The 70,919-nt window shown below is 49.8% G+C and overlaps 1 protein-coding gene across 2 annotated transcripts; it reads left to right on the forward strand.

Moving 5' to 3' along the window:
• The first annotated feature begins 9,914 nt into the window (after positions 1–9,914).
• WSCD1 (WSC domain containing 1) lies at positions 9,915–55,609 on the forward strand. Of its 2 annotated transcripts, none has more exons than XM_066363385.1 (9): positions 9,915–10,192; positions 19,303–20,005; positions 24,977–25,091; positions 26,679–26,863; positions 31,373–31,494; positions 45,380–45,539; positions 46,573–46,737; positions 49,822–50,022; positions 51,687–55,609. In XM_066363385.1, exons 2-9 carry the CDS (start codon positions 19,579–19,581, stop codon positions 52,037–52,039), a joined length of 1,728 nt encoding a protein of 575 aa, XP_066219482.1. In that variant the 5' UTR covers positions 9,915–10,192; positions 19,303–19,578; the 3' UTR covers positions 52,040–55,609. The 2 variants fall into 2 exon arrangements, with proteins under 2 accessions (XP_066219482.1, XP_066219484.1); XM_066363387.1 differs by lacking the exon at positions 9,915–10,192 and adding an exon at positions 10,463–10,684.
• Positions 55,610–70,919: the final 15,310 nt, after the last annotated feature.

Below are 70,919 nucleotides of genomic sequence, written 5' to 3' on the forward strand. Positions count from 1 at the left end.
CTGGGACACTAAATGTCTGAACAGTTCTACATCACCCCTCACACACTCACATACACACACACACACACACACACACACACACACACACACATACGAACACACATACACACAAACACCTTTTCCTCCTACCCTGGCCCTTGTGTTTCCCCCATCTTGACTTTTATCCCAAGCACGGGCTGTGGGAACACTGATAGGTGTGGCAATTAAATTCATATGTAGACTCAGGGAAGATTGGGGGAGGAGAAGGAGTTTTTCCTTGGTCCTGAAGATAAGAACCTTTGCTGACAGTGAGGAGAGGGCCATTCCAGGCAGAGGAAACAGAGTGGGCAAACTTTGGAAGTGAGAGGACACAGGCTGATTGAGAGACACAGCCAAGAGCACGAGAAAGCCAGGGGCAGGAGGATGGGCCAGGCAGTGAAGGGCCTTGAATGCCAGCTCCAAGTCTGAGCTCACTCTGCATGCCGTGAGAATATCTAAGGTGGAAAGATCATGTCCACACTGTCAGATGGGCTGGGGGCTGGGCGGGACAGGCAGGACTTCCAGGTGGGTCTGTACCAGACAAGAGACGATCAGGATGGAACAAAGGAGAGCCACTCAGACAAGATTTAGGATTGTGGAATAGGTGAAGGTTAGCAATGAAATGAGGTGGAGAGAGAAAGAGAGGAATCCTGAGCTGATGTGCAGGTTTCTAGTTCAAGTCCTTGGGTGGATGGTAGCACCATTAACCAGGAAATGGAGGCCAGGAACAGAAGAAATTCAGGAGATGGGAAAGGGAGATGGTACCAGTGGGGAATGAGTGGTGTGCAGTGCTGGGTGGGTCATCTCTGGGGAGATGGGGGTCAGAGTGCTGGGGTTGAGGGCAGACAGCACAGCAGAGCAAAAGCAGGATCTAGAGGAGGAGGACAAGAAGAGAAGTGGCCTGAGAACTTTCGGGGACATCTTTGCTCCAAATTTAGTGCCCCCAACTTGAGTGCAGGTAGATCTTGTGGTGTGCTTCTAACCAATGGTAAAGGTGATGGGATGTCATTCTCGTGATATATTATGTTACATAAGACTCTGTCTTCACCCACTGGAGATTCTCCTCTGGCCTTGAGAAGCAAATAGCCATGTTACAGACAGCTGTGGGAAACCTCTAGGAACTGAAGGTAGCCCCAGCCAACTGCCAGTAAGAAGCTGTGGCCCTTAGTCATTCAGCTGCAAGGAAATGAGCTCTGCCAACAACCCAGGTGAACTTAAAAACAGACTCTTCCCCAATCGAGTCTTTAGGTGAGAACACAGCCTAGCTGACACTTGATTGCAGCCTAATGAGACTTTGTGTTGGTCCCTGAAATTTTTTTTTTCTTTTCCATTTTTCTGAAGCTGGAAACAGGGAAAGACAGTCAGACAGACTCCCGCATGCGCCCGACCGGGATCCACCCGGCACGCCCACCAGGGGCGACGCTCTGCCCACCAGGGGGCGATGCTCTGCCCATCCTGGGCATTGCCATGTTGTGACCAGAGCCACTCTAGCACCTGAGGCAGAGGCCACAGAGCCATCCCCAGCGCCCGGGCCATCTTTGCTCCAATGGAGCCTTGGCCGCGGGAGGGGAAGAGAGAGACAGAGAGGAAAGCGCAGCAGAGGGGTGGAGAAGCAAATGGGTGCTTCTCCTGTGTGCCCTGGCCGGGAATCAAACCCGGGTCCTCCGCACGCTAGGCCAACGCTCTACCGCTGAGCCAACCGGCCAGGGCCGGTCCCTGAATTCTTAAGAAGAAAAATTGTGAGGTGATAAATGGTTGTTGTTTTAAGCTGCTAAAACTGTGGTCATTTTTTTTTATGCAGTAACAGAAAACTAATAAATACAATACCCATCAATTCACCCACAAATCTACTCATCCATGCCCCACATATTTGACTATTTACCCCCCCATCCACTCACTCACCCATACTTCTCCTTTCTTAACTATCCACCCAAGCAGTCATTAATTCAATCATCAAATATTAATGAAGACTCCATTGCATGCTAGAATTCTCTTCTGAGTGCTGGCTAACAGCAATAAATGTGAAGACAGGCAAGCACCCTGCTCTCATGGAGCTCACAGTCTACACATTCACCACCACCACCCATCTGTCCACAACCTCTTATGCCTGTCTGCACAGCCCCCGCCCTTTCACCCACCTCCCACTCATTGACTTGCTTGTACCCTCAACCTTCTAGAAGGCTAGAGACTCAAAATATAAAAGCATGACTTTTAAACTATTCCACTCATTTGGTTAGCAGACATTTCTTAGGACTTCTGGCTCTGTGCTGGATATTGGAGGCTCACAATGTAGAGACAGCAACTACCTAAAGGTAATTAAGTAAGCAGGATTTATTTTTCTCTACAAATAGATCTTATTTTTCTGACATGTATTCAGAGGGAAGGGGTCCTTCGCTGCTGCAGCAGCTCAGCAGTGCCACCGAGGAACCAGGCTGCTTCTGTCTCTGTCTCTGTCCCCCTTAGAGCACTGGCTGACCACCTCACAGTCGGATGGCCACTTCAGCTTGGGCACAAAGCACAGCACTGCTATGGTTAAGGTGCTGCAATAGAAACTCTGACAAAGGGGAGGGAGAGTCATGGGGTTAAAAAGAACTTCTCTTTCTTAAAAATATTTCCAAACAAAGAATTAATTGCCTTTGGCAAAGATGTTCATGGAGCATTTGATGTGCTGTTTCTTTTGTTTTGTTTTGTTTTTGTGTTGTTGTTTTTTTTTTTTTTTGAAAGAGTCAGAGAGAGGGAGAGATAGGGACAAACAGGCAGGAAGAGAGAGAGATGAGAAGCATCAATTCTTCGTTGCAGCACCTCAGTTGTTCATTGATCACCTTCTCATATGTGCCTGGACCGGGGAACTGTAACAGACTGAGTGACCCCTTGCTCGAGCCAGCGACCTTGGGCTCAAGCTGGTGAGCTTTTACTCAAACCCGATGAGCCTGCACTCAAGCTGGCAACCTGGGGGTTTTGAACCTGGGTCCTCCATGTCCCAGTCCAATGCTCTATCCACTAACCCACTGCCCTGTCAGGCTGGTGTGCTGTTTTTGCTCAGGGTGTGGGGAAGGGAGGTGGCTGACTGGCTATGGAAGTGGGTGATTCTGGGGCCCCACATGGAAGGGGGCAGGGCTGGAGCGGAGGCTGCAGAGGAGAGCTCTCCCTTTCCAGAGACCCTTTCTGGGCACCCAGCACACCTGGGAGGAGCAGGCCCTGCATACCAGGTGTGACTCTGGGAACTGGCCATAGAGCATTTGGAACTAGACATGGCATTTTCCCCAGAATTCCATTTCAGCTACTAGCCATCTGCCAGCCCCTGTGCTATTGGAATTTCTTCTATGGTGGCCTCTCCTCTCTTTTCCTCAGGACCCTGCCCAGATCTCTCTTAATGGAGCTTGGCCAAAAGACTGCATATACAGGGATGACATCCCTAGTCATATGATGCCTCTAGCTTCCAAAACTTCTCTAGTCTGAGACGTCTCGTTATGTGAAATGAGCCCACCGGACATTCTACAGGACACCTCGCCAGTACTTGTCGAAACTGTCTAGGTTACAAAAGGCGAGGAAAGAATGAGAAAGTGCCACAGAGCAAAAGAGTCTGGCAAGAAGGGACAGCTCAATGCAATATGGTAGCCTGGATTGGGTCCTGGAACAGAAAGAAGACATTTAATGAAAAAGCTGGTGAAATTCAAATAAAGTCCAGAGTTCGGTTAATTGCAATGTGCCAGTGTAAGTTTCTCAGCTGTGACAAAGATACCTTGTAATGTGAGATGTTCACAATGGGGAATACTGAGTGAGGGGTTCACAAAAACTATACTATCTTTGCAACTTTACTGTAAATCTGAAATTATTGCAAAATAAGTTTGTTAAAGTGAACCCACCTCCTCCTTTTATCAATGCTGTAAGCTTGAAGTGCTCCAGCAGCTTAATTCAGAAGACGACGTGCAAGTTCAAGGCCTTTGATGAGTGACTTACTGGGAAGTTCACACAGACGGAACAAAAGTGAGGTGTTTCCTCTGCTAAGCGCACACACTGGTGCACACCAGGTGGCAGGAGGAGCAGAGCAGGGCCACCTTCTTGCATCAAGGGCTACTTACCACCTGGGCACCCTTACAACTTCTAGATCACAACTGATCCCATAAGCTGTGGATCGATCCAGCCTAACTAACAGGCATCTGCACTCGGCTCCCCTGAGTCACTGCCCTTGCGCAGGTAGGATGGGTGGAGGGGGAAGCAGTTCTACCCAATGCAACAAACCTTATGCTAGCGCCTGCCACATCAGGCCCCCTGCCAGATCCAGTTAGCATTATCGTAGCTACCACCAGGGTGGAGAGGGATCATATTAAACATGTACCCTGTGCCAGGAACGGTGCACTGGAAACACTTTCCCCATTTTGCAGATTAAAAAAAACACTAAAAGAAATTATTTAATTTACCCAACTAGAGAAGCAGAACGGATCCCAAAGCACTTCGACTTTATTCTCCTGCCTCACTTAAAGGAAAGCCCTTCAGTATCAGCTAGACAACCTGCCCAATTTACAGAAAGGCAAACCAGGACCCAGAAAGGTAGGTTTTGCATGAGGCCACACAGCCTATTCAGGCATAGCCCAGAAAAGGAGCTCGGTCTTTCTCCTCATTTTAATGCCAGATTTAAAGCTGCCGCAGAATTCCTGAAACTTTCCGGGCACCTCTGGCCCAGGCTTAGAAAGGTCAGTGGCTCCCAGACCAGACCAGACCACTCCTCAGAGGGGCCCCTTTCTTCCCAGGCAGACTACCGCCGTCTCCTACCTTCCCAGTGTCACATGCACAGCTTAGCAGAAAGTACAATTACCATCTCTGTCACTGGCATCTTTTCAGCGGCATATTTAATTCGCTTCAGCACGCACAGGAGAGACAAGCAAACAGGCAGCGCAGCAAACTGTTGAACGCAGCCTCAGGTCTGCGTGCACTGAGAGGGCACCAGATAGTTCACAGCACTCCTGAAAAAGCAAAGGAAGAAAAACAAAATGCATTTCCCCGCCCCCACCCACCTTGAGATGTTGCCCAAGGTTCTCAGCCTCTCCTGCTTTCTTCAGTGATGCAGTCCTCCACAGGAGCAGAAGACAACCTTCAAAGGCTACTCCAGAACGGCCAAGCCCAGTCACCCTGCAGGCCAGCGTGCTGCTGGAGCAGCAGCTAAAAGTGACGTGGTCCAAGGGGGAGGCTGCTGAGATCCAGGTGCTCCCAGTGTTGGTGGGGCACCTGATTCTTCATCCCAACACGGGCCCCTGCCGGGGGGACGCAGTGAAGCGAGCGAGGCACACTCTCCCTTCCGTCTCCCTGATGGCCAGTAGAAGTAGAAGTCGATGGACAATTATTGTGAGCTGTATTGTGGACACAGACAGGGATCAGCCTGTGACTTGAGCAGGAAGGAGCAGTCTCTGAATTCTTGGGAAGAAACATGGCGACAATTGGAAACCTGCTTGGGTTCATTTAAATATATATATATATATATATCATGCTAGCATTTCCAATGCGCTATGCACATATATGGTACATGCATTGCATTTTTGGAGATCAATTAATTATTTATTTAATAAACATTTAGTGAGCATGACTCTGTGCCAAGAATTAAGTCTGACACTGAGGATACAGTTGTGAATGAGACAGATAGGTCCTTGGCTTTGTGGGGGCTGAAATTCTAGCTGTGAGGGACTGAGGGTCGGGGCGAAGAAAATCGACACAAAGTAATGACGGGTGATGTGGTTCTGACAGCCTGGGAGCCGAACAGGGAGGTCGGTGCTTTAGCTGAATGTCAGGGCAGGCTTCTCTTGGGAAGCGGCATTTGGAGGACAAGAAGGCACCACAGCCTGGCAGATCAAGACAGCATTGCACCTGTGGCATTTCTAAATTGTAGGAAAGCTTTGGGAGAGAGCTCTTCATAGACATTTTCTAATATATGTCACATGCTTATTCTGTGACAGTGTGATATGTACTCGAGAGGCATTTTATTTGATTCTTTCAGGAACCTAATAATGGGTGCGTTTTCTCTAAGTTGCTGATGAAGATGTTGAGGCTCAGAGAGATTTTGACTTGCTCAAGGTTCGAGAGGTAGGTATAGATCTGGAATTGGGTCCCCTGCCTGGGCTTGTCATCCCAATGCCCATGGCAACTCAAGCTGCCTTTGACAACACATTGCAGAAATGTAGGGTTGACAATGAGTAATTTGTTAAATGACTATTTTCAAAGATTGATGAGCAGTTAGTGGAGGAAGATCCCTGTGGTGGAGGCACGGGCTTGATGTGTAGCCCTGCCAGGTCCATTGCTTGCAATGATTCGAAGGAGGGCTCAGACAGACAATAATAGTCCAGCTTCCTTTCCAGCTACCCCTGACCTTGATCAGCTATGTCAAGCTACTGGCAATTCCCCTAATATACTATGTGTTTCATACTTTCCTACTTTCACACACGATGCTTGCCATCTCTGTTCCCTATGGCCCAGATGATGCCTACTTCTCCTTCAAGAGTCAGCTGAAATGTCACCTCTTCCATGAAGCTTTCTCTTAATTTTTCCAAACTGATGTTGCAGATCTTTTGATTTCTAATGCACCATGCACATATATGGCACACACAGCTAACTGCCTTCCGAACAATCATCATTCAGTCTTCTTTGAAAAACAGAGGAACAATTGATCGAGTGGCCATGTGCTTGAAGCTGCAAGCATCTGAACTGATATAGCAGAACTTCCCCTTTGTGGGACATTATCACTTTGAGTCTGTTTTTTCGCTCTATTCTCACACTGGAAACTCATTGAGGGGACTGGTTCTTTTTTTCAAAGGGTATCCAGGGTTGAACACAAAATCCATTGATGTCTTATTCAGAGAATCAATAAAAGGACAGTGGGTGGACGAATACATAGATGGATAAATGGATAGAAGGAGAAGCCAGCATATAACATGAAGCTAGGAGGCAACGTAAATATTTGGGATGTAGTCATCAGAAGCCACAAGAAAGGGGCAGAAGGAGTCAAAAGTCAAACACAGGAAGATGGAATCGAAGTGGGACCAGACTGTTCTGATCCCTAGTCCCAGACTTGCTGGGGAAGTAGGCAATACCCAATTCAGCAGTAACTGGGCATGTGTCAGCACCACCGTGGGGCCACCAGGGAAGCCCCTTTAATATTAAGGTACCTTCTCACAATTCCTTCTGAGATATAGACAGAGACAATATGCAAATGCATATCAAACAGTCCCACCTATGCAGACAGAGAGTGTGCTGGAGAGTGGGACTGGGGTTGGGAGTGATTCTGTTATCAGGCCTAGTCCAGGTGTCCTCCTCATAACCTCTTATCTGTCACCATTGCTACAGAAGAGGGCCTCATCCCAACTCTGCAATACTCCTGGCTATTTGGACACCGTAGGTGGCCCAAGCTGCATGTCCCAAGCCCTTCCCAACTATTTCCTGGATGCTTTTATGCACCTCCTTTCTCAACATCTCTCCCCAGAGTCAGCAGGTGCTCTTTCCTACTTGTCGTCCAGTCAGGGGCCATGTGCTGTGCCCTTGGAGGGTTTTGCATCTTAGGTGTAATATAACATTGGCCACTGAAATGGCACAGAAGCCCTGCAGCATTTTCTTTCTTTCCTTGAGCCAACTCTGTTCCCTGTGGCAGCCACGTCAAGCCCTCAGCTTCTGTCCTCCATCCCAAGTGGCAGCTGCAGGGCAATGCTGGGCCTCTCAGAGGAGCTGGGCTTCAGTTCCCCTGGGGTTTTCTTGCTGTGAGCCTGGGTATTCATTCACCTATGGGCCTCAGCAGCTTCACCTGTAAAGTGGGCTCATGAAGGCTCCCAACACCTATTTTGAGTCTAAAGTGAGGCAATGGGCATGAGAGAACAAGGCCAGTTTCACAGCCATGAGATCGGTGCAGGGTACAGGGCCCCCTGCTAAGAAGAGCTCCACACTTGGTTTACTGTTCTGCTCTTGCCTCTTGAAATTCTTAATACGTAATTCTTGAACAAGGGGCTCACATTTTCATTTTGTATTGGGCCCTGCAATTTATGTAGCAGGTCCTGAAGAGGGCTCTGAAAATCCAAATGCACTGTAAAAATGTGTAATGGCTATTATTCTTGGCAATCACAGCACTACACACACTCACATTCTGTAAGGAATGTGTAAGGGGGCTTCTCTGCACATCAGGGAGGCCGGGGCTGCATGGGATGTGTCTCTTACGCTCTGTGCCCTGGCTGGTTCTGGAGCTCCCACCGTTCACCTTGAGGAAGCTGACTATTCTAACTTGGGTGCTTTGGCCTGACCAGCTGTGTGACCTTAAGTAAGCCCCTTTTCTCTTTGAGTGTCACTTGACTGACCTACAGGAAAGTGGGGCTCTGACTGGTCCCCAGGTGAATCCTCTCCCTGCCATCCAGCACCTGTTGAAAGGCTCCTCAGAGCCTTGCCAAGCTGCTCTGCCCCTAGCAGGAGCCAGAGGCATGAAACTGTCACACCACCTGCTCCCACAGCCTCTGCCAGTCCTCAGCGTCCAGGAGCATCTTCACATCAGCATGGGTGAGGACAGGAGCTCACTGGTGCACCTGGCAGGGCAGGGGTGGCACTGTGCCTTGGAAATTTCTGAGGAGCAGTGGTGGGCCATGGAGGGGAAATCCTTAGGCTTGGATCCAACCCTAATTTTAAAAGGGGGATTCTTTTTTTTATAATTTTTTTTTATTTTTCTGAAGCTGGAAACGGGGAGGCAGTCAGGCAGACTCCCACATGCACCCGACTGGGATCCACCCCGCACACCCACCAGGGGGCGATGCTCTGCCCATCCGGGGTGTTGCTCTGTTGCAACCAGAGCCACTCTAGCGCCTGGGGCAGAGGCCAAGGTGCCATCCCCAGCGCCTGGGCCATCTTTTGCTCCGATGGAGCCTTGGCTGCGGGAGGGGAAGAGAGACAGAGTGGAAGGAGAGGGGGAGGGGTGGAGAAGCAGATGGGTGCCTCTCCTGTATGCCCTGGCCGGGAATCGAACCTGGGACTTCCACACACCAGGCCGACGCTCTACCACTGAGCCAAACAGCCAGGGCCAAAAAAAGGGGGATTCTATATAGCAGTGTGGTTGTATACATGTGTGTCTGTATCAGCACCTGTCCTTCTCAGAGTATGTGTGTGTGCACATGACTGTGGGTCATGCCCAGTATGACTCCATATAAAGAGTATCTGCTAGTAGACTCCTGTATGGCACTGTTTCTGTGGGTCTGTCACTGTGTGTTGGTGTGGAGCAGTGTAGTAGCTGATGGCAGAGCCCTGAGTGTGTTGGCTAGAGATACTGTCAACCTATTTGTCTGTAGAGTAGTGATTCTGTGTGACTATTTCAGATAGTAGGTGTGTATGAGGACGTGGGTATCAGTGTCTAGCTCTGCACAGGACAGTGATCCAAGTGTGACTGACTGTATGTTGGTATCAGAGTGCTACAAACGGTGTGGCAGGGTATATATGTGTGTCTGTCAGTGTCCCACGTTGTTTCTGAGCGAGTGGGACAGAATCCAGTGTGTGTGTGCACTTGATAGAGTCTGTAAAGCAGTGATTCAGTGTGTGTCTGTCCCTGTGTGTTTGTATCTGAAAGAGTGTGGCGACGCGTGTCTACGTATGTCTAAGTGTGAGCACCAATGCATTCTCCTGGTGTGTGTAGTACAGGGAGTGAGGCTGTGTGTGTGCATGTATGTGTGTGTAGAGACTGGGTATCAGCGTCCTTGCTTGGCGCACGGCGGTGCAGTGGGCTGGTCTGGGGGGCCAGAGCAGGTTGTGGGCCCCCATCCAGCAAGCCCGACCCCTTCCACGGGCAGGAGGGGAGGCGGTGGCGCGGTTGCCTCTAGGACCCGGCGGCGGCCGGCCGCTATCCCCAAGCCGCGCGAGTGAGCATGTGCAGAGCCGGGTGCCCGCTAGCCCGCCGCTCGCCGCCCGCCGCCCGCCGTCCGCCCGCCGCCCGCTCGGTGCCCGCTGGCTCTGCGGCCGCGGCTCTGCCCAGACGTCCGCAGCCCCGGGGAGCCCGGCAGCGGCGCCCAGTGCCAGGGCCGCATCAGGCTGCTCGCCGCGGACATCCCGGGGGCGTGCGGGCGCCAGGGGCACTCGGCTCCGGGCACTGCGGGGCTGCGGGCTCGCCGCCCCGAGGAGGCAGGCGCGTGGCCGCTACAGCGGGCACTCCAGCCGGCCGCGATCGCGGGTGAGTCCTGTCTCCCGGATGCCCCAGGCGGGACACCCGCCCGGACTGCGGGCACGGTTTCCCTTGGCTGGCCGCGGGCGAACAAGTTTGTGTAGATGTGGCCGCGAGCGCGGTGGGACTGCACCTGCTCTGGGTTCCGGGCCGGCTGGCGGGGGCGCCTTTCGTGGGGCAGAGAGTATGAGTGTGTGCGCGTGGCGGGGAGCGCTCCGGCCGGATCGGGCTGGGGCGGGTGCGCGAGGCAGTTGCCCAAGCTGATTCCCACTCCTAAAATACTGAGAGACCGTCCGTTTCCCCGGAGGGAGCCGCGGATCTGGTACCAGGGAGGGGACGAGGACACGATTTGGGGTGCGCACTGCCTATCCTAGAAGGAGACGTTTACCTAGCAGCAGTTCCCTCTCGTTCCGCTACCAAGCCAAAGCCAGGCTTCCGCTCAGCGGAGGGTTTTCTACAGCGCCTGGTGAACTTGAGCAGAGGCAGAGGCTAAAGCGAAACGTATGTATTTGGTCCGGAAATCTACCCCAAGTAGAGCTTTGTATTTTCCCAGGTGTAGACGGAAACTCACGACTGGTGGGTGCTGATTGCGTTTTTCTTTTTTTTCCAGAGGTGGCTCTGGAAGCACCCTGTCTCTGTGTAACCGCGGGATTGTCTTTTTCTGAGCATCTGTGGCCCTCGGATGATGCCTGCTCTGCTCGGTGCTGGTTTGCCCCTGAGGAAGCGATGGCAGAGAGGGGAACTCTGTCCTTCTGTTGAGCTCAGGCTCTTAGGAAGGCTGGATGTTAGGGTTCCAACTCCCACAGCCGTGTCCTGGGACCCAGCTGCTGCCCACACTCACGGGGTTCCCAGCTGCTCCCAAGATGGACAGACTCAGAACTTCACTGTACTTTTCTAACAGCAGTAGATGCCATCGTCCCTCTTGTCATTCCTCTTATCTCTGGAACAGCACGCTTCAGTTTATGGAGACACTTGAGTTACCCCGGGTTGGGATACTATGCCATGGTTGAGATCAGGAGATGGGGCTTTTTCTCCTCCGAATTGCTTAGGTTATTAGGCTCAGAAAGTGAGGGCTGGTAAGGAGTGGAACAGAGGAGGCAGAAAGCTGGCTTATCCTGCCCAGCCTGCAGCAGCCCCTACCTGAAGCTTGCAGGTGTTGGAGAGAGGGCAAGGGGAGATGTCTCTCACTACCTCAAATACACTTAGCTTGACCCTCAGAAGTCCTGTGGAGAAGGTGCCCTGATGGGCCACCTGAGCCCAGAGGTTCTACAAGGAGGAGCAGCTGTGCTAGTTTGTGGAGAGTGTGTTGGTCTCCCAAGCACACTAGCCAACAAGACGTTGGTGAGTCGGGCAGCTCCATCTTCCCCAGAAGGAGACCCCTGGTCCTCACCTGCTCCTGCATCCTCCTATCCCCGCAGGACCATTTCCACAGCTTCTCTAGCAGGAAGAATGTCTTATTTGGGGACATTTGGATGTGGATCTCAGAGCCCTGCCCTGTGGCCTGCCCTCGTATCTGGTTGGAAGTGGAGAGAAGCCTGGATTAGGCAAAAGGCCAGATCCCTCTCCCTTCCCTCCTGTCTGCCTAACCAGGCAGAAGTGGATATTCTGGGCCACTAGTTGGTTGGCTGATAAAGCCTGAGCCTCCAGCTGAGTCAGTTAAGGCCCAGCACTGGGGAGAAAGTCACAGAGCTTGTTCCCTGTAGGGTCGCCTGAACAGGTAGCACAGGGCCTCCAGGCCAGGTCGAATCGTGTCTGATCAGGACCTCTAGAGAAGGGGTGCTTCTCTCTGTAAACACTCCCGGCTTGTGCTCGCATTTGGCTCAGATCCCAGCCAGTCTTGATTCCTGACTCTTTCTCTGGCACTACGCTGAGGTCAAGGCCAAGGACTTTGGGGCAGCTCAGTGTTTAGGCCTTCAGGGTCTTTACCTGTAAGATGTGTATGATAATCAAGCCCACAAGCAGGGGGCAGGGCTGGACTAGACACAGGCCATGAGTGCATGAACGTGGCCTTTGACTGCCTTCTCCTTGGGGCTCAGTGTCTTGCTTTCACATAGTTTGTACTCATCTCTCTTCGTGACTTTAATAATCCACGATGACATACTGCCTGCAAAATTATCGGAAGTGTGCCACTTTTGGAGAACGTAGTTAGGGAGGAACTGTGCCTCCTAGTGTGGATGTGAGAAGTGGAAGAAAGAATGGGCTAGATTAATTTTGTAAGTTATAAAATGCAGTGCACCTATTGGCGGCTTTTAAGGTCTCTCCCTTCCACTTTGCTCCTCTTCTCCTACTGCTAGAAAGAGGGAGGGCATTGATAATGGGAATGCCAAAGGCATCTTGGGTCTCTTCCCATAGCATGAGTTTCTCATCCCAGGGACGGTAGGCACAGCAGACAGAGAGCCCAAGAAGGGCCAGGCTGACTTTGGTTGGGTACTCTACTTGCTTGCCCAGATTGTTTTCAGATCACTTAATGGGATCTAGGCAACCCGCAAGAGTGCACCACTAGGTAGGAGAAACATATGACCAACTGAACGAAATAGGGTTCTATGAAAGAGATGACCCAGAGATAGTCCAGGAGAGGATGTGATTGTTTCAAAGTGCGTTGGGCTTCCACCAGTGCCCACAGTGGTATTCTGTCTTTCTTTGTAGCCCTGGCCCCTGGCATGGTGCCAGAAAGAACACACACCTCTGATGTTGAACAAATGAAGGCCATGTGACATAGTAAACTTAGAATTAGGAAACTAGAGTTCGGTCTAACCATAGTTATTTGTCTTTGGTCAAGTTAACTGGCCCTCTTTCTGTCTCAAATTCTGCATTTAGTAAAAGGAGATGATAATGATTTTGATTTCACAAGTTTGTGGGAACATTACTCATTCATTTGCTGATCTGTTCATTCATTCAACACAACTGATAGTGTGTGTAGGCACCTTGCAATCTCTAATGTGGTATAGAAAAATTTATTCTTATTTATATGAATTTCAGCAGTAGGTTTGATGAAAGATTCCCCCCTCCTTTACATTGAATGGAGTTTCAACCTTACTATTATGGTTTATACCTTTTAAGCAACATTTCTTACTTTGGACCTTTTCACTTAAATAGTCTAAAATTCAGAAGATCAAAGCTCTGCTACTTTGTCCTTGCTTCGGCAGTATGTATACCAAAGATTTGCCTCTTCAAAGTTAAGACACCCACATTTTTCAGACCATGTCCCACCCAAGGTCCAATAGATTTATATTTAGTAGGTCCTTTGCTCCCTTTCTGAGTTTCCAAGACCCAGAGGTGTAGGACCCCAGGATGAGGGCAGCACATGGCCCTAAGTATTAAAGAGTGACTAGCAGGCACAGATTTCCTGAGTGCCTGTCCTGTGTGCCACTCAGAAGGGAGCAGAGACACTGACTATGTCTGTAGGGGGCTCACAGACTGGGAGGAGAGATAGGCAGAGTAGCAGCGATTCCTGATGCCAGGCGGGACCAGACGCAGTTCACAGCATCCAGCCTTGCCGTCCAGCCCTGGGGCAGCTCTGTTCCAGGGATCAGGAAAGCATCATGGAAGAGATGGCATTGGAGCTGACGCCACATTGATTATTGGCCGCAATGCATTTCAGAGCCATGAGACAGGGCATAGACATCTATGACCAATGGAAGAACATGTGTGAGGGGGCACAAAGCACTTCATGCTGGCCAGCGGACACTGGCTGGGAGATGGCATTTTTGAAGCAATAATGAAAGGAAGGGGCTAGGAGACTAAACCAAGAAGGGCCACTGAATGCCAGCTGAGGAGCTTACACGTGGCAATCTGAGTGCTGGGGAGCCATTGCAGACTATAGCATTAGTTCTTTATGTTAAAAAGATCTCTTTCCTAGGGCCTGGGAGTGGCCAGTCTTTTGGAGGTGAGTACTGTTCAGATGAGAGCCCCTGAGCTTGAGCAGAGCAGAGGCAGGCTTTATTGGAGTAGGAAAAGACAGGAAGGGGTAATTCAGAGCGCTGAGCCCAGCTGGAGGCACCCCGGCGTGACTTTGCTGAGGTCTGAGGACTGAAAGCCCTCACTCCCGACTACCAGTCATAGAGAATGGGGCTTGGAGTACCTATCTCCCTGTCTGGACAGCAGCGTGTTCCTTTGTCTTTATGGCTCTCACCTCCCTAAGAGCCCGAGAGGGTCACAACCTCACTACAGTGGTCACAGTGGCTGAAATGCTTCTGGTGGTGCCTGGAGTCATTCACCTCTCACCTGCCACTGCTTGCCCTCTCTGGCCAGCAGGTGGGAGGGAGGCGGAGTCATGTGACTGAACCCCAGTGGCCACTGGCCATGCCTGGGCCAGCTCTGAGCTCCTTTTCAGACCTCCAAACCTAGGTGAGAGGCAGGTGCCATCCGCCCAACACCCCCTCTCCTTCATGGTCAACATCTGTCTGACACCCAGATAACAACTAATGGAAGAGGGCTCGGGTTGGCGGAGTCCCCACCTGGGCTAGGCTCCTGCTCCCTCCCTGAGACCCCCAGGAGCCCCTTTGTCCTATTATTTTCCTCTAATCCCGAGAGGGGACTCAGGGTCTCTGTCTCCCAGGCCCAGCCCTTCTCTGGGGTGATACTTGGCCTCTAGAAGGCTGCTGGCCATGGCAGAAGGCGTCCCCCAGGCCCAGCCCTTCTCTGGGGTGATACTTGGCCTCTAGAAGGCTGCTGGCCATGGCAGAAGGCACCTAGCTTTGTCCAGCCTGAGACTTACACTCAGCCCTGGTGCCAACAAGGCCTGAGCCTCAGGCAGGGGTAGAGTCCCTCATGGTCCCCCTGACGCACTTGGCATGGTTCCAGGAAGGGAGGTGGGGCACCTCTCAGGAAGCTCAGGAAGAAATGACGCTGACTTCTAGCAGGGGAGGGCCCCAGCAGGCCAAGACACTTACCCACATGGCAGTCTCTGGGAGGTTTGGCTCGGGGACACCACGTGCAGCACCGTCTCCAGGAGTTTGGGCCTGGCCTGTTTTCAGAAAGATGCTGACGGAGACACACTAAACTCCTTTCAGGAATAAATCTTGCCTTGTGTGAAGCCAGAGCTGGAGCGGGAAAAGAGCAGGAAGCTTTGTGGTCACGGGAGGGGCTCTGAAGCTGGTGACCTGGGACCGAGTGCTGGCCCTGGATTGTCTGACCTTGGGCAATGCACATCACCCAGCTGAGCCGTAGAGACCTCGGCTCTCAAGGCGGGTAATCAGGGCGTCGGCCTTGCTGGGATGTGTGGAGGGAATGAGATGGTGCAGGCAAAGTCTCCAGTAGCCTATTTATTAACACTGCAAGTGCTTAATAAACGGTGACATGGAAAAATAAGGCAATTTCTAATAGCCATCTTAGCATGGGACCAGCTTCAAGTAAGAATAGGATACTAGGCCCAACCCGAGCCACAGAGGCTAAGAGGCAGTGAGAGTAACTGATTTCACCCACGGCACAGCCACTGCAGGTCAGTCCTCCAGTGTGTCCTTGTTTCCCTCTCTGCATTCATGACCAATGTTTGCAGCGGTTTGTAGGTGATAGAAGTTTTACTCCCTGATTCCACCCCACTACAATGCCAATTTATCACCATTTAACAGATGAGGAGCTCAAGGTGCCACCCTGTGCAGTGATTTTCTCAAGGTGGGTTTGCTTTACTGGAGAACCCCCCGGCTTTGAGGCACAGTGGGAATAGCTGAGGGGCTCCCAGACCCAGTGCATTCAGGCAGTGGCTAGATACTCCCCCACCAGGTGTCGGTGAGTTCTGGGTATGACTGGCCTCGGGGCCTGGCAGGGAGCCCTTGTACAGATGCACCCCTTACCCAGCCCACCTCCAGGCTGCTTTTATCTTCAGTCACTCAACAATCAGGTGCCAACCCTGCCTTGCTGTCTGTGTGCAGGGATCTGGGGACGTGGTGATAAATCATGTGTGATCTGTGCCCTAGAGCGGCTGCCAACCGGGAGGAGAGGTGGGCATGGCAAGAGTGGGCAGTGACTGGCAAATAAAATATTGTTGGGAAGTGTGGCAGAAGTCCAGGACAGGGGGACAAGTTTCTAATACTTTGCAGATCCAGGTCCCCCAAGCAGCCCACGGCAGGTGTTCTGGGCTGGGAATTGGCTTTGGGATTTTAAAAGTTTGGAGTGGAGGCCTGCTTTATAGGAGGCCTGGGTCATTGAGCTCCGGCCTGAAAGTGGCTGACCCTTGCCTTCACGCCCAGCGCCCACCTCCCCAAACCAGAGGCAGCCCGTCAGGGGAGGGGAGGCTCCAGAGAGAACTTTGGAAGGCCTTGGAGAAGTTGGGTATCATCAGTGGAATCCTGATACCTCGCACACTGTACTACACCCCAGCTCCTAGCTCATGTCCAAACCTCATCTATAAAACACGCATGGGACCCACACTGTTTCTTCAAAACTCGGAACTGTTAATCCATCAACCACATTTCTGTTCTGTCTTATCAGGACCTTTCTTTCCACAGCAGAAGTCCTTCCTTCCCCCCCTTTTATTTTAATGTTAAAGAGCTTTTTGCTGCTAGAATCCTAGTCCTTTAACCAGAGCCCTTTCTCAGCAGACTTGGAAACCCCTCTCTATGGAATTACAGCAGAGACAGGTTAACATATAAACCTCAGGCACCTTGCTAACTTCCATGTGTTTGCAAGACCTCAGCTGCGTGAGGCTGCCTTCTCTAAGTGTGCTCACGCATTGCTCCATGTCTTCCGCATTTCAGGCCAAGCTCCCACAGCTCTGGATAAATGGAACTTGAAATTTCATTGCCGTGTAAGACCCTACAGGAGCAGGTTCCAGATATCAGGATCTGCCTATCAATTTATCTTATCATTCATTTAAGAAAGCATATTCAGAAACAGAGAGCACTGAGTGAGCACCTTCACTGTCTGGCCTCATGCTGGGGACCAGAGTTGCCAAAATGAATAGGGTGTGACCTCTAGCCTTCAGTCAATCACAGTCCTTGCCAAAATGATTGACAAGTGGATAGACAATTAAAATTGGCCCAGGATGTGAGTGTGAGTCAATCAGTCACAGTCCTCTCAGGATGACTGACAAGTGAATAAACAATTAAAACCATGCATGCTGGGAGGGAGGATAGTTGTGGGCTGTGGAAAGACGGGGGAATCTATAGCAGTGGGTGGGTGGTGGTCAGGAAAAGTTCCTCATAGGAAGGAACACCTGGGCTGAGCCTTGGAGGAAGCACAGGAATTCATTAGGCAAAGAGGGAGAAAAAGACATGAAAGGTAGTGTGTATGTACAAAGGCACCCAGACGGATGTGCTGTGGAAGTTGTGCTGGACCGTGGTTGTGTTTCTGTGTGTACGTGTGTACACGTGCACACGCTCACGCATGAACGCGTGATGGGGAAGCCGAAAGAAAGGGCCTGGCAAGAGATGAGCTGAATGCGCCTGATTGTGAAGGGGCCTGTGTGCTGTGCTAAGGAGCTTGGAGTTTATCCCAAAAGCCACGGAGAGCTATTGAAAGGGGTTTTAAGCAGGCGAATGCTGTGATCAGATTTGCGTGTTAGGAGGCTCACCCTGGCAGCCCCGTGGAGGGTGGATCGGAGGGGCCGAAGCTGGAGACAGGGAGATCAGTCAGGATTTCTTGGGATTTTCTCTGTGGTTTTACAAATCTGCTGAGGCAGGCGGGGTGGGCCTGGCACACACCAGCTTAGAAAGGCAAAGCTCTGGAGGTCCTGGCACACACCAGCTTAGAAAGGCAAAGCTCTGGAGGCCCTGGCACACACCAGCTTAGAAAGGCAAAGCTCTGGAGGCCCGTCTGAAATGGCTTCCCGACTCAGAGTTTAATTCCACCTTCATTTGCTGATTACCCAGCCTGCCACCCCCGCTCCAGCCTAAAGGACCAGCCGCCTGTATGCCCAGATCCCTGCCCTCCCCAGAGGCCTCAGAACTTGGCAGCCGTCAGCGTTTTGTCAGAAAGGGCCATGCTGGTCTGGGCTCCTCTGGATCTCCCCCCTGCGATTCCAGGCCATGGAGCCCAAACGTTGCCTTTCCTCTCACACCTGGCCGGCTGTTCCCAGCACACAGAGCAGCCATTGAGGGGCTGCGCGGGTCTGGCGGCAGTCCCGGGCCGCGTTAGTTACGGGCAGCAGCTTAGTCACGCTCTTCGGAGCCTTTCTTTTTGGGACAAGCCTGTCCTTGTGCTGAGAGCCTTCCTCAAGCAGCAGCCCAGCCCCAGGCAGCTGCAGAACCCTCCTGCCAACCGCTAACAGCACACTCAGAGGCCCTGCTGGTGGGAACCAAAGCTCAGCATGAGAGCTGAGTCCTGGGGAGTCGAGGGGGACCCTAGGAAGCTTCTCTCAGAGCCCTTCCACCTTTTCTACATCAGATGTCCCAGCCCCGATTCGCACGTGCAGGGCCCTGGGTCTGTCCTGTTCCTTTGGCCCCTAGCCCTCAGGGAGCCACCAGGCAAGTCCTCTCCCTTCCTCACATCGGTTCCGGTGTTAGGCTGACCAGACCCTGTGAAGCAGTTTCTAAAACACAGCCTTCAGCCCCAGTGTGCCCCTGGGAGTCGGCAGATTGCACTCACGTGTCGAGCACCTGCTGTATACTCCTGCCCCGGGTGGGTGCATTTATATGTGATGCTATCTCATTATAGGTTGGGCTGTCCATGTAGTTCAGAGTACAGGCTCTGCGTACAAACCGTGGCTCCTCTGTTTACCAACTGTGTGACTTTGGGAAAGTTTCTTTGCCCCCTTTTGCCACAGTTTTCATCTGTAACCTGGGGATATTACAGTGCCTACCTCGCTGGATTGGTGGGAAGATTAAATGAGATAATCTGGGTGCCTGACACTTCGTAGGGATTCAGCACAGAGCTGCTGCAGCTCTCCCTCTTCCCCCGTCACTATTGTTACTGCATCTTCACAACTGCTCAGGGAACCGTGTTATTCCCATTTTATAGGTGAGGAAGCAGAGGCCCAGGATGTTAATTAAGTAACTTGCCCGATGTCAGAAAGCTGGCCAGTAGCAGAGCTGAGATTTGAACCCAGCCCTCTGGCCAGTGCTTCTGCAACACAGTCAGCCCCTTTGGTAAATAGAGCCAGTCATGAGGGGCTTCTGACCCTGGAGCAGGGGGAGCGGTGGGCCCTCCTGTTTCATCTAAGTTCTTTTTCTCTACTTTTCCAGATTTCTGAGCCAGAACATGAGGGTCAGTAGAGCTCAGGAATGGCAGCGGTCATGACGCTTATGCAGAAGCGGCAGCTGCAGGGCCCAGAGGCCGGAGATGAGTGATGGTACCACTCCAGCACCTGCTGAGAACAGGGCAGGAGGAGCAGTGACCCCGGGAGAGCGCAGGCTGGCTCCAGAGTGCGAGATGAAGCCGCCGGAGGCCCAGGCCTCCCTGCCGCCCGGGTGCTAGGAGCCGTCCCCAGGCTCCAGCTAGGAGCCCTGCCTCCCAGGGGCATGGCCAAACTCCTATTCCGACTCCAGAAGTTTCTCCGCCGAACACAGTTCCTGCTGTTCTTCCTCACAGCCGCCTACTTGATGACCGGCAGCCTGCTGCTGCTGCAGCGGGCCCGAGTGGCCCCGCCCCAGGGTCCCCGGGCACCTGGCTCCCTGCAGGCCTTACCCGTGGCCGCCATGGCCCTGGGCGTGGGCCTGCTGGACAGCAGAGCCCTGCAGGACCCCCGTGTGAGTCCGGAGCTGCTGCTCGGTGTGGACGTGCTGCAGAGACCCCTGGCCCGGCCCCGGCCTGGACCTCGCTGGCTCCGGAGCCGCAACTCGGAGCTGCGCCAGCTGCGGCACCGCTGGTTCCACCGCTTCCTGAGTGACCCCCAGGGGCTGCCAGCCCTGGGCCCCAAGACCCCCCGGCCAGCTCCCAGCAGCCGAGGTAGGTCCCCTGGTGAATTTGGGAGCTGCTCTCAGGAGCCGGGCTCAGGGTCCCAGGATCAGCGGCCCCTTTCTCTGCCCTTGGTGCAGCCTGGCCTTCACAGACTGCACCTTCCCTCCCGCTCTGCAGGATACGGGAAGGGCCTCTGATGTGAAACCCCTTGAAGTTTTGCTCACCCACCAGCTGGATTTCCACATGCCTCTAAGCCAGGATGTGTGAGCAGGTCAGGTAGACCTCAGGATTTGCATTGGACACAATCCTCATTTTGAATCTTGGCTTCGTCACAAACTTGTTGGGTAACCTTGAAATGTCATTTAACTTCTCAGGATCCCTTTGAACCGGAGATAGAGATACCCACCCCAGGGTTATTGTGAGGATTAAATGGGATAATGTAGAGCAGTGGTTCACATAGTGGGGTCCCAGACCAGCGGCTTCAGCATTACTGGGGAGCTTGTTCCAAGTGCAGATTCTTAGGTTCTCCCAGATTTGCCAAATCCTGAATTCTGGGAGAGGGGCCACAGTCTGTATAGCCACACTGTCCAGGTGATTCTGATGTACAGCTAAGCTGAGGACCCCTGGGCTAGAAGACCTAGTCTATTATTTGGCATTACTGTGTACCTATAAATAAATGTACTATTTACGGGTACTATCATTATATTCCGATATTACAAACTGAAGCACAAAGAAGTAAGTAAATTCCCAAGGTTATGATTCTCTTAGTTTGGGTTCCTAGAAGCAAACCCTGAAACCAGAACCTCAGTGCACATGTTATATTTGGGATGTGATCCCAGAACACTGTTAGGGAGTGGGAAGTAAATCAGGAAAGAGAAGACAGCCAGTCAAGGGTGGGGTATAGAGCAGGTGGAAACTTGGAACAAGGGCTCATCATGCATCTCAGGGTGCAGTCTGAAAGCCACGAGGTCTGGGGGACATGGGCAAGCACTGATCAGACCCATTGTAATCACAGCTGAGATTTTAACATGGGGTCAGCCTGGATTCAGGTCGGGGCTCTTTGCACTGAGTGATATAGGTTCTGTACATGCCCCAGTAATGGAGCCTTTATGTGATGAGCACCCAAAAAGTGTCATGGTTGTTGTCATCCCTGTCCCCACCCCTGTAATGACCCCATTTGGTCCTATACCCTAAATCACAAAGGGGAATTGCTTGCTTAACGATAAGAAATGTGGTTGGAGAATAGAGCACTCAGTGGCAAAATATAGGAAGAGATGAGGTAAGAAGCTCATCTTAGAGCTTGGGCTTTGGGTTCAGGTCTGGTGCCTGGGTCAGAAAGGGCGATGAGGGCCAGGCCTAGGACTTTCACTTTATTCTGAGGATAATGAGAAGGTTCCAGGGAACAGACAGGAGCCCAAGCTTTCCTTTCATTAGGAGGATGATCCTAGTGGCTCGGTAAAATGTAGACTAGAGGACCGTGCGTTGTTGTCTGCATAGAAGGAAGTTTCTTCTAAAATCATGTAGGTCAAAGCCCTCCCTCACTATGGGATTTCCAGTGAGGCTTTCATGGAGACATGAGGAATTGATTCTGCAACTCATTTTATACAGGTATGATTTCTGTAAATTCTCCTCAGTACATCCAGAAACTGGGTCTCTATGCAGGTTATACCAGTGTGACTCATTTAGACTAAAGTGTAAATGACTGACAAGGTCAACATGGATTTCTTGAGAGGGAGCCATAGGAAAAGCACAAGTTTTGAAAACAGACCTGTGTTCCTGTCTTGGTATTGCCAGTTCTGGGCTCTATGACCTTGGGCAAATTAGCTGCAATTCCTCTATTGCTCTCAAGCTACACTTATTGAGGATTCATGTCTGGGTCTGTATATGTACTACTCATCATACACTTCAGGATCTTAGTCAGGTGGAAGAATCAGATATAAACCCAAATGATTACTACACAGCATGACTGGGATATGACAGAGGCATGTGCAAAGGGCTTTGGGTTTATTAGACAGAAGTGACTAGTTCTTTATAACCTGACTTCAGGGTGACTGGCCAGCAGAGGGGAGGGCTCAAGGTTACCTAGTTATAGCCCTGGGTGTAGAGTATGTATTCCTAGGAGAACCAGTAGGTACCCCTTTAAGACCTTTACAGTGACTTAAAACGGATGGAAGGGGCTCCAGTGAAGGCTGAAGGACTGCGGTTATGTCAACCACTCTACAGCAGTATCGTCTTATCAGTTGTTAAATATTGGAATGATTACTACCCTGAGTCCTAGGGATGCCCAGTTAACTCTGGTTGCCCTCCCCAGTGATCCCCCAAACCTCCCCATGACCCAGCGAATGAAAGGCCTGGTACAGCAGGAACACCGGGACCCAGATCAGTGTTGAACAGTGGCAATTCAGATCGGGCAGTCGGTTATTAAATATTTTTAGTATTCCCCAAAGTTTTAGGAAGAATATGGACTCTGGGAGTGACAGTAGTATCATCACATGGCTGGAAATCTTCTGAGAGAGAAAGGAGAAGCGGGGCAGTGACCTAAAATCCTCTGGGCGCCCCCTTTTCCTCTGGGGGCTCTGGGAGCCCTGCCCAGCCAGGCAAGCATTACCGGTGGAGAGTGGCCCACAGTCCAGCCCTCAGGACAGCTGCTGGGGCTGCAGACAAAGAGGGCGTCTCTGAGGCGCGGGCAGCTTGCCATCCTCCTGAAAAGGGATCCTGCAAACCGCGGAAGCTGCAGGAGCCTCTATCAATCACTGAGCATTTCATTATACCTTGGACAACATCCATAATGGAATAAAATGTCAGTAAGTTTACTAAGGGAAAAATAGTAACTTCTTCATAGCCAGTTTGTTTTTTATTGATAGTAATTTCCAAAGACATTCCAATATCTCCAAAGCCATCATTAATAGCTTCACGGCATGTCCATTTTGATGTGCAAATGAACAGATGTGGAGTCACAGACAATAATGCATTGCCTCCATTTCAGCCGAAAGCAATAAATCCGCCTCAGAATGTGTCCCAGTGTATCCCCCTCGGAAGTCCTTTTCTTTCTGTGCATTCTAGTCTCTGTCAGGAAGTTAGAAAAGCCATTTGTTATTTTTGCAACAGAAAAAGGGCTCACCTCCTTCTCACACACAGAGTGTGCATCTTAGGCCCCTGCTACAAACTGAGCCGGGGCCAGCCAGTCGAGGGCTTCCCCTCCAGACTGGTCAGTTCCCACAAATGGTCAGCCACCAACTCGTTAGCCATTCCTTGTTTTCGAAAGAACCCCAGCCTGATCTCTTGAAACCAATTCTCTGTCTCTTTTATTAATGTGTTAATTATTCAGCTGATTTATACTGATCATCATCACACCAGGTCCCAGGTGAGAGTGTAGGATCAGAATAATAACAATAGCTGTTATTTATTCAAAAGTCTGTTAATGGCCAAGCATTGTTCTGTGTAGATGTACATCTGCTACCTCATTTAATTTCGAACAGCCATATTTGTCTGTGGCGCTGTCACTATTCTAATGATGAAGAATGTGGGTTTTAGGAAAAGAAAGTAATTTTAAAATGTTTGTTTTTAATAATGATATATTAGCAATAAAAACAATCATGACTGAGCATGTACCACATGCCACGCCTTACATTAGAAACTTCCCTTGTGTTACGGAATTCTCACCACCACCCATGAATTGCATGGGAGCATAGCCCCATTTCACAGATGGGAAAGCTGAGGCTCGGTGAAGGGAAGCTGCGCACGCCAGGTCACACAGCCAAATAACAAGGGAGCCTGGATTTGAACCTAAGTCAGCCCATTCCCAAAAGCTGTTACCTACTCACCCAGAAACATCTATGTGCCATTCTCAGTCTTCAGGAGTCTTGAGCCCGGGCACCTTTACAACCTTTAGGTTCATTTCCCACCAATAGTGATAAATGTTTAACAGCCTTTGAGCTTGTGTTTTGGATGTTTAATTGAAAGCTGTAATAGAATTCCTTCTTTGCTGAGCAACACATGAGAAATTTCTGAAATATCAAGTTGTTTTTTTTTACTAAGTAGGCAGGTAAGGAGAGCAACTCATCCTTGCTGACCTGGGTGAAGTCTTCCTGAGGTGGTCCATTCTCGTCTTGGTCATTCTGAGACTTGATATATATAGAGAGAAGAGCTTTCAGAGCCTGGGGGTCTGGTAGTACTGAGTGGAGGGGTATATAGCACGTGCCACATGTGTGCTGATGGACTCTCAAGGGGTTCTTCACCTGGAAGGTGGTGAAATACCTCCCTGTTAGGTTGACAGGGCAGGGCTGTTGCAGACTTGCACTGGCATGGGCATGTGGGGTCAGCACAGTCACTGCTTTGTGGAATGATGTCCTCCCTCCAGGGATGAGCCAGAGGTGCCTGGACTGGTGAGGGCCCGGCAGTCCCTTGGTTCTGGTGGGTCCCACACAGGACAGCTCTCTGACATGCAGACAGACTCTGCTTCCACACTGCCACTGATGGGGCTGGCTCGCTCCCGGGATGGCAGATTTTTTTTTCTTGAAATAGATCTATCTGTTTGCAAGATCTTGTTTATATTAGCTAAAATCAGAATTTCCACAATTAATTTCTTCCCCCTGGATTACGAGGTGACAGCACTTGCCCACCAGGACAGCTGTGCAGAGAGAGAGGCCTCTCCGAGCCACGGATGGAGAAGAAGGGCCCAGGGGAGGTAGTTAAACCAGCCAGACTTGCTGAGTTGGGGTGGAAGAAAGTGGCATTCAACCTGACACCAGGCTCCTGATAGGGTGTCTAGGGGGAGAGTGGGCAATTAACTAAGAAAAGGGGCAGAAAAGGGGCAGAGTTGAAGCATCCAGAAGCACGCCAGGAAAAGCCGAACCACAGCCTCATCCCCTGGGCTTCTCTGAGAGGTACCGTTGGCCAGGAAGGGCTAGAGATTGCCTTGGCATTTCCCCAAGGTGTGCCGCGGTTAGGGGCCCCTGTGCCGCGGTTAGGGCCCCTCTCCGGGGCCTCTGAGTCTCTGCAGTGCTTCTCTGCCCGCAGGCACCTATGTCGGCTGCTTCAGTGACAATGGCCAGGACAGGACTCTGAAGGGCACTGTGTTCTTTGACATGAGAAAGATGACCGTCTCCCACTGCCAGGATGCCTGTGCTGAGCGGTAAGTGTGGGGACCCGGACCCTCAACCGCACTGGAAATAAGATGAAGAAACATTCCCCGGAAGGTGGTGAGATTTTGGCTGCCAGGTGGCTGTCAGAGTATAACTAATTAGAACTTGGTTGATCAGATCCCAGTTGTCCAGAAAAAGGAAAGTTTATTGAGGAGGCAGCAGGGGAGTGTGGAAAGAGCCCTGAGCTCAGTGTCAGGAGACCAGGGTCCCTGTCCTGCTGTGCCAGGCACTTACCATGTGAGCTCTGAGTCCTATTCCTTTCCTGGGGCTCAGTTTACTTATATGTTTAAATTAGGACAAAGGGCTTTAACCTAGATTTCTCTGAGGCCCTTTCTCACTGGACAAGTTTAGTTTATTGTGTTTATAACGAGATTGTTTTTTTTCTGCTATGGCTAGTTACCAGACACTAGTCACATGCCAGGGAATGGTCCCTACTCTTAAGACTCTCACAGTTCACTCTGCATGTGTGTGTGTATGCACATTGGTGTGTGCCCTGCATGCTCACACACAGCAGACGGGTAAAACAATCAGCAGATGGTTCAGTTCATTTATTTCAGTCACATTGTATTCTTTCATATTTGTTGTGTCATAAAATCTCACCACCTTCTACTAGGTAACAACTAATTATGCCCATTTTATAGGTGGAGAAGCTGAGGTCAGGGAAGGAAAGGAGAGGGTCCCCTGTCAAGAGTACTTCAGAGTCTAGATGAAACTAAAACTGACACGGACACAATCTCATTTGGTTTTCCTAACAGTTAAGGAGACTGAGACTTATGTGATATTCAGGGTCATACAACCTGGCGAGGGGCCAGATGAGGATTTAGGTAGGAGCTTATGTTTGGGTCTTCAATTTGGGTTTTTTAAAACCTAGGTCCGCTGAGGTGGGATTTTGAAAATGTTGACCTCTTTCCATAGTTAAAATCCTGTGTGAGATAGTGGTTCCATTGGCTGTCTTTCCTTAGAGGCAGCATTACTACTGGGTAGAGGTGGGTAGGAACGGTCTTCGGGGGAGGCAGGCTGGCAGTGGGCCTGTTTGTAACAGGGGCAGGGCAATTTGGATCAGTGGTGGCTCATAAGAGCAAACAGTTAAATTTTTAAATGTTATAAGCCCATTGCTAAACCAGCAGTAGCTTGAAATCATCTAAAATAGGAGTATTTACACCACAGAAATTGGCAAGTGTCACCAATTAGGGCTCCTTCCCTCCCATACTGAGAACCAGTTAGTTACCAGCACACCGCTGTCTGTTACCATGGATAACACCGTAGGAGACAAAGCTCAGGGCTGACGAGAGGAACCAATGGGGCTGAGTCAGTTAACTTATCACAAAGGAAAGACTGCTCCCCAGACTTAGGCAGAGGACTCCTAGGTCTGGCTAAGACTGACCCCTGAGGCCAGCCACCCACTGATGGATGTGGCCTCCGCCTCCTCACCCACACCTAACCTCAGCTTCAAGCCCAGCCCTCCTTCTGGCCCCAGACCCAGCTGTTACTCCTCTATACAGACCTCAGTGCTATTAGGACCCCAGCCCTAGCTCTGGGCCAAGGGCAGCTTACCCCATGCCCCACTCTTCCTGCAGGTCCTATGTCTATGCTGGCTTGGAGGCCGGGGCAGAGTGCTACTGCGGGAACCGGCTCCCAGTGGCCAGCGTCAGGCCGGAGGAGTGCAAACACGAGTGCAAGGGGGAGAAGGGCTCCGTGTGCGGCGGTGTCGGCCGGCTCTCTGTGTACCGAGTGGACGAGCTGCAGCCGAGCTCCAGGAAGCGTGAGTGTGGCACCCTCCCCCTAAGCTCTGGCTGCCCCTTCTCTCCGCTGCCCCTGCCTGTGGCTCCAAGTCCGAATTACTTGAAACAGAAACTCTGCCTTCCCTTTCTTACCACCTTCCCTGGGCAGGCTCCTCACGATGGGGCGTGGGAATAGAGTGCCAAAGGTTGCTTGAGTTCATAACTGAGGCACATCTTTCTTTGTCCTCTGAAAGAGTGAGAGAAACTGATCAGGAGGCCTGGGGTCTAGGCATAGGCCTAGGTATGTCTCAAACATGCTGTGCAGCCTCGGGCAGCTCGCTTTCCCTCTCTGGGTTTCAGTCTATTTTATAAAGTACAGAAGCAGACCTAGATTTCTAGCAATGGGGTGGACCAGATAATCTGGAAGTTTCCTAGCTATAAAACAACCTAGAAAAGGTAGATAAAATTCAACAAACACCATTTTGCATGCATAGCTGAATGAGCAGAAAGTTGCGCTTGCTCCAGAAATGCAGAGGGAACCAAACCTCACAGTGGTGAGATGAGAGTCGGAGACGATGCTGTGCGGCTCCGGCCCCCGCAGAGGGAAGTTGCTGGTCTTGGTGGCCAAGACTGAGGTTTTACGTCCACTTAGAACAGGATAGGGAAGCCGATGGAAACCTCTGCATTAAGGGGGATTCAATTTCACTGAAGTATAAATCAATAACGTTTATGTTTTTAAATAAAATATCACCTACTAGTTCAGAAATATAAAAAGAAAACTTGTCTGTTTGACCTGAGCTTTCAGGTGAAAAACATATTCTTCCTAAGATTTTGAAATTGTCGGTCTGCATTTGGATGAATTTTGAGGCTCAGATCTATACAATCTGCCTGGTCCGGAAATCTCCGACAGGGACATTGGCTCTGGGCCTCCGAGACGTGCCAGCAGAGGCAAATGCAGCCCCTCTCAAGAGAAGAGTTGTGCCGCCAACCCTGGTGTAGAGTTCCCATAGATAAATTCTCACTGGAGATAAGCTTACAATTAAGTACAGAAAGAACCCAGGAGCGAATAATCAGCCATGAGGGAGTGTCAGCTGATGCTTCAGGTGGTGACATTGAACCCCCAAGAATCTCAGTGCAAAGTGCTTTCCAATACAGATAACAACTGAGGGGGCCCAGCTAGATGTGTCTGAAACTCAGGTTTGTCCTGATTGCAAGCTGATGAGCCTGGATCCAGTTAATCTAGTTCTGAAAGGCTTTTTTTAAAATAAATATGGCCCTGGCCGGTTGGCTCAGCGGTAGAGCGTCAGCCTAGCGTGCGGAGGACCCGGGTTCAATTCCCAGCCAGGGCACACAGGAGAAGCGCCCATTTGCTTCTCCACCCCTCCGCCGCACTTTCCTCTGTGTCTCTCTCTTCCCCTCCCGCAGCCAAGGTTCCATTGGAGCAAAGATGGCCCGGGCGCTGGGGATGGCTCTGTGGCCTCTGCCTCAGGCGCTAGAGTGGCTCTGGTCGCAACATGGCGACGCTGGGATGGGCAGAGCATCGCCCCCTGGTGGGCAGAGCGTCGCCCCATGGTGGGCGTGCCGGGTGGATCTCGGTCGGGCACATGCGGGAGTCTGTCTGACTGTCTCTCCCTGTTTCCAGCTTCAGAAAAATGAAAAAAATAAAATAAAATAAAATAAAATAAAATAAAATAAAAAATATGGTTGCACACATTTGCATGTCCGGGGCCATCCTTTTCATAATCGGGAGGGGCTGGGCTGGGAAGAAGTCAGAGCACAGGAGACTGGGCCCCCACCACTGGCAAGGGTGAGACAATAGATGGTAAAGGCACAGCCCAGCATCCGGGTACACTGACTCATGGACACAACCGCCTCTGGCTGTGCGCCTGGTAACAGGGCTCCAGGACAGCTAATGGACTAGTGCAGAGCCCAGGGAAAGAGGGGACTGAAAGGGTCAGAAGAGGGGACTGCAGAGGGGTGTCTGGGAGAGCTCTCCTAGCCATGAATGTTGGCCACACAGTACAGAAGCCTGGCTGTGAGAAGCACGGTGACTGTATGTGGCATCAGAGTGATGGGGAGAGTGGCTCCGTGCTCAGGCCCAGCCAGCTGAGACGGATGAAGTGCTTACAGTCAGATAAGATATATCTGGACACAAGGGCTCCAGATGGGGGAGCGAGGACAGGGTTTGTAACCCTGGCAACTCATTCTTTATGGACTCGCTGATGAGACCACTCACTCCACAGATAGTCATTGACACCTACCCTGTGCTATGCTAGTCCCTGTCCTGGCATAGAGGTTGCCATGGTGCATGGATCTATCAAATTCTGCTCTGTCACTTGGGCATTCTGAGGGGCTTCCTGAGGACCAGACTGTTCCAGACTGTCTTCATGAATCTGATTTCTTTGGGTTCCAGCAACATTACCCCCCTGATCCCTCCTCTCTGCCCGCCAGCAAGACCAGGTCTGTGTGTGGGCTCTGGGCTGCCCTGCCAGCTCCTGCTTGCTCAGCCACTGACTCAGACATCACTGTTTTGTTTCAGGTTCCCTAATGGTTGAGGGTGAGTTGGCTCAGTTACTCAGACCATTGTGTTGGTTAGGCTCGATGTCGTGGTTAATGTTGGGAACAGTATGATAACTGTCCCTTTGGGCAGGCTGTAGAGCCCGTGCGGTTGACCTTTGCCTTCCTGCTCCCTTCTCAAGGGGATAAGCCAACAGGATCTCTGTCAAGAGGTGACCAGGTGACCACCCATGCAAAACTTCAGCTTCTCACTAGCAAGGAACACTCACAGGATTAAGAGCCGTGAATGTGCTGCTGGGTTGGGATCAGAGGTAGGAACAGAGCAGTTCATCAAGTACTTTAATTAGAAGGCATCCTTCTGTCTGAAGTGGCCCTTGGGCTGTGTCACCAGGGAAGCAAGGAGGGAGGAGGGTATGGACAGACTGTACTAGATGACAGTCACTCAGTGACATCTAGAGGCAGCTGATTCTGCCATCCCCAGCATGCCCTGTTGTGTTCAATTCATTCATCCGCTCAGCCCTTATTGGGCACAGGTATATGCCAAGGTCAGGGCTGGGTGTGGGGAGCACAGGGGCAACCCAGATGCTGCCCGCCCCTGGAGCTCTCTTTTGTACCTCCCTGTGACCTAGGACTGGCTGGGATCCCCATGACCCCACTCACCTTGTGCCCTGCCTGTGCACTCACCCTACTTGTCACGTGCCCCAGAGCCTGTCTCTCTGGTGTCTGTCCCACCCCAGAGCAGCTGGCTGAGGACCACAGCCCATTGTATCTAGAAATTTGGTCTTTTCGGGGCCCAATCACACCACAGAACAGGAAGGAATTCTGTGAGCCCATCACTCAGGCCTTACACCAAGGCCAAGGCAGGAAGGTGGTTGTGGGAGACGCAGCCACATCAGGGCCTGGCATGTGGGTGCAGGTTACCCCTCAAAACAACTCTAGCTGCCGGGAATTAAGTAGGTGAGGAAACAGAGAGTCTCTGGGTGCATGACACTCAAGTTTCAGAGCAAGTCACTAGCAGTGCCAGGACCTGATGACAAGCCATTAGGATCTTCAGCCTGGACTGTTTTCTTGGCACCAGGCTGCATTCCTTCATTTATGCCCAAATAGGTTGGTGTCCTGATGTCGAGACCACTGGTGATGTGGTTGATCAGATGGTCTTCCAGACCCGGGGTGTGATCCTGCTTTGCGGTTTTGCATGGCGCACCCTCCCACCCTGGTGCTGGCTGGTGAGAGGGTTTCTGCTGCCAGCCAAGACTGGCAGGAAGAGGTGCTGAGCCCCAGGACACCTTGTGTTCAAAGGAACGTAGGATGAGAATCAGGATGCCATCTAGAGACACTCCAGTGAGTCTGGAAGAAATACAAGCAGTTGGTGCTGGAACATCCCGGAAGGCTTGTTCGGCACCAAGGAAACCAACTAGGGAGTCGCAGTTTCCCACCAGAAGGTCTGGAGAACAGCACGGTCAGAGGCTTCCTCTGTAACATAACACAGGCTGACAGAGTCTTCGTTCCTAGAATCGGGTGAGAGTTCAAGATGGGGGAGGCAGCCGTGGTATGACTCAATGGCATAGTGAGAGGCAATGTGGCAGGATTTCAGGTTTCCAAATCTACTTCCTTTCCACACATTCACAGGGAGGTCATAGACTTTTTCAGACTAGCATCCTCTCGGGTCACCTAGTGCAGAATCTGACACGTGACGGATGCACAATTCGAATTTGTTGAGAAAGGAAGGATGGATGGGTGAATGGGCACCATTCTCCAAGAGCTGGCAGGAATAATGAGACCTGAAGTCAACAGGTTCAGACAAATGGCCCCTTGTCGGTGGCCCTGGGTGACCAGGTTCTGGCGCCCAGTTTCTCTCAGGAGCTCGGCTTGACCACACCCCATCCAGGGAGGTTTGCCTTCTCTGATTTGAAATCTGCCCTTTCTGAAGGTAGTCACACCTGTTTCAGGATCCGAAGCCACCAGGTTTCCTTATGATAGGCACCAACAACCATGCGTACCGTCTCTTACCGGAGTTCCATTCTCTCCCCTAGGGAGGACCGTCACGTACCGTGGATGCTTCAGACTGCCAGAGAACGTCACGCACGCCTTCCCTGACTCCCTGATGCAGACCAATGTGACCGTGGAGATGTGTTCGGGATTTTGTTCCAAGAAAGTAAGACCACTTATAGTTCACAGCGATCCGCCATGTGCAGTGTTTTCAGAGAGGGGCAGGTGCTGGTTCTGGGCTACGATGTCTGTCCGCGCCCTGAGCAGCAGGCCATGTGCAGACATCACTGAGGGCGCCCACTGGGAGCTGTTGATAAGGCCGGAAATTCCAAGCTGGGTGGGAATTGTCAGCAAAGGTTGTAAAAACTGAAAGGATCATACCTTTCCCAACATGAGCTCTTGGCACAAGTGTCAGATGCTAAATTGACTTGGTGTGGAAGCAAAAAGATGCTGGCTCAGGAGTTGGGGAGAGCTGACAGATTTTCTGTTATATGTGCTGACACTGTTAGGCCATGACTCGGACTTCAGGGCCTACAGTCACTTGGGCACCTTTGGTTCAACCTGGACTGAGGAGGGGAGTGTGACTGTGCAAGGGATGGGCTGGGCACCAAAGGCCATCGTTCTTGTGTCGTGTGTCAGCTCTGGGGTGGGAAGGTTAGCCAAGGCCAGACAGGGTTGCAGAAGGCAGGACCCGGGATTGTGAAGCGAGGCTGGTGGGACCAGAAGGCTGTCCAAAGAGCTCTGAGATCGGGGGCTGGAGTCCGGCGGTCTCCAGATTGGTCTGGACACGGCAGCCCTAGAAATGACCCTCACGGGCAGCGGGCTGGGGTTTGGGGCTGCTCCTATGTGCGGGATTTCAGTAGCCTTGTTGGGACCATGGTACCCGGAAGCGTAACAGAATGGAGCTAGGAGAGAGGAGGGCCATAGCAATGATGATGATGATGATGATGATGATGATGATGATGATGATAGTGATCAGTGGTAGCTAACATGTATTGGTTATTTATTTCAAGCCATATGTTAACCCATTTAATCCTCCTAACAACCCTGTGGGATAGTTGCTATGATTGTCTACATTTTGCCCATAGGGAAACTGAGGCAAGGAGAGCTTGAGCTGCCTGAGTTCATTTAGCCAGTAAGAGGAGGAGCCAGGATTTGAACCCAGTTTAGCTCCATAGCCTGCTGGTGGTTTGAAGGGCCCCAGTGAAGGCAGATGTGGTTGAACATGAAGGAGCCTGCCCTCCACAGGTGCCCCCACCCTCCCTGGGAGCTGCCTTCTCTCTGTTCATGTGTTCTCAGCCCCCCGAGATGCTTCCCTCAGAGGCGGGTGGAGATGAGGCCTTTCAACTGTGCTTTCCTCTTGCACACGTGCAACCTTTGAAGTGGCACTCTCGCATGTCCAGCATTTCGGAAGCCTCTGCCAAGGATGTCTGGGGCATCAGGGAATCACGAGACACATACAGCAAGCCCAGAATAGTTTGTTGATTCTCAGACATCTGGCCTGGGGATCTCTACTTCCCCTCTCCCCATTGTGGGAACAGAGCCTGGGACAGAGGCAGCCGGGACACCTGCTTGTGTACGTGCAAGGAAACCAGCTGCTTCCCAGGGCTGCCTTCACGTCTGCAGTGGAGAGCAGGTTCCTGGGGAGCCCCCACTGGAATCAGAGGAACTCAGCTGGGCCAGACCAGGCTGAAGGCAGGCCTCCTCAGTCAGTGCTGGGGCGGGTGTCCTCCTGTGTGCTGGGCACTGTGCGCTGGGCACTGTGCTGGGGGCCTTCCCACCACTGTCTGCTGTACTCCTCCCAGCACTCCCTGAGGGGAGATGCTCTGATCCCTGCTCGCTGCAGAGCCAGTGCAGCCTCACACGCAGGCATGGAGTGACTGGCTCTACAGCCCACTCTTGACACCACGCCTGTGAGTTTTTATGCTAATCCCTTTGTGTGACATTGAGGGAAGGAGGGACCAGGTGGGTGAGTGCAGAAAAGAAGCAAAAGGAGAGAAGAGACAAGAGGACAGGACAGGAAATGGACATCATCGCCGTGTGTCCTTAGTATCTTAAGTGATTTTTAATAGGTATTGTGCTCACATGGAACACAACAGAAAGACACCAAAGTGCTCAGAGGAGAGAGGCTTCCTCCCACCCTGGTGTCTCACCCACCTAGTGTCAGTCCTTCCTTGAAACTGACTAACCCAGGGTCCTAACTTCCTGTGTCTACTGAAAGTCACTTTGAAAAAGTGACTCTGTGACTATTCAAGCAGTTGTTCCTTTCGAAGTCATTATTGCTTTACAAACCCACAGAGGGTAATGAGCAGCTCACCGCCTTGTACCGGACTCTTCCTGGACACTGTATCTTAGTAGGCACTCCATGTAGGCGAGGAAAGCGCTTTCCCAATCTTTTACCCCATTACACGGATGTCCTATAATTTACTTAACCAATCTCCTGCTGTTACACATTTAGCTGGTTTCGATCTTTTGCTTTCATATGTAAGGCTTCAGTGACTCCCCTTGTGAGTGGGTTGTTTTGGGCCAGTGGATCTGAGATAGAATTCCAAGGCATTGCCAGGTCACAGGCCCTGTGTCCTTGTCATGTTGGTAAACTTTGCCATTTCGCACTTGGCTGAGGTTGTGTTAATTTGACAGCCCCACCAGCAATGTATGAGAGAGAAACAAGGCACCCTGCGACTCTTCTTTTAGGGACAGTAATTTCAAAGCAGCATCCTCGGAAACTTTGGGGGTGCCTCCTCCGGGGCAGCCCACGAGGGCCCAGGGATTTCTTCATTGTGATGATAGACAAACCTCATGAAGATTTAAAAACTCTTCAACGTCTATTTTCAGCTTTTCTTCATTTGTGCTGGCACAGAGCCACTTTGCTTCAATTTCACACTGGAGCATGTGCCAGAGCTAGCTGCCGGCTCCTAGTCTCTTATGCCATTGTGCACGCTAGAACCTTGTGCGTCTCCTGTCCTGATGTGATTCAAGGACAAGTGACACGTGCAGCTCGCGCTAGGGCTGGTGGGAATTGTTCAGGTCAGAATGGGAGGAGAGGGCATCTGGGGTTCTCAGAAGTGGCCTCTGCCCTCAGGGCCTGTTTCTCTTCCTGGCCTCCCCTGTATTGTCGGATGTGGATGCGGTGGGAGGGTGGGTGTTTCCTCCAGCCCCATTGTTTAGATGCTGGGGAGTTTGCAGCTGCGAGGAACAGGCATTATTTACAGCTTTAATATTGAAAACAGGTCTTGGCAGGGCACATTTAAAGAGCTGTGGCCAAACACAACTGCTGACACAAATGGGGGGGGGGCAGTGCCAGCAGAGCTCAGAGGTGTGGGAGACCCAGCCCCCTTCATGAGGTGGCGCTCACATCTGGGGAGGGGGCTAGGACAGGACCAGGCAGAGTGAGGTCAGTGCCTGATGGGAGGAGGGAGGCATGGTGGTAGACTTAGGAGGAGGACTGCACCTTTTTGAAAGGGTTGGAGCCAGAGGATGTGGGGCAGTCAACGGGCAGGCAGATGAGAATTGTGAGGGGTGCATTGCAGGACGGGGCAGCTGTTGAGCAGGAGGGGGCTGGCAGAAAGCAGCCCAGGTTAAGACCCAGAATGGTGTGGTGTGGAAGGGGAGGGGGTGGTGGAGACAATTTTATGGGCCTTGGATGCCTGCCTCAAAGTCCAGATCTTTTTGGTGGGTAAGAGGGAGCTACTGAGTGTGTGGCAGGGAGAGGGTGATATGCCCTGTGTAGCACTTCACAGCTGTAGGTAGGATGCACTGGAGCGGTGCGGAGCTGTTCTCTGAGGATCCCTTTGGAAGGCAGCCTTCCTTGGGGCCACCTTCAGAGACGCCTTGGCAAAGCTTAGACAGAAATCAGCCTGTGAGCTGGCTCTGGGTTTAGGGATTCCAGGTAAGGCAAGGATGAGGCCCCAGATGTTACTTATCCGAGGAAAACCACCACCTACCCAACAGAGTGAGCCTTTGGTTCCCGAGCTGTCCATCACTTCTCCCTCATTTCGCCCTGTGGATGTTGGTGTACCTTGGGCTCAAGCCTTCTGTAGTTCCACCTCCCCACCCCCCTGCCCCGGGCAGCTCTCAGCTCTGCAGTTTCCTGGCCAGGGTTTTACGGGGGCTCTGACTTCACTCTAGAGCAGGGTTTCTCAGCCTTGCAACTATTATTTCAGGTCAGGTCACTGTTTTAGGATCTGTCTGTGCACTGTGGGACACAGCATTTCTCTAGCCCCTACCCATCACATTCCCACAGCACCTCCCCCCTCAGTGATGACAACAGAAACTATCTCCAAACAAGGCCTGATGTCCCTTGTAGGACAAATCGCCTCCTCACCCCTCTGTCCATAACCACCACGCTAGAGGGCCAGCTTGAATGTGTTGGCTCAGCAGTACCCAGGCGTGGCCCACGTTCTCCGTAAGCCTGAATCCAGGTGAACCATCCTTTTTCCTAATCATTTGGTGAGGATGAAGAAGCAAACTCTGCCTCTGGTATTGAGCTTTGGGGGACGTGAGACCAGCTGGAAGTTCAGCTGAACTAGGCCTGCAGTGACCAGCGACCTATTTGCCAGAATGGTTTTCTCTCTCCTACCCTGGATGCTGAGGGCCAATGAAAGAGGTGACTTTGGGGACACCTGGCCATGCTTCCTTTCCCAAGCCCTTCCTCTCCAGAAAGACCAGTAGCACCGAGGCTGCGGGGCTCACCCAGCGGAAGCTTCATCTCATCCTAATTTGGCTGAAAGACCAGCTTGATGTTCTATGCTGTGGGAATGGCTACATTAAGCCACCGCCATACAGTGGACTATAATACAGCCATTGAAAATGTTTTCAAAGACTTTTATGATGGAAAATGCTCACAGCAGAATGCTAAATGGGGACAGAGCTAAACATGAGGGAGGGGACTAGGGGCTTAATTAGGTCTGGATGGGCTGCAGCAGATGTGAGAGGTGGGGCTTGGAAATAGGAGAAGAGGGGAGCCCTCCTTGCAGTGCCCAATTCTGAGTGCCGTCGGGAGTTCATTTGTAGCCCCAGATGAAAATCTCTATTGTTTTCTGCTAGTTAGTGGAAATGGATTTGGGGAGCTCCAACAGTGTAGTTTGACAGAAAAAGAACATTTGGGGGAATATCAGCATTTTAAATGATCTGACTCTCCGCCAGCAAGAGGGACGTGACCAACGTAATGCGCTTTTAAACACAGTAAAATGATCTTGTCTAACCACTCTGTGGTTGTATTGGAGAATGAAGGAAGCCTGCTGCTCATTCTCAGCGTTCAAAATCCCATCACCTCCTTCGGTCGGTCGATCAGAGGTGAGAATGAGGAGGGAGGAGAGGGAGCTTAGATATTTGCATTGCTACCTGTTCAGATCTGGGGGGGGGGGGGGGTAATTTTGAAGCCTGATATTTGTGTGCAAACCTAGAGGCCATTTGTGGGAGTGTGTGTTCGTTCCCACTGTGGGCCGCTGAGTGAAATCTAACACCATCTGTAAATAGGTGACTTAACGTGTGAAGCTTCACCAGCTATTATGCCTTGTAATCTGAAGTTGTATCTGCCAGCCACTGCTAGTGGTTCTCCAGAGAGAGGAAGCAGAGGGACAGGCTGGAGGAGAGAGGTGTTACCCTTTCTTTCTGCTCTCCTTTACCCTCTTTTGGGTAAGTTCTTCATCGAGAATATTAATCTCCTGGATGTTTTCCTATTGACATTTCTTCTAGGGTTTTATATTTGGCCATTTAATGGCGGTGCGAACCCAGCCGCCTGTGAAATGGAAAAGCACCCGTTAATGTGGAGCCTGTTTGTTCTCTGCTGGGCGGCCCCTGTGGCTAAATCCACTTGGATCCCGACAGATGCTCTCTATCCTGGTGGACTCGCCACCTCCGCGGGGCACACAATTTCACGCTCTGCCAAGGTTGGGGCTGTCAGAGTCTGGGTTTTGTGAATTACTACCTAGATATTAAGATTTTTTTTTTCATTTTTCTGAAGTGAGAAGCGGAGAGACAGACTCCCACATGCGCCCAACTGGGATCCACCCGGCATGCCCACTAGGGGGCGATGCTCTGCCCATCTGGGGCATTACTCTGTTGCAACTGGAGCCATTCTAGTGCCTGAGGTGGAAGCCATGGAGCAATCCTCAGTGTCCCGGCCAGCTTTGCTCCAATGGAGCCTTGGCTATGGGAGGGGAAGAGAGAGACAGAGAGGAAGGAGAAGGGGAAGGGTGGAGAAGCAGATGGGCGTTTCTCCTGTGTGCCCTGGTCAGGAATCAAACCCAGGACTTCCACACACCAGACTGACGCTCTACCAGAGAGCAAACCAGCCAGGGCCGATATTAATGATTTTTTTTGTTGTTGTTGTTGCCAAAATGCTGTTTAGTCATTCCAATAGGTGACGGATAAGGTGTGGCTTTGGATTTCTTAAAATTTCTGTAGTAAAACTGTTGATGTTATACTGTGTGTCTTTAAAGAACGTTCATTTTTTCCCCTTGGGATGTGGGGAGTTACACAGGTTTTATTTTAGAAAACTTTAGAAATTTTTGGAAATGTAGAAATAAACTTAAAACTCACTTGTAACTACCACGTCAGAGAAAATACGGTTTTGCACATTTTTGGTGATTTATTCTAGATTCATATACATATACAGATATATGTATACCTATAGCATCTTTTTTTTAAAATAAATTGAATCTTTCATTTGTTTCCTTTTCTCATATAGTGACTCATGAGCTTCCTTTTGCCATGTTGTGTCCTTCATGGCTACAAAGTGTTACATCCTCTACTGTTGGATCTTTAAGCCTGTTTCTTTACTTTTCTTTTTTTTTTTTTTCTTTTTGCTATTATAAACAGACTGCCATAGAGAAACGTCCTTGTGAGTAACCCTTTGAGCGTGTTCATGATTCTTTCCTGGGCTATATTGTCAGATGCGGACTTGCAGGTGCAAAGTGTCTGTATTATACATTTCTCTATGTGCTCTTATAAGACTTGCAGTACATTTTGAGCAGTGAGTCACCTGGCCCCATCATTCGGAAGATGATAGGAAGGCAGCTTTAGAGTCATAGTGACCTAATATGTACATAGCCCTGCTCTGCCCCTTGCTCGTTTAGTGGTCCTTCCTGGTCAATCACGTAGCCCTGAGCCTCAGCGTCCTCATGTGCTGACTGGGATTGGGGGTGGCGGCCATGCCTCACCAGACTGTGAGAAGGATTAGGTGACTGTGCACATGAAAGAGTTCTGTGATCTGGGTGTCTCTCGCTTAGTGAGGATTCCACATGATAGGGTGATGATCGTTATTATTCTGCTCCCGTTTCCTTTACTGTGCAAAGGATGTTTGAGGAAGTGCCTGAGATGCGGAGCTGGTCCTCTCCCATGTCAGGGGAAATCCAGGCACCTTGAGATCCCGAGAGTGTGGTGGTTCTGAGCCATACAGTGTTTAATGGACTCTTCTTTCTTTCTTTCTTTCTTTTTTTTTTTTTTTTTTTTTTTTTTTTACAGAGACAGAGAGAGAGTCAGAGAGAGGGATAGACAGGGACAGACAGACAGGAACGAAGAGATGAGAAGCATCAATCATTAGTTTTTCGTTGCACATTGCGACACCTTAGTTGTTCATTGATTGCTTTCTCATATGTGCCTTGACCGGGGTCCTTCAGCAGTAACTCCTTGCTCGAGCCAGCGACCTTGGGCCCAAACCAGATGAGCTTGCGCTCAAGCTGGTGACCTCAGTGTCTCGAACCTGGGTCCTTAGCATCCTAGTCCGACGTTCTACCACTGCGCCACCGCCTGGTCAGGTGGACTCTCCTTTCTGATGCGTGTTTGGCTTTGACAGGAAGGGTGTCGCATAGAGAGGGGTTAGTGGATCTACTGTCTGGGGGCTCTGTGTCTTCAGAGAGCCACTGCCCAAGGGAACATCCCATAGAAGCCCCTCCAGACACTGACATTTGCCTCAAGCAGTCTTGAAGCAGCAGCTTTGAGGCTGGATTCCTGCAAGGGGGCTCTTCGTGTGGAGAAGCACCTGCCCCACCCCATGCCTTTAGCGTCTCCTGGACTTGGACCAGAAACATTGTTGAGTGTCTCCTCACTGACAGATACTTCACAAGCATTTCATTCTATCCTCAAACTCCCCTTCCAGATACAGAAATCAAGACTCAATCCATTCTCATTTAATCTCCCACCTGTTGATTCCAAAACCTATCATCATTAAGCTCTGCCCCTTTTATAGGTGATAAAATCAAGGCTCAGCGAGGCTCAGGAGCTTGTCAACACTTGTAACCCGACACCAAGCCTGGTTCTGGTTCCACCTCCCATAGCTGCCTCTCCAAACCCCACAAGCCCCACTGCAGTCAGACTCCAGGGGCATCAGGTGGGAGGGAACAGGCTCTCAGTACCAGCTGACAGGTTTTCATTCAACTTGACATTTGCTCGGAAGCACCAAAAGCAGAAGTTGGCCCCATAGTCACAGCCACCGTTGTGGACATCTTCACTCCTTTTTTGTGTCTTGAATGTCGGACTTGCCTCTGGAGTGAAGGAAATGGCCCTGGAGGCAAAGATGGGGCAAACTTAATGGCTGTGCTGGTTTGCAGATTTCATCAAAAATCCATGCATTCATATGTTTGCCTCCAAGGAGTTGGTCTGGTTTGGCAAAGCCCTGAACTGAACTGGACCCCACTCACCCAGATAGTTTGAAGTCTTGAGCTGCTCGCCACCTGCCTCCAAGCCTCAGTTTCCCCTTCTGAAGCTTAAAGTGCTGATCTCTGAAATTTCTGTAATTCTGTGTAAGCATGGAGATCCCAAGAAGGGTGCTCAAGGAGAAATGAAGATGGAGATGAGACCCAGATGGGCCAGCTTGTGAGAAGGTTCCTTCCTGGGGCCTTGCTCCTTGACCCTTTGGCCAGGACCAAGCCTTGGCATGTGGATCCCACCACCTAGACAACCGGGTCCTGACTGTGCCATGACCCGGCTCCCGGCTGGACGCCCACCTCAGGCCAGAGATGAAGTGTCAGGATTAGGTTGTGTATCCACCCTGCTCCCCAACCCAGTGGCTCCCTCTTTAACCTCTTGTCTACTTTATTGAAATAATCCCACATCAATGTTAGTGCTTCCTTTTTCTGCTTTGCTTTTCCTAATCATTTTCTCCCTTCTCTCTGCTCCCTCTTTCTCTCTCTCTCTCTCCCTCTCTCTCTCTCTCTCTCTCTCTTTGTCTTACTAAAGCTTGGGGTGGGTAGGGGGAATGGGAAGTTAGCAGAGAGATAAGAGTCATCAGTATTTAATTTTTATGGAAATCATGTCCTGGAAATCCCCAAGGGGCTGAAAATTGTTCAGTGTTTTCATAATCCGTTGATGTCGCTGAAGCGGTTATGTTGTAAATAAAACCACATTACTGTCTGCAGCTTGCCCGTCGCTCTGCAGACACCCAGAAGCTTGACAGTTTAATCCACTCAAAAAGGTTTGGGTCACTGGTGGGGGCAGCCTGTGCCCAGCCCTGGGATAGAGGACCATGAGGGCATCGATGTCAGCAGCACTGTTTCGGCCGGCCGGGGAGGGAGACAGAGCCAGCTGCCCTGAGCAGAGAACCCCAGAACTGAGCTCCCCAGGGTCCCTGATGTTGGGGAAGCTTTGCTTAGATGCAGCGTCTTTCTTCTCCTCCCCCATGCCCAGGGTGAAAATCACCAACAGAAGGCTCATGTCCAAGTGCCAACAACTTTGGGGGGAGTTGGGATCTGTAAAGGACACTCATTTATTCGTTCATTCATTTGTTCATTGGTTTGTCCATCAGACATTCATTAAGCATTCACCATGTCCTAGAGAATGCAGCAAAGCTCACCAGACATGGAAATCCCTGCTTGCATTCTCAGGGATGGAGGCAAGCAATAAACAGGTCAGTAAGTAAAACAGATCATTTGTTGAATGCTGACAAGTTATGTGGAGAAAAAGGCAGCAGAAACCTTAGGTATTAACCCATGAGAAATGAAATAGTTCTTGACTAGAAGTCCTAAACACGAATGTTCATAGCAACTTTATTCAGAATAGGTCAAAACCAGAAACAGCCCATGTGTCCATCAAGTGGATGAATCAACAACTTGGTACATTCACACACAGAATAACAGTGATAAGAAAGAACAATCTACTAACAGATAGAATGACATAGGTGGATTTAACAAATGTATGGCTGAATGAAAGAAAGCAGACACATAGAAATAGACATTGGATGACTATTTACAGGACGTTCTAGAATAGACAAAATGAATCTGGTGATAGAAATCAGAATAGCGGTTGCTTTGGGGGGAGGGTGGGCCTGACTGGAAAGAGATGGAAGCAACTGGGGTGAGAAAATGCTGTGTGTCTTGGCATGCATTGGTCAAGACTGGCTGAACCATACACTTAGGGTCAGGGTATTTCATTGCTCTTATACCTCAATGTAACAAAATGAGAAAGGCAAGGCAGGGGAATAGGGTGGAACAGTGGTAGTGGGTGGACTGTTACAACTTTAAATGGGGTAGCCAGAGAAGGCTTCATGGAGAAGGCAAGTTGAAGAAAGTAAGGGAAAAAGCCACGAGGGTGTCTGGGTAAAGAGCATTCTAGGCAGAGAGAACAGCAAGTGCAAAGGCTCCGAGGTGGGTCTGTGACTACAATGGCCAAGGACCAGTAAGGAAGCTAGTGTATTGGTTACCAGGGCTGCTGTAACAAAGTACTACAGACTGATGGGGGGGGGGGGGGGGCTTAAACAACAGAAACTTATTTCTTTACAGTTCTGGAGGCCAGAAGTCTGAGATCAGGGCATTGGCAGGATTGGTTTCATCTGTCCTAGGCTTGCAGATGACACCTTGTCTGTTTGTCTTCTTATGGTTGTCCCTTGGTCTGTGTGTGTTTGTGTTCTAACCTCTTCTAATAACCACACCAGTCAGATTGGCTTGGGGCCCACCCTAATGGCCTCATTTAAACTTAATTACCTCTTTAAAGACCCTATGTCCAAATGCAGTCACATTCTGAGGTGTGAAGTTTAGGGTTTCAACATTGAAATTAGAGGACACAGTGCAGCCCCTAACAGCCAGTGTGAGCAGAGGAGGGACAGTCAGAGGGCCGTGTGCTCTCCCCCTTGCAGCTGCCACGCGTGACCATGCTGCCGGTTTCCACTTGCTGTGGGGGAGGTGTTGATCTGGGAAGAGGTAGGATGAGGACTTGGTGGCAGAGGATGGATGGTGATGGTAGAGGCCGGAGGTTACAATTCCTGTGATGGCTTTTCACTGGCTCATGTCCACAAAACTGGCTTCCAGAAAACCAGTGGTGTTCTGATTGAAGGTCCAGACACAGATTTTGCTTTCTGCACAGAAAAGGCCTGGTGGCCCCAGATAGGTAGCATCTAACTGGACATGCTGCTGGTGTTTGTTATCCTTTGTCCACTCAGTCCCAAGTCCCTTCTCTTCAGCTCCGCACTGTGACAGCAGCCTGGGCTGCCTGGGCTAGATTGTCACCAGAGCTGACATTGAGGATGGCAGTGGTTGGGGATGTGGCTGATTCCAAAATTAGGGCCTCATTGTGGCCACTGCGTCTTCCAAGCAATTCTTTCTGTATGTGCCCGACTGATCAAGACTAAAGGACCACAAGTGCTAACTAACCAGGGGGAGGGGCTTCTCACCTTTCCATGATCCTGAGCTTTCGCAGCCTTGGAGGGGAACCAAAGGAAGGAACTTTAGGAGACAGACGGTTGGTACGCTGGGTGTGAGGTGGTCTGGGGCCCACCTCTAGTGCAATTAAAGGCCTTAAGAGATAAAAGTAAGGGTGCCCCAACTATGTGCCGGGTCTTTCTCGTTCATTATCGTCCCCTCATTCTCCCAGCACTCTGTGAGATGGGTATTATTATCCTCATGTGACAGATGCGAGAATCACGGATCGAAAAGGGCAGTTACTTGCCCAAGGTCATACAGATATTGACTTACGGCAGGAACTTGAGTTCAGGTCTTCTAGATGATAAGCCTAATGCTTCCTCTCCTACCCAGTGCTTCCTTCCTCTGACACAAAAGGCCACGGAGACTCAGAGCAACCGCTCGCCTCCATCCTCCGTCCCTGTGTTCAGCCTCTGTCGGGAAAAGCTTGGGGATAGACGTCCCAGTCTCACTGCCCTCAGGGTGGGCCAGGGGAAGCCAGTGAGAGGGCCAGAGGAATTCGAGATCCTCCCACTCTTCCAGGCAGACTGATTCATGGAATGTGTCCATTTTACAGATGGAGAAACTAAGGTTCCAAAGGGGAAGTGCCTTGCTTATGGTCCCATAGAACATTTAAGAGTTTTTCCAGTGCAAAAGGGGGCTCCGAGCTCTGGAAGCAGAGAGTGCAGCAAGATTGTGTGTGTGTGTGTGTGTGTGTGTGTGTGTGTGTGCGCGCGCGCGCATGCACACGCAGGCAGGTACGTGTGTGTAGTGTGAGAATAGTGCAAATGTCTGCCCACCCCCAGCCCCGTCCTTTATGGCAGCTCAGCTCTGAGAGGCAGATGTGGGCCTGAGCCCTGGTGAGTGTCCGGGCAGAGGCGAAGCTGTCCCTCTGCCTTGAAGAAGGACAGAGAAGCAGGGAGGGGCTTTCCGGGGGACTGCTTGGCACCTGGGAGAGAACTCAGCCTGCGCCCACAGAAGCACAGCGTGGGGGTAGCGTCCATGGCATCTTCTCCTCCCCGAAAGTCCCCCCTCCCCCTCAAGCCTCTCCCCTCCCCTTCAGGCTCTGCATCTCCCTCCTCTGGCCGGGACACCACCTCTGTTTCTCCTCTGAGATCCCAGGTCTTGCCAAGCCACACTCAGAAAACACTATTGGTTTTCTTTTTTATTTATTTATATATGAGATGTCAACTGTGGGCAAAAAATACAGAGGTTTGTGTGGCGCTTCCCTTGACAGAAGTTTTCTCTGCCCACGGCCTCCCTCTCACGTGCACACTCCTAGACTCCCTCCGCTCTCCTGCGTGCCCCGTGCGGGATGGACAGGCAGGTGAAACCGGGCTACGTGTCCTGTCTAGTGCCCGGTTCACAGTAGGTGCTCTGTGAGAGAGGTGGGCGGAGGAATTTTTGAGTGAGCTGAGGCTGATACCCACAGGGTAAGGTGGCAGAGGGTGACCCACTCGTCTGTGAGAGCACCAAGCATGGGCTGGGCCCAGTGACAGGCAATTAGAACCCTGCTCATCTAAGCCTTATAATAAATGTGCAAGGTGGATTTTAGACTTTCATTCAAAGGCAAAGTTCGGAGAGCAGAGAAGTTCAGCACCTTGCCCAAGGTTACTACTCAGCCTGTAAACCCAAATTCACATTCAGGCCTCCCAGATGCCAGGGCCCCCGCTCTCCTCGTCGTGTGGTGCGCCTCCTTAGGGGGAACAAGAGCCCGCGTAGGAGAGCGCCAGGAGCGAGCGTGGCTGACCCCCGGTGGGGCCCCTCCGTCCTCAGGAAGCTCCCATTGGGCTCAGTACTCTGGTGGGCTGAAGTCTACTCTTGTTCACCTCCCACCCTGTCCTGGAGAAATGAGTGTGTGGGAATCTATCTGTCCGTAGCCTTGAGCCCCACCCTGCAATGAGCTTCAGGCATAAGGGATGGTTTGGATCTCTTTCTAGGGCGACCTAGCTGGAATTCCAGATGTCACTCAGGGCTCTCAGTCTACTTGTTAGACCTGTGACACATTGAGACCTAACTGCCCTGTGTGGATTTATCTGTCCCATTCTGACCCTCACACACATTTTCTCACATGGATCCCACTGTCTGGAGTGCCCATCTCCACCCCGGCGCTCCTGACTACACCCTAGACATCACACACGTCCAGTTCAGAGGTCTGCTCTCTGCCTTCCACGCTTGGTTCACCCTCCGACATGTGCCACGCTCACTCTACTGTCAGTGTTAACAGGCTGGCTGGGAGCTACTGGAGGGCAGTAGTTGTCTCGTCGAGTTGTCTCCCTGGGCTTGGGCACAAAGCCTGGCACTGGGAGGACGGACGGACATTTCTGTTGATTCCCTAGAGCCAGCAGGACATCCACGGGTTCATCCGACACGTGAGCTGCAGGAGGCATGGCCCTTGCATTCACTGGTAATGCTTCTCTTCCTCTTCTCGTCCGGCAGGAGTTCCCCTTGGCCATCCTCAGAGGCTGGGAGTGCTACTGTGCTTACCCGACCCCACAGTTCAACCTGCGGGATGCTGTGAACAGCTCGCTGTGTGGCCAGGAGCCTGGGGCACAGAGGCTGGCAGAGTATTGCGAGGTCTACCAGACCCCTGTGCAAGGTGAGCCCCCACCCCAGAGGTAGACGAGGCATGAAGGGCCCTCCTCCCTGGGCCTGCCTGTGGTTATGGCATTTGGTCCGGGGGGTTGGAAATGTTAGCCATGGCTGAGAATGCAGTCCTAGGATAGGAAGGGCATCTGTGTAACAACCTGGCATCTTCGTGGATGGTCTCATCTTGGGATAATGGGATGGAAGAGGCCTCTGCCATCCCTGGAGACTGGACGCAGGATGCAGGGCTCAGTTTGAAGAACGCCTGGCCTTCACCTGAGTCTCACTGGGGATGAAGGGGTTTTGAGGAAGAAAGGAAGAGCAGAGTGGCTGAGCCCAGAGGGATAGTAATGGCCAGGTGGTGGCATTGGATGGCATGAGAGCTCAGTAAACACAGGGACCTCGGAGGCTTCCCTGAGCCAGCCCAGGGCCTGGCGGCCAGTAAAGCTCCCGGGCTGTGACGTGTGAGCATCCAGTCTGTCCAGCTGACCTTAGGAGCTGATGGAGGAAGAACAGAGGGGGAGGAATGTTGCCGCCTTTGTGAAGCACCTACTGTCACCCAGCACAGCCTAGGGACGTTGGGGCTTTCACCTGATGATTCTCTGCAACCTGGGGGGAAGGAAGAGGAGGCACAGAGAGCTTACTTGCCTGAAATTAGTGCAGCAGGTTCACTGTAGGCTGTATCTGAGTGTGTAGCACTGGTCAGCCCAGCCACGGCCCCAGCTTCCTCCCCTGCAGTTATCTGTGCTGTGCCGATAACAAGGTTTGGCCATGACCCTGGAGACAGAGCAGGGGCTGAAGGTCCACAGGGGGCCAGTTTGCACCACATTCTTGCACGGGCTTTGGAGGCCTCATTGTTGTTGGGCTTTCTGTGGCTAGCCACAGAACTGTGCACCCAACATGCAGGTGGTAAACCTCTTCCCCCTTTTTTTGGATCTCAGGTCATATTTCTATTAAGTGGGAGTCTTGGATCAGCAGTTTCTGTCTAGTGGAGTCTATGAGTCACCACAGGGGTGAGTGACCCTGAGATGACTTTTGGCTTTCAGACACCCGGTGCACAGACCGCAGGTTCCTGCCCACTAAATCCAAAGTGTTTGTGGCTTTGTCAAGCTTCCCAGGAGCTGGGAATACCTGGGCCCGCCACCTCATCGAGCACGCCACTGGCTTCTATACGGGGAGCTACTACTTTGACGGAACGCTCTACAACAAAGGTGCGTGAAGGCGGCAGGAGAGAGGGGAAGGGCAGCTCCGTGGCCGACTCTCCCTGCGGAGCACTGGAGCAGTGCCTGTCCCACTGGAGTGTGTCGGAATCTCCCAAGGGCATGTTCAATTCAGCAGCTTCCTGGGCAGAACCTCAGAGCTCTGGTTCAGTTGACCTGATCTGGAGCCGAGAAAATGCCATTCCTAATGAGCTCCCAGGTGACGGGCAGCCAGGGTTACGCTTCAAGTGACAATTAGAGATTCATCTGGATTCAAAGGGAAAGCCGAGTAGCTTGGATTCCCTCTCTAGAAGCATTTCTTGGATTTTCCTTACTTTTCATGACCTCAATAATTAGGTGAGACTGTAATCTATTCACTCCTTTCTTTTTCTTTTATTATTTTCTTTTTAGGCTAGGGGTAGCTTATCAAAATGATATTTAAAAAAAAATAATAATAAGCCTGACCAGGCGGTGGTGCAGTGGATAGAGTGTCGGACTGGGATGCGGAGGACCCAGGTTCGAGACCCTGAGGTCACCAGCTTGAGCGTGGGCTCATCTGGCTTGAGAAAAAAAAAAAAATAAGCTCACCAGCTTGGACCCAAGGTCGCTGGCTCAAGCAAGGGATTACTCGGTCTGCTGAAGGCCCGCGGTCAAGGCACATATGAGAAAGCAATCAATGAACAACTAAGGTGTCGCAACGAAAAACTGATGATTGATGCTTCTCATCTCTCTCCATTCCTGTCTGTCTGTCCCTATCTATCCCTCTCTCTGTCCCTGAAAAATAAGAAAAAAGAAGAAAATTTTAAAAAGTCCCAAACTCTTCAAGAGTTTTATGATTTCTTATCTTATAGAAATAAGAGGCCTTATTAGGCCAAGTAAATGAACTTAAATAGCTCGAGTTTGTGAGCTGTTTTAGAACTATGGACCTCAGATAAGTCAGGTGGCATCTAAATTTGGTGAAATGTAATTCTCTGTTTTCAAGTGTTACCACAACTTCTCTCGGTTTTTCTTAACTGGAGTTTGATTTAGGAAAAGAGGATACTATCATAACATCCTAGAGAAAACAGAAACTTTCTGAGCTTGGCAGTGGGTTCTGGAATCACCCGTGACAATCTTGGTCTGGTTGGGGAAAACACAAGGTTGTTCATATAACTCAGCCCCATTGTCCTTGGGAGGCTGTGTGTTATGGGCAACTATAGGTGAAGTGGCCAGATGAAGCACATGGTCCTGCCCATGCTGGCCTCGTCCCCTGGGGACCACCCACTGTGCGCAGGCTGCAGTGACCCACCTTGTTCATCTGGAAAGCCCCTCCCTTTCTCACACAGCTGCCTACTTTAGTCCACAAATGTAGAAGTGGCCCCACAGTTCGAATAGCCACATAGACAGGTTCAATGACACTGCCTCAAAGTGGCTTTAGAAATACTGGTACATTGAGTCTACAGGACTCAAAGTTAGATGTAGCCACTGGCCTCAGAGTGCTTACAGAACAAGGATACACAGAGATGCGAATTTCACAAGGCAGCTCTCAAGGACACACAGCCATGTGGAGAAAGCCCAATGCCAAAATGCCAGACCTGTCCTGGGTGAAGATGGTTGGAGTTATAAGGAAAAGTGGCCCCTGTTGAAATAGGCTGAGACAGTACAAAAGGCACCCTGGGTCTCAGGTGTCAGAGAGATCTCACATTTACTCAGCCCCCAGTTGGACTTCATTTCTGGATACTCCCAGCTGTTTGACAGAATGAATCAAAGCAAAGACTTCTGGAGTTTTATCCATGGCAGAGATGAGTTTGAAACGTGTTGCGTTTCAGTAGATGAACCCAGACTCACAGATTCAAAAGAGACTTGCAAATTTCCAGGCATTTGTAGATACAGATGCTTCCCAGCCATTCATGAAAGGAGTGCAGGCTTATTTATGTTTCAAAGAGCCCAAGATAAGCTCATACATATTTATGGAGTATGTCCCCAGAGCTGGCTGGCATAGCTATGCTGGGATGTGGTCAGGAGACAAGGTCGGGGGACATCTTTCCTGGAAGTCAATACATCCTCTAATTAGTCCCCCCTAATATCTGTTTCCATAAGCCTCTATGCTCTGTCGTATACTTGGGCTATTTCTCTACTAGACTGTACAGTCTAGTAGGGATCTAGTCTGAGTCTTGATCCCCAACGTAAAGTCCAACACAAAATGAGCGCACAGTAATTGTTGTTGATAAATATGTATGGATGGGTAGAGTCTGACCTTCTCAGCCAGAAGTCTTTGAGCTCAGGCACCCAGTACTGGCCCAAGGGACCCAGGAAAAAGGCAGGCCGCCCCAGCCCAGAGAGATTGTTCCATGGAAGCAGGGCTCTCTGTTCATAGAAAACTGGGCCCTGGGTTCTGCAGGAACAGGCTTAATCATCAAGGATGAGACCTTGGCCAGACCTGCTCTGGGGTCCCAGGTAGGGAATTTCCATGGATTCAGGGCTGGGGCCCTGTTACAGGACCATGGCATAGGTCAGAGGGAGGGGTGACAGCTGCTTACAGCCCGTGAGCATAATAATTGGGATCCAGCTTCTCCTGTGAGGAGATGGATGGGAGCCAGGGGCCTCTCAAGGACACATAGCCACGTGGAGAGAGCCCTGGCTCCGTTTTGTGGTGCTCTGAAATCTTAGGCAAGGCACACACCCACCCTGAACCTCAGTCTATTCAGTATGCCTGTAGCTGTAGCTGATTAATAGAGTATTTGCGATGTTCATGTAAAATCGCCAAGAAAATTCCCAAATGAATGCATCTCTAGTGCTTAGAGATGGGGAATGGCCAGGCCCTCTGACTCCTGACTCTAGGGGATCTGTAGAAGGTGCCTTACCTCCTTTGTCTAGCAGATGCCATCTTTCCCAATGCTTGCTGTCACGGGCAGGGTCAATCCTGTGGCGGCCGCTCCTGTCAACCATCCACAGGCCCTCCCAGTGCCTCTGCTTGCCATCCACAGGCCTCTCTTATGCCCCTATTGTCAGCTTTCCCTCGGGGATGCAGTTGGCATTTGGATTTGTCTACTGCCATGGCCTTGGGGGCCCCAGCACGGCTTCCTCCAAAGCAGACCCCTCCTTTCTCCCGGGCAGGATTTAAGGGTGAGAAGGACCACTGGAGGAGCCAGCGCACCATCTGTGTGAAGACCCACGAGAGTGGCAGGAGGGAGATCGAGATGTTCGACTCAGCCATCCTGCTTATCCGAAACCCGTACAGGTCCCTGGTGGCCGAATTCAACAGGAAGTGCGCTGGGCACCTGGGCTACGCAGCTGACCGCAACTGGAAGAGCAAAGGTGCAGAAGGGGGCAGCAGACAGGGAGCTCACTGCAGCTTTATTCATGGAGTCAGACTGCTGACACATACTTGTGTGCCAGGCATGGGACAAGGAACCGGGGGGCCCAGGAAAGTGGCCACAGTCTCCACCCTCAAGACATGTACAGTCAGCCGCTAGGCAATGAATTACAGAGGCACAAGTCACAGTGGTGAGCGATATAAAATTAAGCCATCGGAAATAAAGCTGTATTCAGCAGAGTGGGTGGCATGATGAGAGGTAGGCTGTAGGCCAGGCAGGCTGTGCCTCTGTCCCTGTGTGACATGTCTTAGCTGAGGCTGACCTGTGTCTTCCCCTTTCCCCATCTCCCTTCACCTAGACCAAGTCCAGCCCCCCCCCAGCCCCCTTCCTGACTCCCCTTGATGACGGTGTCCAGCTAAGCTCTGAGGCCTCCTAAACCTCTTACCAGCCCAGTGACCCCAGACAAACTGCATGCCTTCTGAGCCTCAGTTTCCTCATCTGAAAAACAAGGTGGTCCCCATCTCAAGGATCATGTTGAAAATGAGAGAAAACAAAGCTTCCCGGAGCCCAATTATGGAAACTGTTTTTGTTGGGATGATTCTTAATATCTGCACGTTCCTCCCACCCCACCCCCAACGAAACAACTAATTTCTTAATTTGCTGGAAAATAAATCTCACAAAGCAGGTCATCTGCAGAAGTTTACAGTTGCCCCGTCCATGGCTTCACGGGGTGTCCTACCACCCCACTGTGCCGCAGGTTCAACTGGGCCTCACCCCCCCCTCCCCAGACACAGCGAGCATCGGTCTTAGATTTATGGGAGGGGCCGGGAGAGGAAGTCGGGCCTGCTCAGCATCTTCCTCTCACCAGGCTGCCCCTACACCTGCTGCTTGGTCTCTGCCACCCACATAAGATGTGCATAGTTGCCAGAGACAAGATCAAGGTGAATGAGGGTCGCCTCGAAAGAGATGCCCTACCCCGGTTTCGCACCTCTCTTTAATCCTGCTGTGTTGTGCCCTGCAGCCCAGCCGAGCTCTCCCTGGCCAGGGGCAGTCCCTAAGGTCGAGGAATTCACAGCACATGGGAGAGAGAACCAATTCTTAGTATATGCAGTTTACTTGTGTTTTAACCCAGTGGTCCCCAACCTCCGGGCCACAGACCGGTACCGGTCCGTGGGCCATTTGGTACTGGTCTGCAGAGAAAGAATAAATAACTTACATTATTTCTGTTTTATTTATATTTAAATCTGAATGATGTTTTATTTTTAAAAAATGACCAGATTCCCTCTGTTATATTCGTCTAAGACTCACTCTTGACGCTTGTCTTGGTCACGTGATACATTTATCCGTCCCACCCTAAAGGCCGGTCCGTGAAAATATTTTCTGACATTAAACCGGTCTGTGGCCCAAAAAAGGTTGGGGACCACTGCTTTAACCTGATGTGTTTGCTGGGACTGAACTCATATCTTCCCGGCGTAGGACTCTTCAGAGCCCAGCCTGATGGCAACCCTTATTCACACAAGGTCACCAGGAAGGTCTTCCTCAGCAGGGGATTCGAGCGTTTTGGGCCACGGGTGATGGAAAGCCCTGGCCACTTCCTGGGGGATTCCGAGGGCCAGCAGCCCTCCCCGGGCGAGCCCTGACACGGCCCCCTTGTCTCCTCCCCAGAGTGGCCAGACTTCGTCAACAGCTATGCGTCCTGGTGGTCGTCGCACGTCCTGGACTGGCTCAAGTACGGCAAGCGGCTGCTGGTGGTGCACTACGAGGAGCTGCGGCGCAGCCTGGTGCCCACGCTGCGGGAGATGGTGGCCTTCCTCAACGTGTCCGTGAGCGAGGAGCGCCTGCTCTGCGTGGAGAACAACAAGGAGGGCAGCTTCCGGCGGCACGGCCGGCACCCTCACGACCCCGAGCCCTTCACCCCGGAGATGAAGCACTTGATCAATGGCTATATCCAGACAGTGGACAAGGCCCTGCGTGACCACAACTGGGCTGGGCTGCCCCGGGAGTATGTGCCCAGATGATAGGGCCGAGCGCCCTGCTGAGAGCCGGCCGCCTTGGGGCCGCACCCGCTCAGATGCTCAGGGGGTGGCCTCGCTGGGACACAGGGCTGCTTGTGCCGCCAGCGGGGAGGCTCGCCCAGTGCTCCCTCGCCCGTGTGCAGGGAGACCAGACACAAGCCTTTAGCCCACCCAGGCAAACACAGTGACACACACACACACTCCTAGGCAGACACGCTTTAGACACGCCACTCCATGCTCATGGTGCCCATTTTGACAAGCCCAAGGCACCATGCAGGGTGTGCTAGACACTCCCACACTTGCAAAATCAGTCACACACAGAGGCCACTTTATGTGTTCCCAGAGGCTGTCAGTCTGTCTCTCACACATACAAATACACGTGTGCACCAGGGCTCTCGGAGGCCCCAGGCTTCCTGTTTCCAGCGCCAAGCACGGACTTGCTGATGAGGGTTCTTGACTGTGAGATGCTGGGTTGGGCAGCACCCGTGCTCTGAGCAGCAAGGATCTGGGCATGGAGGGGGGCTCATGGATAGTCACTGCGGGGCTGTGTGGCCCTGACGTCCCATAAATGTGTGTGGTGTGATGACCAGGCACCATGAACTCTGCAGCCCCGCCTCCCCCTTCTCTGTGGATGATCTGGCAGCCCTGTGGGCAGAAAGGAGCACCCGTAATGCACACTCCAACCTCAAGACCCACCACAGTTTCTGTGCACCCTCGGCCACCCCTTTTAACATGAGCGCTCCTTGGAGCGGGGCCTCCTTGCCTGGCTTCTTTTCCCAGCTGTCCCCAGGAAGGCAGGGCACGCACCCCATGCCTCAGCTCCAGGGTCTGAGGGGGAGGGGCCGGTGGACTGAGAGGGAGCTGGCCCTAAGGGGACTCCCAGACCCAAGGGCTCCAGGAAGGACAGGTCTTGGGAATCACTGTGACTGGTTCCCTACCCATCTTGACAGGTCCCTGCTGTCCATGGGGTCCCACCCTTGGCTTGTGAGGAAGGGATGCTGCATGGTCCATCAACAACACAACCCTGGACCCTTGTGGGAGAAACCATGGCCACAGCTTCTGCTTGAGCCCCGGTAGCTATAGCCAAGCCCTCTCTGTTCCTCTCTTACTCACCCCACCACCTCCTGTCACCAGCCTCTTTGCCACACCATCTGTCTCTGTTTCTGCTACATGTCATCTTTGCCACTTGTTCATCCTTTTCCTCAACAAAAAGGCCAGGGCACTCCCAGATGCCGATACCCACTGCGTCTGGCCCCCAGGCGCAGGAGAAGGCCTTCAGGAAAAGCACCCTTTCCCCACCCTCAGCTCATTCCAGTGGGGCCACGGGAGGGGTCACTGCAGACAGGGTGAGGAACCCTGTCACAGGAGAATGTGCTCTGTGCAGGCTCACCATGCAGGCCACGTGCCTAGCCTTCAGGGAACGCACCACAGCGACTTTGACCTGCTCATGAGAAATCTGTGACACTTATCGCAGTCAAGCAGAGGAGAAGGGTAATTAAAGCAAAGAGAACAATGTTTGCAAAGGCTCAGAGACTTGGAAAACCCTGGTGTGTTTTGCAAAACAGGTGAATGGGGTGTGAGCATGTGTGTCTCCAAATTTGCAGCAGCAGGAGGGGAGTGGGTAAGTGAGGACAAAGGTGGGGACACAGGAAAGGACTCTGTCCTTACAGTCTGGGAGGAGCAGAGGTGCTGGTGCTAATTACCACCCTGGATCGCTCTTTGATACATGTCTTGGCTCAGGAATGAGTGGTGACACCAAGGGGTTCAGGGCTAGAGGTCAGAATGGACTCGGGAGCATAGACCAGGGCAGCCAAGATCCAGGGAGGGCTGTAGGGAGCCTAGTTGCACACTGAGCCCTGTGGCGGTTGGGGGAGGGAGAAGAGGGGGAGCTTGAATGTGGCAGCCCATGAGACTCTGCAGCTTGTCCAGACCTGGGGTAACCTCAGCTGGGCACCTCCATCTGATGTCCCCTTAGCCTGAGCCAAGCTGCATCACAAGGAGATGACAGGGAGAGGGGTTTGGGAAAGCTGGGCATGGGGATCCCCTCGATGCTCTGCTCCCTGGCCGGTGGCGGGAGCTGAGAGCCACACCTGATAAAGGCAGGCAGAGCTGACGGGCCCAGTGGAGCCATACTTCTTCGGAGGGAAGCCTCCCTAGCCTTTGGTTTTGTCAATGAGTGGACCTGAGCGCCTGTGCTCTTCGTGGCCTCCAAGGTCTTCCCGAGGTTCTCCCAAAGCTACGCTGGTGCTGAGGCTGTTCTAGGTCCTCCCGCAGCAGCATCTGGCTCCAGTCAAAGCTGGAAACACCAGGGTCTTTGTAAATGTTTATTGGCTCAGCATGGCTCCATAGGCAAGTCTATGAAGAGCCTCTGATGAGGCTGTGCAGCCCGAGTTCTAGGAACAGTTGAGACCCACCAGGAGTTTCCACACTGTCTTGGAAGAGGGCCAGGGAACACCTGCATCCTACAGCAAACACAGAATCTTAAAGGAGACAGCAATACCAATTGGTGGTGAAGAGGACAGCTGGCTTCCTCCTGAGACTGGCTCCATGGCTGCGGCCCTCATGCCCTGGCCACCCAGATCATCTTCAGGTGGAAGCCTCAGAAGCCGGAGGGGCTGGAGAAAGCAGAGGTGTGGCTGGCAAGTTGACCAGGACCACAGCCAGGGCACAGCCCCCTGGGTTTTTCCTCCTCCCGCCCCCCAGGAGTCAGGAGAGCAGCAGCCTGGTCCCTTCCACCTGGTGGATTCATAGGTACATTCCCTGCAATCAGGCACCCACAGACCTCTCTTTCTAGGTGGAGTGTCACCTGCTCAAACGGCCTTGTTGATCACTTACACCTTAGCCAAGCAGGCAGATGTGTGGAATGATGGAGTCAGGGTACATCCAGGTTATATTGAGTCACTGTCCATGGTAAGGGACCTGCCACCTGGCAGGTGCTTCTGGCTATTGGGTGAGCAAGGAGGTAAAAGGCCCTTAGCCCTGGGCCTGGATCTGTCCTTTTGGGAAAGTCTGGGTCCAAGTTAGGTATTGTCTATAGCTCACAGCTTCACCAGGAAGAGGATACTGTCCCAACCAGCCAAGAAGTGAAAGCAGATGCGTATCTAGAGGAGACGTGGTAAATGCATCAGGAGCCTATGAGCAGTGAAACCCTGACTGTCCACGGATTCCAACCTTAAGAGCAAGGCTATGGAGTTATACAAACCTGTGTTAAAACATGTAATTTTCATGGATTTCATCTCCTGTTGTGGATCAATTTAGAAAAACCAAAATATATCATTTTAAGAAGCTAACACACATTCTGATAATCCCAGTAATGTGAAAATGAGAGAAAAGAATAAACAGGCTTCCAAACCCTGAGAAGAAAGCTGCTTAATTATGTGAGCATCTTGTAATGAAGTCTCTAACAGCTAAAATTAGATCTTGAGTGCATCAATATGCAATAATGTATGCACACCAGAATGCATTTTTCCCTTAAAAGTAGCATGAGCTACTTGGTACTTAGGTGGCCCCAAGGGGGGAAATGAAAATGCTAGGTTTGATCTTTTTGGCTGCAAGAATTCTTAGGGCATGTTTGTTTTCTTTTAACTGGGAACTTATTGAAGTTATTTAAAATGTGATGCCTCTGCTTTGTTCAGGTTTAGGGAGAAATTGATTGATTGAACCCACATTGATGACCACTCAGCAGTGGCAAGTTGGCCTGAACACACAGAAGTAGAGTAGAAATAAGAGAGTCTGCAGATTGAAGGGCTAGGTTGTGGTCCAGCTCTGCTCTGCTATGATCTTGGGAAGGTCTTTTCCCTCTCTGGTCTCAGTTTTCCTCCCATAAAGTGAGGGATGTGGTGGCTATTGCTGGTTGCATCCCCAATGTTCATTCCCCCATTTTCTTTCCCAGCAGCCCTTGATTTCTGTTTAGGGATTTTATGATCGGGCTGAGCTGACTCATCACTTCTGGGGTGATTGCATGACCTAAACTAAGCCAATAGCACATTCCAGCTCTCTGGCTACAGTGATTGGTTCAGATATGGTCATGTGAACTATATCAATGCAGTCAGAGGGAATTTCAAAACTTTTTCTGGGAATGTTGGGTAGAGGCTCTTTTTATCCACCCTGCTGGATGTATAAGAGGAAGTGGGTAATCTTGAGTTTTGACAGTAGCCATCTTGGGACCAGGAAGGAGAACCACTCTCAGCCTGAAGTTGACATTAATGAAGGAGTAGTCAAGAGGCAGAAAGAAGCCAGGTCTTTGGTGATACTGTGTAACTACAGAATCAAGCTTTGACAGTGACTGACCCCACCTCAGGACAGTTATGTTCCATGAGTCAATGAATTCTCTTTATTGTTTAAGTTGGATTGAGTTGGGTTTTTATTACTGGCAGCCCAGGGCAGTGTCAAAAAGGCTTGGATTAAAAGGCCCTGGAGTCTTGACATCCTCTGTCTCTAGCTGATGTAAATGAAGACCAAAACACAGAGCTGGTAGAATTAGAAAGTTGCTTTATACAGGACTAGGACTAGGTGTGAAATGCTCAATTGGAGGCTGAGTTTAGTCAGCCAGAACAAGAAGCATTTTAAGTCATTACAGAGTAAAACCACCTATATATCCTTAGAAAATTATTCCCCTTGATTGTCCAGCCCAAACCATCAATTGTCTCATTTAATCCTTAACCAATACTCTTTTATTTCCACTAGACAGATGAGAGGACCAGGTCACCATTCTTTAATGATTGTAAAAGTATGGCCTTGTCGTATTTACCATAACACTTTTCATGAAGAATACAATGTGGTCTTAGAAGGGATGCTTTGATAAGCTATTTGGATTAAAGGTGAGACCTCCTTCAAGAGACATTTTTGAGTAACAGCTGATGGGCAGTAAACAACCTTCTAGGAAGGGTAGGTATGGTTAGTCATACAGTTTTGGTTTTTCTGAGTGGGACATGCAAGTCTGGGGCAGAGCAGAATTGCTGCTATCAAAAGAGAGGAACGGTGATAAAACTGAGAATTTCCCTCTTCTGTCGTTCCCTCTTTAACCTTACTGTATGATAGAAATTAGAGGGACAAAAAGAGTTATGGTCCCTGTCTTCAAATTCTCCTTGGAATGTCTAACTTTGATACAGTATGCCAGGATGAAGGTCTATATCAGGTGTCCCCAAACTTTTTACACAGGGGGCCAGTTCACTGTCCCTCAGACCATTGGAGGGCCAGCCTATAAAAAAAACTATGAAAAAATCCCTATGTACACTGCACATATTTTATTTTAAAGTAAAAAAACAAAACGGGAACAAATACAATATTTAAAATAAAGAACAAGTAAGTTTAAATCAACAAACTGACCAATATTTCAATGGGAACTATGAGCCTGCTTTTGGCTAATGAGATGGTCAATGTCCGGTTCCCTATTTGTCACTGCTAGCCGTAACAAGTGATATGACCCGCTTCTGGAGCCCTGTCACATCTGTCCCACGTCACTAGAAGTAGTACTGTACATGAGCAAAACCGCGCTTTGTGGCATCACCAATGACGACTAATGAAAAGGTGCCCCTTCTGGAAGTGCGGTGGGGGCCAGACAAATGGCCTCAGGGGGACGCATGCGGCCCGCAGGCCATAGTTTGATGACCCCTGGTCTATATAATAGGTAAAAAAAAAAAGACAAGAATCCCAGGAAATTGATATGAGTATATCTGCCCCTTTGTTCCTTTTTGTGACTGAAGATAAGATTTGGGCCCTTGGTCAGAACTCTTATATGCAAAAAAATTGCACAAATCTGGTCCCTGGCCATGGGAAATATGAGCAGGTCCTTCCTAAGTAACAAGCACAATTGCTTATATAAATAAGGAATCTTGATATCAAACAAAAATAATAACAATTCCAGTTGGTGCTGTAAGCAAAAGCATAAGCTAAATGCATTAATTTTCCAAGGTGTGTTCAGTACTTGAGTCATGTTTTTAGATTCAGATATCAGCAGTGATAGATACATGGCTTGATGATGTGGCCAATAATGATCCGTAGCACACTGTTTTTACAAATCATGAAGTTCTACCAACATTCCACATGTGCCTCAGTGAAGTGGACATTATAGTTTCCATGGGGGGAGGGTGGAATTTAGTTTCTGAGAATGTTGCCTAAAGTTCAAGTCCTTTATAGCACAGATGGAAAAAAAAAAATGAGACTCAGAATGGGGAAGGATTTCCTATGAGGTCATGCTGTAAGAATGAGTGGTGGAGATAGGGCTGGAGAGAGGGCTCTTCCATGAAACCACCTGATTAGCTTTGTACTGCATTCCTGTAACTTGTCACGAAATTGCTGGAAATGAGGCAAGTGTGCCAGTAAGCTCATTTAGAAGCGACCCCATTAATTTCACTGCTAAAACTTTTTGGTGTACACTTAATTTCAATTCTAAGAGCCATTTATCAAGCTTCCCCAGTACTTGAAAACTTGCTCAGCTGGTGCAGGCCTTTCCACAGGAGCGAGGTCAGAGAGATGAACTATAACTTGCCATAAGGAAGGAGTCCAGGGTCTTCATCCTAAGTCACAAACATCTCAGGCAGCAAGAACGCCCTGTTCTCAAAAGACATTACTAGACAAGCATCTTTGTTGGGCCCGAGCCCAGCAGTGTGAATGTGTATATGAGTTCATGTGCATGCGGTATGAGCCCCTGCTGCTGACAACAACTGCCCCTTTGAGTCCCATGCCAGCCTACCTGAGCCTTACAAGTGACAAGAGCCTGGTGATCTGACTTTGGCAGCAACTCACTTGGATAGTTCTTTCTCCCACAGGCAGAACGACCCCTTCCAGATGGCACAGTAATCCGGTCCCACTTTGGAAGGTAGTGCATACTGCCAATCTAGGGGAATGTCTGGGAATGCAGAACAGTGGTATCAGATACTTCCCTCTCTACCCAGCCTTCAGTCATCTACATGGAACCATTGGACATGCCAAAGGTTGAGATTGCAACTCACCAGAATCACCTGGATTAGTTTTCTGTGGTTACATAACAAATTACCATAAACTGAGCAGCTTAAAACAACACTTATTTTCTCCCACAGTGTCTATAGGTAAGGAAGGAGTCTGGGCACACCTTAGAATGGATCCTCTGCTTCAGGATCTCACTAGGCGGCAACCAAGATGTTAGCCAGGTTGTGTTCTCCTCTCGAGGTGTGACTGGGGAAGTGTCCGTGTCCAACTCACTCGGATTGTTAGCAGAATCAAGTTATCTGTGGTTACAGGATTGAGGCTTTCAGTCTCTCTAGCCCACCTACAGTTCTAAATAAGTGAGCTCTTCATAGGCAGTTCACAACACGGCTGTTGGCTTCTCCAAGGCTGACTGCAGAATGAGACAGAGTTTTACATACATTACATATACGTGTAAATATGGGTCTGTTCATTACAACACCACTATGTGAAAAGTCCAGAAATCAGTACATTCTTTATGGTTTGTAGAGTACTGCTGACCACTGGATTGCATTAAATGTAGCAGATGTTTTGAAGAATCACCCAGGAGGATCAGGCTATATAATATAGTTATATTATATCATACTAATAAGTTTATGTCTTATGTCCCCAAACCACTACCTTGACATTCACAGAATCATTAGAAATATCCCCAATTCATATCAGCCGCCTCTATACTCACTTTTTATTTATCTTGCCCATTACATAATAGACTTTTCAATAACTAGACTTCTTTCTTTAATTCTAGGACATAATTATTATTATTGATTTGAATATTGCCACTTCTTTCCTTCTTTAATCCCTCATTCTGGCATTCCTTCCCACTGACACTGGAACTCAAAGATCTAGTTTCCACATCTCAGCTTTTTTTTTTTTTTTACATATTTTTCATCTCTCCGTCTCACCGTGCTGAGTTCTGGGACACTGCTTCACTTTGATCGTCAAATTTTATAATTTGCTCCTCACTGTGTATAGTCTTCAGTTCAACCAACCTGTTGATTTCTATAATTATGTTTTTTATTCCTGAGAACTCTAAGTGATTAGCACTTGTTTTACAGATGATGCCCTTTCATAGCTCTCTTAGGGTATTAAATACACATTTGTAAATGTTCTCTACTGATTGCTCTAATTAATTGTTTACTTGGCTGTGAGTTTTTCCATTTGTCGATTTTGCTGTCTTTTTCAAGATTTTGGTTTCCATCAAAATTTGGCAATTGTATGCTCATAAAAGGGGAAGAAAATCATGTAAGGGTCAACCATTTTGGCAGTCCCAGGCTTAATACCTCAACTAATGGGTCTCTTAATTGCCCCAACCACCTTCTGCCTTCTAATTCCAACTCTCGGTGGGGAGTGCCCACCTTTCTGAGGCATAGCTCCCAGCAATGTGCCAGGTGCTGATTTTTCCTTATCTCTCTGTTTTCTGTCTTTCAGAGTTTGTTCAGTTTTGAATCCACTCGAATTCTCTTCTTGTTTTCAAATGTAGCTAGATTATCATTGTACATTTGATTTAGGGAGGGGCAAGTGTTTAATAAAACAGGGCAAGTGTTTCGTTAATCTCTCAACATCATGAAAAAACCAGATCGTTGATCATGAAAAACAGATCTATTTTTGATGTCTTCAGGTGACCTAAAAGCATCACGAAAAAATATTGGCTTGGAGGGAGAGACCTGAGTTACTCACCATGTGACTTTGGACAAGTGTCTTCCTCTCTCGGAATCTCAATTTCTTCATTAAAACAATGAAAAGTTTGAAATAAAAATTATCTATGCCTTCTCCAGCTTTGGTATTCTAAAATTCTGTGTATCTCACCGACATCCTCTGGTGAAAAGGAGCAGTCTTTGGCCCTGCTCAGAGCACAGTCTGTCACCAGCGTCTCAGAACAGACCAAACTTCCCTGGGAAGCCAGGTGCTGTCCAGGCTCCCACCAGTGGATAGAGCCCCAGGAAAAATAAAATACCCTTACCATAATTTTTGTTTATTCCTTCCTTTCTTAATTTTTAAAGCTTTGACAAACAACTCACCAATGTTGTTCATTAACTTGAGAACCTTATTGACTTATTTCCTTCAGTAGATTTTATGCCACCAGAGGCAGGAACAGTCTGTATTTTCTATCCATCTTGGTGACTCCTGGCTCCAGTCCAGGACAGGTAACCAGGAGGCACAGAAAGTATATTAGTGAACTGGAAGAAGAGATGCAGGAAAATCTTAAAGCAACTGGCTTTTTAAGTTTTTCAGGAAAATAACATCTTCCTCAAAAATCAAAATAATATCAGGCTTTTCTTATCTGGGTTGAGAGGATGTTGTTGAAGATACTTGGGTGAATTTTTCCATCAACTGCTTAAATGAGAAGCTTGGGAACTGAGTTCAGCCATAACTATATAGTACTATGGCTAAAGACAAAACAAAACAAAGAAACAAACAAACAAAAAGAATACCTTAAGGCAGCCACTAAATCCCCCTGAATTTAGTTTTGAACTACTATATAATTCCTGGTTCACTACTATGTAGTTCTTGATTCTTGGAGAAGAATGGGAAAGAAATCTGTATGATATTCCTCCAAGGCCCTGTTCACAGATATCCAGGAAGATACTTGTGCAAGCCTCATTTTAGTTAGCTGCATACGGGAGCCTCCATTGCAGGTGGGTTTTATTCTTGTTTACTTTGAGTAGGTGGGCTTTTCTACCTCCTCAGTTCTGCAGCTCATTCCCTAAAGATAATCATTTCTATGGCAAATAATTTTTCTTCTAAATAAAAGCCTCCTTTCTACCTTATGCCCCATGGAAGTCATCTCCTTTTTCCCCTAAGAGCAATAGAGGATGGATAGTGTCTTTGAATAAGAGGCAAAGAGAGGAAGGTTGGAGGCTCTCTTGCCCTGGCCCCCCCTGCCATACCCTGCGTCGGGCAGGAAAGAATGAAGGTTTCTCTCCCAGTCCCACTCCTGAGGTTCGGGGCAGGTGGATCTTTCCTCTCCTTGGGATGGGGCAAGGGTGAGAAATGCAGAAAGAGAGAAAGAGGGTCTGTGTGCTAGGCCCTCTGGACTCTCCCACGCCAACATATCACAGAGTCTAGAGCTCACTGCATTAGTAATCTGTCATGAAAGAAATCACCCCAAAACTTAGACATAACTTAAAGTCACAACTTAAACCAAGTATTAATTAACTCAGAGTTTCTGTGAGTCAGAAAACCAGGCACAGCTTTACTGGGTCCTCCAGTTCAAGGACTCTCATGAGGCTACAATGAAGATGTTGACCAGGCTGCAGTCTCATCTGAAGATTCAACTGGGAGAGGACTCCCTTCCATGCTCACAGACATTGTCATTGACAGCATTCAGGTCCTCGTGGGCTGTTGGACTGAGGACCTCAGTTCTTTGCTATGTGGGTCTTTCCATAAGGCATCTTCCAACATGATAGCTTGTTTCATCAGAGTGAGAAAGTAAGACAAGCTAAAGAGAGTGCGAATAAGAGAGAATTTTTAGTTTTTGTAACCTAATCTTAAATGTCACATCCCAGCACTTTTATTGTATTATATTTCTTAGAAGTGAGCCACTAGGTCCCCCCCACATCTGGGGAGGGGAGCCATTTTTGTAGCTGCCTATCATACTTCAGCCGAGGACTCACAGTCCACCCTTCGCCTCTCCCCTGCACGGAGCCACGCCACAGCCTCCAGCATCCTCAGCAATGTTTCTCTGGACCCTTAGGCTGCCTGAGCTCCTGTCTACATTATTGTTGAGGGCAGGGGTTCATTTTCTGCTGTCTTCTCCCTTATAATTGTGCCCACCACTTCTTTCTACCAAGGAGCACTGTCCTGGCCCCCACATTCATCCTGGCAGGGAACCAACAAGGCGGGAAAACTCTGGGCAGACATCCTGGTAGGATGGCCCACCCCATGGGCTCACCATGAAACCTGCTCTTAGCGTAATGCATTATTCCCTGTTATGCCCAAGCATCCCCTGTTACATAGGCACATTAGCCTCCATCAGATAATTAAAGACTTGGCTTTCCACAGGAGTCCTGAAATGTCACCTTTCTGCCACCCAATACATCTTTGAATGACACAGCCTCTAATGAGATATTCAAATAGAGAGAACTGAATGACTCCTTGGTTTCGTTGTGACATTTATTCAACCGGAGTGATCTGACTGTACCACTATATTACTTATAATTTCCACCTGACCTTGGGTGGTGGACTGTAATCTTTAAGGAAACTATCCATTTACTCTCCCTCGCCTAATTAGCATTTAATTACTATGACAAATTCCTAGATGTGCAAAGAATGTTAGGATTATAATTTAATTTTCCCCTCAAATAGCCCTGTAGACAAGGGCAGTAGAACCATCTCTGATGTCATCGAGTTTGGATCAAGTTGTTGTCCTGGACCTGGTTCGGTCTCCTGTCCCTCAGGGTGCTGAGCAGGGCTCACTCTAACCATAGCTTCTCAGGTCCCAGCAAGACCCTCTGACAGGATACGATTTCTCTTTTCTCTCTCTCTCTCTCTCTCATCATTGAGCTGAGCTCTGTCACACCGCTCAGGGTCAGGCCAGGGCACAAGGCCAGGAAGAGGATGCCAGCAAACCTTCAGATCTGAGAGCCACACGGGACTGGGAATTCCATAGTGAACTGCTTTGGGCAGATTTTTGATTGCAGACAAACAACAGATGCAAATAATCCAGAGACACCCTCATCAATTCTCACTCCTTTAAAAGTCACATTCTTCTCTGTGAGTTACTATGCTTTTTCCACATAGAAGCACTGCTTTCTGACATTTCTGACTTGTCCTAACCCCACCAATCACTGAGCAAATCTTGCCTAGATCGTCCATAGTGGAGAATGAGGCAATGCTAAGGAGTGAAGAGGTCCCCAAGCTTAGGATCCTTGGGGAACTTGGGCTCTAGAACTGAGTCTGCCACTAACTGTCCATGCATCTGTGGGAGGCTCCTGCCCCTCCTCTGTCACTCCAGCATGGTGGTGTTGGCAGCTGGGTTTGACCTCGAGACCTTGTCTTCCAAGCCAGCATTTACAGGAGCCCCCTAACTTTGATTTATACCTCATTTCTTTAAAATTTCAACTTTTGTGTTTGTTTATCCTACACTTAGGACATTCATATCTGCAAATAAAAATCCATAGTTTGGAAGTGCATGCCATCATTAAACAAGCAATCAAAAGTCCTCAAAGGCCAGGGGACGATTTATTCACTCATTTCCACTTGGCTGGACATACAGGCTGTTCCTCGTCGAGGTCACTACAGACTATGCCGCACCGAGCATCACTCTACATCTACATGTGTACACGAGTACTTTTAGTTTTACAGGACAGGGTCCCAAAAGCAAAATTGCTTATTCAAGGGGTATGTGGCATTTTAATTTGAAACAAGACCAGTAGCCTGCTCTCTCCATAAAGTCTGTAACAGTTCCTATTCCCACCAGCAATGTATGAAATGCTTTTCTTCCCTGCATCTTTACGGACCTTGGGAGTTACTGCTCTTCAGCCTTTGCCAATCTAATGGGTGGGCTGAGAAATAGCATCCAATCTTCAAGTGTACTTTCCTGTGTGAGGGCGTTGGACATGGTGACCTCTAACCTTCTTCAAGCTCATCTGTTACAGGTGTGTCTTCATTCTGCCTTCACTAGCTGTTGTGAATCCCAGAGACATCTAGAACAGTGGCCAGAAACCAAGAAATCAAGGGCTGGGAAGAGAGAAAGCTGAATGTAGTCCAGGAGATCATCCTGCCAATGCTGTTCGGATTGTAAAAACCATCTAGGCCAAATCTCTGCAACTTCATCCTGAACCAATAATAAAAAGCAGCGGGGAGTATTTCTAGAATGAGCATATTCATAGTAAATATTTTAAGATCAATGGCTGCACAAAGTGCATTTTCCATGGAGTTACACTTTTCAAATGGCTTTGTATTAAAAGTGCTACTTCAATAAATATTCATGGGGAAATTCATTGATGTGTTTTATCGCTTATAGCAAAAATTGCAAAAGTCCTGGGAAAAAAAAGATAGATGATGTGTATTTTACCCTCTTAGGAGAGAAATGGTAAGAAATGCACAATCTGGTTCGGTTTTATCTGACTACAAAGCCTCCCAGGCAGGTTGCTGTTCTTTTCATTCCTGCTTCTCTCTAGCCAGACCTGGGACAGATGGCAGCCTTGGCAGAGAGCAACGGGCGAGGAAGACTGAGGGTGGGAGAGCGGGGTGTGGAGGGAGGGAGGCTGCTGTTGAACCTGTTCAAGTCTCCAAAGCCCCTCCTGACAGCTACCATTTAATAAGCACTTGCTGAATGCCTGACAATATGCCCAAAACTTTCATAAATTCTCCTCCTGAGTTTTCACCATGACCCTGTGGAATAACCAACATTATTCCCATTATACAGAAAAAACCAAGCCTCAGGAAAGTTGTGCCATTTGTCTCCGAGGTGACAGAGCTAGTTAAGTAGTGGAATAGTGATGGAGATTCATGTCCATCTGGCTCCAATTTGCCTTGGTATTGGTCCCACCTACCTCAGTTTCCCATCTATAATTTCCCTGGATTTCTAGAAGCCCACTGAGGCTATCTGGGCTAAAGGAAGTTCAGCCTGGTACTAAATGCCTTCTTTGTCACCTCCCCTGCTTCATGGTCCCTGGTAAGCACAAGTTGGCTGCCTGCTCTGCACATGAGGCATCCCACAGCCCCCCTGACATCATTATACTTGGCCCCTTTGCCTGTGGTAGGAAGCAAAGTCGCACAGGCAAAGCACTGAAAATCTGGCCACTTGTTCCTGCCAATTTTCTGAGTCTCGGGTACACGTATTTATTTTATAATGGCAAGTTGTACCTTTGGCAATGATCACATCCCACTGGTCCCTTGCTTAAGATGCTAGAATCACTCCCCACAGCCAATAGAATTAAATCCAAATGCCCCACTTGGCTTGGTACCCAAAGCCCTCTGCAGTCTGGCCACATACCACCCTCTTCTCACCTGTCATCTTCCCATTACGCTCAGCCCTTTGCCTATGCTCTGCTCTTCTCTCTCTTAGAATACCTTTCTTCCCTCTCTCTGACTATTAAAGTCTTTAATATCCAACTCGAATGGACTCACCTCCTCCAAGGAGGCACCTCTGTTCCTTGAAGCAGAATGAATGGATCTGTGCTCTAGAACCCCCACAGTTTTGTTTTCCTCCTGCTTCTAACTGGCACTGGTGCTTTCCACACCTGCCGCTGCGCCAGCCATGAGCATCTGCAGGCAGAGCTGTGCTGTTCGGCTCTGTTTCTCCAGCGTCCCACTCAACACTCAGCTCGAGGGATAGCAACAATGACGGCATCAACAACGGTAACTGCAGCTAACATTTACAGAGGGTTTAAAATGTGATTTTACTGCATGCCTCAGAACAGTCTCATGAGGCAGATACTAGATTTACTCCTACTTAACAGACAAGGAAACGGGGGTTCAGAGAGATTGTGAAATGGCAAGGCTGGGATTTGAACCCCAAGGTGGCCAGTTCCGGAGCTAATCACTTTGACTCCTTGGTTTCATTCGGTGCTCATTAAATGTTTGTTAAATGAATAATCAACTACATTAACGGGCAAATGAATAATAAGGGAAAGTCACACAAATGTAGAAAATGTGACTAAAGCAAGGTATTTTCTAGAATCCAGGCAGTGACAGTGAGCACTTTCTTCCATCACTCTGTGATTGCCCTCTTCCCACTCAGGACAGTCCCCTCAGCACCATTACAGTAGCCACACCAGAAGTGTCATTCTAAGCACACTACCGAGGACTATGGAGAACTCTCGCCCCTTTGGGTCCAGGGCAACGCTCTGATGATCCAGGAGGACAGGACCTTAGAGCTGCACCCTGGCCAGCAGGGGTGGGTGGCTCTGGCTCATCCACACCCCCGCATGTGATCCTCCAGGGACAAACACTGGTTCAAAGACTGCTATGTAGTGTCAGAGGGACACAGACAGGGGGTGTTTGGAGAGCAGGAGAAAGCCCCGCCCGATCCAGGAGATGTGAGAAAGAGCCGGCGGAGAGCAGCTATGCCACGCTGCAGCTGTGGCTTTGTGCGTGTGGAACCACAGAAGCTGGCAGGACGGAGGTGGCTGATACAGGAATGTGGGAGCAACAGCCAGTCTCCCAGTCCCAGAGACAGGTGCTCATGAACACACGCAGACATGCTTAGCTCAGGAGTGAACGCACAGGCTGTGGCCTGGCCCGCCTGCATGCTGGTGTCCCCCAGCCTGCCAGATGTTCACAAAGGGGGTCAGTTGGATATTTCCTGGAGTGTTCCCTGTCTGCCATTCTTCCCAGTTGCCCACCCAGGGAGGGTTCTAGAGAAATGAGAACACACTGGCATTTGTCACACAGGCACATACAGACGTACACGCACACTCACACGACTTGTCAGGCTCCCCAGCATTTCAAAGCACAAGTCAATGAATGGGTCTGATTTCTGAAGAGAAACCAACATGTCCTACAGGCTGGTGAGCAGGGTCCCCCCTCCTGGGAGGCCATTGATTGGCTCCTCAATCTCCATTTTCATCCTGACTGATTTTCTAGCCTTGCGCACAATCAGGAAGTTGACCTGGGGGCCAGGGCTCAGTCTGGGCCAGAAAGCAGAGCTGCCGAGCCACCAGGAGCAGAGGCAAAGAAAACACATTTCACATGGAGGATTTAATTTCCACTTTGGAAGACTGAAACAATTTCCTAAGGTGGGTTTGGAAACACATGAAAGTGGGTTTTTTTTCCTGAACTTGCGAAGGGGATCTGAGGCGATAATCACCTCCCATGGGTTCTAGAATCCGGTCATCCTTCCATAAGACCTGGGAACCGGTGGCAGTGGGACTCAAAGTCCCTGCCAGAACCTCAAGGAATGGGTGTGGAAAATGTCATTCAATTCCGCTTCATCTGTCCATCTAGCGAATGTTCAGCCAGCCAGCCTGGGGTCATTCTCTCATATACTTAACATTCATTATCACCTGCCAGGTGTCTCCCTTTGACCTGGCCCTGGGGTGCAGGTCTCCTAAAATGACCTAAAGCCTCCTCTTAATTATCTATGGAAAGGAAGAGATACTAGTTACAAGGGTTCATCCTGCTCTGATTCAAATGCAAAACAGGATACAGCCCCTTTTGGTGCAGAAACCCCTTAGTGTGAGGACAATGCTGTAGTTAGCACTGGGCCCCCTTGACTTGAGAACCCGGGCAGGCGGCCTGGTTCTCTGGAAAGACCTTGCACCACCTGTTCACTTGCTCTCAGTGAACTCCACACTTGCCATCTTTGAAAGTCTTTCATTTAGATTTTATGATGGACATGAGGATGAACAATTATGGAAAAGTATTTTCTGCAACGAGTTTATGGATATAGTTTGAAGGAAACAAACATATGCCTATTAAGCATGGGAGAATTATGAGTGAATGTTTTTAAATGACCAATAAAAATGAAATTATCATTGCTTATTGTTTTTTATGGATCATAATGTGGTTTTCTTTCTGATGGAAATATCCAACAAACTCCCCCCTAGACATCGGCTGCTAATTATATACTTAGCACATAGTAATTCGTGCAAGTGGGTCCTCGCTTGTTGTAATTGACCTGCATAAACATAATTGGCTCAATGAAAGAGACCACAAAATAATTCTGCAAAAAGGAGATGGATTTAGTAAAAACAAATTTTATTCTTCTCTGTTCCAAAACTATAAGCTTGGAGTGAAGTTTCTAAAGAACATACCAGATTTCTTCCAGATTGCTACACCCACCCCAATTTATTACTCAATTGTTTGTTGAGGACCTATCAGTTCAAAACATTAGCTAAATACTGGGAAAACTTGAAACAAACTCCCCACTGCAAGGGACTGCAGTCAGATGGGGAAGTATGTAAAGAGCAGACAGAAGTAAGGGTGATACAAGGCGAACAGTAGTCAATACTCTAAAAGAGTTGTAGAGAAAGGGCTGCAAGCCCTCCCCATCAGGGAGGGCTCCGTGGAAGAAGTGGCATCTGAGTTGAAACATGAACAGAGGAGGGATGAGGACAGGATGGGGAAGTAAATAACCACTTTAAGGAGCTAAGGCACAGAGGTGGGCTCATTCAGACTAACATGGGAGCAATTTTAGTAGAGTGCAGGCAGGTGAAGGGTGATGAGAGGTGGAGTGGAAAAGTTTGTTGAAGGTTGCTGTGAAGTTGGAGAAGCCTATTTTTTAACCTTATAACTCAAAGCTGTGCTTCCCTCCTCGCTGCATATTCAATAAATTTAACTTGATGCAATTAATGTTACTGGACTACAACCAGTCCAGGGTTCGGGTCACCTGCCACCGCAATAGCCAATAGGATCTGAGAGGGAAACAGGCGTCTTTAATCAAGATTGCCAGCAACTTGAGAAGACAGGAGACGTATCCTAGCCCGAAGCCTGCCTCACAATCTCAGTTGTGAGGGCTGATTATATACTTTTCCAGGTGAGGATAGTACAAGGGGGTGGGGGTGGGGGGACATGCAGTTAGTCATAAAGTAGGATAGCTGGTTCCCAGCATTGTAAGAGTCATCAAGCAGGATGGGCAGTTCCTGGAATCATAATTTCTTCTCCATGGCGTTCAGATCTAATCACGGTCTTGATTGTTTCTTGGGTGCCGGTCATCTCAGGGGTATGGAAACGTCCTGTTTCAGTAGTTCTCCTGCATTCCTAGATGGGGGTGCTAAGGGAAATCTAGGAAATAGCTTACATATGGTGCGCTAGCAATCATATATATGTGCAAATTATTGATTGCATACTACATTGATACCCTATTATAACCCACTGTTAGTTTTTGACAATTTTACATGGAAGTAATTATTTTGCTGCTTTTCTGGGCCTGGAGCTGAAGCACAACTGAGGCCTAGATGTTGTCCCCGAGGGGTTAATGCTTAAGCGCTATTTTCTGATCCCCTTGGTTTATTTCTCTACTGAGGACTTTAACCTGCATGCCCAGCAATATGCTGGTGCTGGTGGAGAAAGGGTTGCCCTGGGGGCGAGGGTTTTGTTTTTCTTGTTTCGCCCATTGCTAAGTATTCTGAGCTCCACTTCCTGGTGGCCTTCCAAGCTTGGCCCACAGCCCTTGCTCTGCTCTTCCGTCTCCTACAATTCCCCCTCAAGGATCCTGGCTCTGAATTCCTTCAGGAAAAAGGGATGCAGGGTCTCTTCTGTAGCTGCTTCCTACTGAAGAGGGGTGACATTTTCCTTAAGAGCCAAGATCCTTGCTCCTTGTCAGAGGGATGGTGAGGCCTGGGCACGGAAGGAGGTGGTGTTCCCTGAGTATGAGTAGGGATTGTAACCTGGTGGAGACCAACTGGGTTACAAATTTCAGTGTTATTGGGGCAAAAGCTGAATAGACAGAACTATGAAACAATGTTTAGTTCTTAATAATTTCAAGTCGAAGAACGGGAGAGAAACCAAGCAATAGTTCAGAGGGTTGTAGCCAAAACATTCAAGAAAATCAGAAAAATTCAGGATCCAGTCTAGTTTCTGATATTCATAACTGTGTGTTAATAGATTTTCCTAAAATATCATTTTTCTCCCTAAAGTTACCCTTATTTTTTTTTAAAGAGCCAAATTAAGATTGACCTACAGTATTAAGTCTAGTTTTAACTTGGGCTGGTAATTTGCATAAAGACAACAAGAATCGCAATTGATCATATTGACTTTTTACAATCTGCTTTGCTGGAACTTTGTAAGATTTTTCAGATTGAATTTTAATTAGCCCCTCAGGGCACGCACAAAAGCCAAGCAATATGGTTGCCATTAGGCTCTGCCTGCAATATCTACAAGTTTGGGTGAATTCTTCAAGCTCCTGAGGTCCCCAAGAATGTCCCAAGGTTCTTTTTTGCCATCTGCTAGGAAAGCAACCTTCATTCCTTACCTGCAAATGCTATGAACCATGAATAAGCAAGGTACCAGGCTGTTTCTTCATTGGCTTTTGTTAGCTTCAAAGTCA

Source organism: Saccopteryx leptura, chromosome 2, assembly GCF_036850995.1.
Source record: "Saccopteryx leptura isolate mSacLep1 chromosome 2, mSacLep1_pri_phased_curated, whole genome shotgun sequence".
In the NCBI taxonomy this organism is placed as follows: Eukaryota; Metazoa; Chordata; class Mammalia; order Chiroptera; family Emballonuridae; genus Saccopteryx; species Saccopteryx leptura.

What these genes read in the sequence shown, in the direction of transcription:
- WSCD1 (XM_066363385.1), top strand. Translation starts at nt 19,579, where the DNA reads ATGGCCAAACTCCTATTCCGACTCCAGAAGTTTCTCCGCCGAACACAG. An exon ending in GCCAGCTCCCAGCAGCCGAG is followed by an intron (nt 20,006 to 24,976) that starts GTAGGTCCCCTG and finishes CTCTGCCCGCAG; the next exon opens with GCACCTATGTCGGCTGCTTC. An exon ending in CAGGATGCCTGTGCTGAGCG is followed by an intron (nt 25,092 to 26,678) that starts GTAAGTGTGGGG and finishes CTCTTCCTGCAG; the next exon opens with GTCCTATGTCTATGCTGGCT.